Here is a 72,089-nt window from a genome sequence, read left to right on the forward strand (position 1 = left end):
TGGTTGTGTTTTTAATTTTTTACCTGCCTTTGTTTCTGTGTTACTTTCTGTGTTTGCCTGCCAAATATGCCTGATAAATCTGATTCATATGTTACCTTGGTTAGTAAGCTTGATGTCAGTGATCCTCTATATCTGCATGTTAGTGATTCCAGTGGTCTCACTATTGTGAGTATTAAATTAAAAGGAACTGAAAATTACGTGGTTTGGTCAAATGCTATGAAGCTGCCTCTAATGGCTAAAAACAAACTAGGGTTTATTGATGGTACTTGTGTTAAATCTAAAACTGATGATGTTCTTGCTAGTCAATGTGACAGATGCAATTCAATTGTGTTAACATGGATCTTGAACTCTGTTTCTGAGGAATTATATGTTGGACAAGTCTATTCTAGGCTTGCTTCTGAAGTATGGGATGATTTAAAAGACACTTATGATAAAGTTGATGGTTCTGTTGTGTTTGGTCTATTTCAAAAAATTAACTCTGTGAGTCAAAATGGTGCTAGTGTCTCTGAATATTACAGTATCATAAGATTAACACTATGTGGAAACAATTTGATGCCATGCTACAGTTGCCCTCTTGTACTTGCAATGCTTCCACTAAATTTAATGAATTTAATCAGCTAATTAAACTTATGCAATTCCTGATGGGCCTGGATGATATTTATCAACCTGTTAGGACTAATCTTTTAACCAGGGATCCTCTACCAACTATCAAAACTGCCTTCTCTATCATTTCTAGAGAAGAGTCTCATAGAGGATCAAATACTGGGTCCAAAGCTCCTAATGTTGGTTTTGCAGCTAAAATAAATAACTTCAATGATAATAAAAAAAGGTTTAAAAAGGGCCCTAATCCTAATCTTAAGTGTACTCATTGCAACAAAATTGGGCACATTGTTGACAAATGTTATGAGCTTCATGGCTACCCTACCAATTATAGACAAAAGCCAAATCAAAATGGTCAATGGTCTAAGTCTAATAATTCTACTAATAGCAACAATAGTCTATCTGTGAACAATTCTGTGAGTGACAAAAGTGCTAGTTCCTTGAACACTCTGTCTTCAGATCAGTTTCCTAAGTTGCTAGGTTTGTTGAATGAAAATAAAACTGAAGAATCCAATGTAGGAGGTAAATGCTTTAACTCCTTCTCTACTCTTAGAAACTATAAAAATTCTTTCTGTTTCAACTCTATGGGGCCTTCAACACAGAATCTGAATTGGATCATTGATTCTGGTGCAAACCAGCATATGGTCATGACCAGTTAAAACATGTTTAACTTAGTTGATGTGTCTGAATATAATATTACCATTAAACATCCAAATGGGACTGATGCTAAAGTCACTAAAATTGGGTCCTTTAAGTTGTCAGACTCTTTCTGTGATCTTAAAAGATGTTTTTGTTGTGCCAGAGTACTATGTGAATCTTATTTCTGTCTATAAGTTAGCCAAGGACAACAAACTTAGGGTCATTTTTGATGAAAATACTTGTTACATTCAGGATTCCTGCACAAAGAAAACCCTGGTGACTGGTAGACAAACTGATGGTTTGTACTTTTATGGTAACCCTCTAGGCACTAATTTCTCTTGTTTGAGTAAAACTGAAAATATAAAGCTCTGGCACTCAAGGCTGGGTCACCCAGCTGAACAAGTGTTGAAAGTCTTACAAATTGAAACTGAGTCAAATAACATCAAGCCTTGTGACATCTGTCACAAAGCCAAACAACATAGAGTCCCTTTTCCTCTAAGTGAACACAGATCATCTAAAGTAGGGGATCTAGTTCATTTGGATGTCTGGGGTCCCTACAAAGTCACTAGCATAGATGGGTACAAATTTTTCCTCACAGTTGTTGATGATTTTACCAGGACTGTTTTGGTGTACTTACTAAAATCCAAATCAGAAGTTTTTGAAAACATACAAAATTTTTATAATCTGGTCAAAACTCAATTTGAAGTCGATATCAAGGTTTTTCGTAGTGATAACGGATCCGAGTTTATTAATTCTCAAATGTCATCCTTTGTTAAAAACAAAGGGATTATTCATCAAACCTCATGCACATATACTCCACAACAAAATGGTGTTGTGGAGAGAAAACATAGACACTTGCTAAATGTTGCAAGAGCTTTATTATTTCAGTCTAAAGTTCCCCTCAAATACTGGTCTGAATGTATGCTTACTACTTCCTACTTGATTAACAGGCTTCCCTCTTCTGTGTTGCATGGTTATTCTCCTTATGAAATGTTATTTGGCTTTAAACCTTCTCTTGATCACTTGAAAGTTTTTGGTTGTCTTTGCTATTTTACCATTTTAGACAACTCTGATAAACTTGAGGAACGAGCTGAAAAATGTGTTTTTATGGGATATTCAAATCTTAAAAAGGTATATAAGGTTTGGAGTCTAGAACAAAGAAAATTCATTTTTTCTAGGGATGTCAGTTTTTACGAAACTGTCTTCCCTTTTAATAACACTCATGAACAAATAAGTACAAACCTTTTAAACCAACTCAACTTCTTTGACAATTTTGAAACATCAAGTGATACAAATCCCAATGATGAAGAGAAGGATATTACTGACTCAACCACTGTGACTCAGCAACACAGTGATGCAGTTGAGTCAACTGTCGATAGTAATACTCAGCAATCATCAGGAGCTGATGTTGAGACTGAGAGGAATGAGTCCATGGGGGCTACAACTGAACCTGTGAGGGCTGAGTCTAGTGGCATTGATAATGAGTCAAACTTTCCTGAGGGTACTCAAAACATTAGAAGGTCCACTAGGTCCGCTTCTATTCCTAAAAGATTTGATGATTATATTGTTGGGAATGCCAAATATAGCTATGATAAAGTCGTCAATTATTCTAACTTACCTAGTGAGAACATTTGCTTTGCTGCTAATATCAATAAAATAATTGAACCATGCACCTATAAAGATGCTCTTAATGATAAAAGGTGGATTGATGCTATGAAAGATGAATTATCTGCCTTGTATAAGAATAATACATGGGATATTGTTGATCTTCCTAGTGGTAAAAAACCTATTGGGTGTAAATGGGTATTTAAGGTCAAATACAAGTCAACAAGGGAAGTAGATAGGTTCAAAGCTCGGCTTGTGGCCAAAGGCTTTAACCAACGAGAGGGGATTGAATTTGAGGAAACATTCTCCCCTGTCGTTAAAATGGTAACTGTCAGATGTGTTGTTAGTCTAGCTGTCCAAAATGATTGGCCCTTGTATCAACTTGATATTAACAATGCCTTCCTATATGGTAATCTTAGAAAGGAAGTTTATATGACTTTACCTGATGGGTTGGATGTTAAACGGAACAAAGTATGTAAGTTAAATAAGTCTTTATATGGCCTAAAGCAAGCTCCACGAATGTGGAATGAAAAACTTGTTCAAGTGTTGGTCAAAATTGGCTTTACACAATCTAAGTGTGATCATTCCATGTTCATCAAATCTGTGAACTCTGTGTTTATTGTGCTTCTTGTTTATGTAGATGATATTGTTCTAACTGGAAACTGTGAAACAGAAATAAACAAAATTAAGGATTTTTTAAAAACTGAGTTTTTAATCAAAGATTTTGGCCTACTCAAATATTTCTTGGGGATTGAGGTAATTAAAACTACCAATGGCATTTGCCTTTCTCAAAGGAAGTACTGTATGGACCTGTTAAATGAATACGGGATGAGTGGAAGTAAGCCCAACAGCTGTCCCATAGATCAAAATCATGTTTTGACAAATCTAACTCTCTCTAAGTCAAAACCTGTGGATGTCACACCGTATCAACAACTGATAGGAAAATTAATTTATCTATCACATACAAGACCGTACATTGCCTATTCGGTTCATTATTTGTCTCAGTTTATGCATAAGCCAACTGAGGCTCATACCCAAATTGCCTTCAAGGTTCTGCGCTGCTTGAAAAGTGCACCAGGTACTGGCATTCTTTTTCAAAAAAAGTAGCACGTTTCATTTAACAGCCTTTGCAGATTCGGACTGGGCCAAATGTGTTGAAAGCCGCAGATCTGTCACTGGCTTTTGTATATTCCTTGGAAGCTCATTGATCTCCTGGAAAAGTAAAAAGCAAAACGTTGTCTCAAGATCCTCTGCCGAAGCAGAATATCGATCTATGTGCAATGCTACATGTGAAGTATTATGGTTGATAAACATCTTAAGGGAACTAAAAGTGGATGTGGATATTCCTATTGTGCTGAAATGTGACAACACAGCAGCTTTATCCATTGCTGCTAACCCTGTCTTTCATGACAGAACGAAACATTTCGAGGTTGACCTCTTTTTTTTGCGAGAAAAAATTGCTTCAGGCTTAATTAAAGCCACTAGTGTCAAGTCTGAACATCAACTGGCAGATATTTTCACTAAAGGCCTGCTGCCAAAAGCTCATGCAGACATGTGTAAGTTCTTAGGTCTGTCTAATCTTTTTCACATTTAAACTGCGGGGGGGTGTTAAAAATACTATTTATAAAATACTATTTATACTATTTATTCAGTTTAAATGTTCATTGCCTTGCCTTCTCTAATATATTTTCATGTTTATTGTTTGTGAGGTTGCTGTCATTGGGCTAGTATCCGTTATGCTTAGCAGTTGATTGTTGTTGATTGCTTTGGGCTTAGCTGTTGATTGCTTTGGGCTCCCTTGATTCTCGGTGGCCCCTTAGGGCTTGGCCCGTATAAAGAAGGGTGTTTGGTGTGGCTGATTTATTCGAGCTCTTTACTTCACTCGCTCTCATCTTATAATCATTCTGTCTTGATTCCCTCCGCTCACACATACATTCGTGAGATCAGGGTTTCCTTCTGTCTTATACAGATCATCCTACTGGAGATCTTTACTTGTAGAACAATCTGTGTTGACTGATTGTCTATTGCGTGTATCTGATTGCTGAGATTCATAATAAAACACGTGTCACCAATCAGCTTGCGCCGACCACTGCTCCATGATCTCCAGTTAACTGCTGATGACAGACCAAACAACAAGGACAACTCCACGATGGCATTTCCATAGCAGGTGATCTATTGACCAATATCGATGGCCGAGAGGAATTTTCGGTTATTGTTGGGAGGAAAATGTTGAATAGCATGTCAAGTTCATAAATACATTGTTAAGAACAATTTTAAATGCAATATCTATACGTGTAACGTTCAGCTTCATAGGCTTTGTAGTAGCTATGATATGTACCTCAAAAACACTTGAAAATATGCTATGCACATATCCTTTTTTTTGTCACCGCATACATGGTAATCAGTGGCGGACCCAGAAACTTTTTTCATGGTGTGCGGAATTTTTGAAGGTCGGTTCTCGCTAAGTATTAAAGACAGATGGCTCAATTCAGATCGGGTCGGATAAAACTTGTTGCGATAGCCAAAACTAATGTTTAAGTCGATAATCTAATGAGTAAATTGGTCTTAATAGTTTTATTGGGTTTACAAGTTGAATGGGTTAAGGGGCTTTATATTAAGTTTAATTAGTAATGAATAAAATGGTTTTAATAGTTTTGTTTAGTTTGGGCATGAAATTCTATCAATACTCAGAGTATAGCTAAAAAACAAAAGAAATTATTAGTATAATTGAACATTGACGTAGATTTTGTCTTAATTTTGATTTTACTTGACTTAACCTCACAATTAGAAAGGTTTTAATGATTGGAATATTTCAATGAGGTAAGTATATAATATATCAGTAACGTACCTAAATTAAATATTTAAGTTTAGGAAAGGAGGTAAATAAAATATTTTTTAGGATGGTATGCAATTTAAATCTTTTATATAGAAAGGTACGTAATTTAAGACTTTTTAGTAACTAAAAATTAATTAATTGATTGGAAATTTATATTAGGAGGACTTTCCTAACTGGACTCATTTGATTTTCTTTTTTCTCTGTTCTATTCTATATGAGGTGACCCATTGCCTCAATTCATACCTTACAACCTCTCTCACTCAAAGACATCTTACACAAAATGCATTTCTCTATAACTGTTTGAATCAGAGCATATACAAAGCTGTAAATAACGCTCTTGACCTTGTATTCCTACTTCCTGCTATGAAAATTCCAACGCTGCAATGTTATAGGTGAAAAACTCCGGTTTGTTACTCTTTCTTAGTTTGAGGGGCGTGGGTTCAAAATTTCAAGGGGTGCGGTTTCAAAATTTCATGGGGGGCGCTCGGGATTTCATCACATACATACTAAAAGAAATGAAAAATTCATGGGGTGCGGCCGCCCCCTTGGGGACTATATAGGTCCGCCCTTGATGGTAATACTTGAAAAATTTACATGCATTTTCTTAGGTTATGTAAAAGATTTACAAGTAATTAAGCTATACATATAAAATATGCTACTTTTTATAAGGCAGAGTGGTTGGTGTAGTTTAAAACCTCCATGCTAGTTATTGCGTCAAGCCAGCATCACGTAAGCAAGGGAATAGCATGGTATGGGTTAGCTAATCTAAAAAAAAAGAATTGTGTGATTGGTGCTTTGCATACGGCCTGCCACTCTCTCTCTGTGTCCATTAAGGGGTTAACATTACTAAGCTTGGCGCCCCTGAGGCAATGTTAGGGACGCTAAGGACTTTAAGTGGCTGATATGGAAAGGGGCGCAAGCCTACACTATGTAGCCTAATTGTTTTATTGGTGACGATTTGAGACTAAAAAGAATCATATCTATAACAAGGGGTCCTTACAAGTCAAAAACATGAGAATATCATAGTGATTTATTGTTTGTAACAACTATTGTGTTTCAAAACTTTTCAAATGATATCGTAAAATCTAATAAGTATCTCGTTATACATTAAGGGCATGTTTGGCTAAACTTTTTGAAACAACTTATTGACTTATTTACTTTTTAAAAAGTTATAAACTTCAAAATGATGTTTGGCAATGGGGTGTATGTGAGGGAAAAAGCCAATAAGTCAATAAGTCACTTCATACTGACTTTTTCCAAAAACAAATAAATCAATAAGTTGTTTCAAAAAGCTTGGCTAAACATGCCCTAAATACAATCATGAAAGCTAAACATTATATAATTAAATATTAAATATGCTATAGAAAACATGAAAAAATAAAAAAAAAATATATAGTTCTAGAGGCATGATACCGGATAACTAATTTTCTTTCAATATTTTTAGCATAACATCTAACTTTTTTTTGAACGGCCAACGAATCCTCCAAATGGGCTACTGGCGAAATTCACCACATCGGGATACACTCGCCTTCCGAACCGGGGAAAACCCTCACCTAGGGCCGAAGCCCGTGAACACTCGCCCGAAGGCACGACAGTGCGGTGAGGTAAAACCCGCTCAGTTCAAGGATCGAACTAGCGATCGTCGCCTACTCGCCTAGTCTCCCATCATCACCAGGTGCCGCAGAAACTAAATGCTAGGGGCAGGAATTGAACTTGGGTCACTTGAAACACAAGGTCTCTCCCTTACCACTAGCTCATTGACAGCATAACACCTAACTAATGTTGGCTAAAAGAAACAAAAAGTTTTTAGGTTGTATTTTGATAATTTATTTTTGGAAAAGGTGCTACACTAACACATGAAAAGATCATGATTATAAAATTAAACAAAAACAATACCCGGCACATATAAGGGTCTTTAAAACTCATAAACCTCATCAAAGTTAAACCGGAGGTCAAAAAAGTATATCATGTCTAGTGGCGAAATTTGAGATTTTTGAACGGGGGTCGAAGAAGTATATACCTAATAAAATTATAAACCGAATGGTCGAAAACGTATGTACCTAAAAAATTATATACGAAAACTACATATCGGACACTAGCGAGCGAAAAATTCGAAGAGTCGAGCGCCCCCGACCCCTACAAAGTTGCGCCCATGATCATATCTGGTTTGCTTGATAAGATTCGACTAGATTATTATTTAATAAGTACACGTGTTTATTAATTAATATTCAACAACTTTCAAACGGTATAAATGTTTTTAAACACAATGTGTTTTAAGTTTCATCCAGAAAATATACATTCGTATGTTTTTTCTTTATTCTTTTCATTTTCATGAACTCAAAAAAGAGACAATATGTAAGATTTTATTATCTGTAATCCAAGTTTAAGTATTTTAATATAAAAACGACAATGAAAAATATTAACACATTGTTGATAATAAAAGGGAGTCTAAACTAATTACAATAACAAGTCTAACTCATTCAGCTGCAACGGTACGTCTAATTTAGTTAAAACGACACATTTCATCCAATTATAGTAGTTTGTCTAACATACGTCAGTGCGTTCAAACTGCCTATGTTTGACACGTGAATGAATAGCGCAATTATAATGATGACTACAAACCATTATAATAATACGTCTAAAGATGACAAACACCATCACCCTAAAATACTCGTACGCGTACCAGAATACTTCTACGTAAAAATCATCTAATACAGAAACCAACCTCCGTATGCATATGCCATGTCTTTATTTTTTGAGTAAATTACAAAAATCGTCCTTTATGTATGTCACTTATTGCAAACTGTGTCCTTTGTCTTTAATAATTACAGAAAACGTACTCGATGTTTGCAAACCCTTACAAGTTATGTCCTTTAGCCCTAACTCAGTTAATTTTTGTGGTTAAATCTGACCAAATAGACCCCATGTGAGGGTATTTTGGTCATTTTACTCTCATGTGTGGTCCATTTCGTCATATTTAACCACAAAAATACTCTCATGTGGGTTCATTTGGTCAGATTTAACTAAAAAATTAATTGAGTTAGGGCTAAAGGACAAAACTCGCACGTGTTTGCAAACATTAAGTATGTTTTATGTAATTATTGAAGACAAATGACACAGTTTGCAATAAGTGACATACATAAATGACGATTTTTGTAATTTACTCTTATTTTTTTTAATTATAAAAATAAGTATCTTGTTTTATTTAACATATATTTAAATAATATGTTATAAATCTTAGTAATTAATACAAAGCATTCAATACAATTGACTTTGGTTCATAATGTACTTAAATTTTCTTATCTATATTTTACACTTTAATATTTGACAAGCACAAAATATAAATTTTTTTTTGTATAAACTAATGTCAAAAATAAATACTAAAAAATTTCAAACCAGCAATGAATTAATGTATTACCTAAGTATATTATATCGATAATAACTAAACCTATTATTTATTTATTTATTTATTTATTATATAATTAAATACTACCAATATGTTATGTCAAGTAATAAAACTATAATAAGATACAGAAGCTGTAATCACTAGGTAGGTGAAAGATTAATTACGATGTGAATTCGTAATCTATTTTGAATAAAATTACAAAAAAAAAAAAAAAATTAAACACTTTAATCAGAATAAATGTTAAATTTCAATTTTATAACTTTATAAAACAACAATAACAACTCAACATTTTATTAATTTGTTTTCAATTTTCATCTACCAAAATCCAAAATAATAAACCAACAAGGTTAAACTTTAAAGCACAATTAATTGTTACTCATTAATTACCGAGTGAAAGCTTGCTTACGTGGCGTAACAAGATTGTTACAAGTGGACACGGGTCCCATCACTTGCCCGCGAAACCACCTTTTTTGCTATTTCCACTCCTCTTTTCTCCTCTTCCACTCTCTCTTTCACCTGTATTATTTTCTCATTTGAAACTTCAAAAAACACACGGTTTGTTCTCAGAAACGATTATTCGGATTCATCATTAATGTAAGAACACACACACCCTCTCTCCCTCTCTCTCTCTCTCTCTATATATATATATATATGTATGTATGTATGTATATGTATCTATTTCTCTATGTGTATGTATTTGTCATGATGATCAGTTTTTGTGTTTGTTTCATGTTTAACGTGGTGTAGGTGTGTGATTTTGTGTTGAATATGGAGCGAATAAAAAAGAGAAAGATGAAGTTTTCTTGCCTTTTTGGAGGTATTATAATTGTGATTCTATATATATATGTATATGGATATTTTTTGATTGTTATAATTTGTTGAAAGAAGTTATAATTTATGATGATTTTATTTCAATTAATTTTTGCCGACTAAAAAATTATGTAGATTAAAATTTGTAAAACAAAATGGAACTAAATTTCGGTTTAAGAGGTTAATTTCGAGTTATGTTTGAGGGATCATTTTCACTTGTGAAATTGTAAATTGAAATTTGAAAAGTGATCATTTTTTGCTTGTTTGTGATTGGTTTTTTTTTTTTTTTTTTTAATATTGTTATGTTAAATTTGGTTTTCAAGGTTTATATTCAAGACTCGATCATTGTTGATAGCTCTTGCTCCATATCTTCAATTGTAATTTTCTAATATATGTGTTATTATTAAAAAGTGTATTTATGGGCATACCTAATATGGATGCTAGAGGTCAATGTCCCATTGTCCATTTTGCCTTTTTTTTGCCATGTTCTGTTTGATTTGGATTCTGAATTACTAGGATTTAATTTTTATTTTTATTTTATTTTTGTAAATTCTTGAGTCATGATGAATGTTTAGGAAAACAATCTAGGTTTTCTACTTTACTTATGTTTTTTTTTTAAATTAGATTATTGCAATTTGTTGGTGTTTAGTTCATTGATTGTCTTAACTTCATGTTCTATGGTAGTTCTACTCATGGTTAATGAATGACACGTTTCTTTATCCGATTTCTTGATTTCGTTACCAAGAGTTGTTAATATGAAGAAACAAATCTAACTTTTACAGGAAGTGATGAGTCGCCGAGATGTAGATTAGTTCAATCTTGTTCCCCTGCTAATGCTACCACCAAGCACAATTCGGTACGTCAAGTTTGTTACGTTATTATTCACTAAGTTTTATACCTTAATCGTCATCAATTATATTTTTTACATTACATTTAATCTATATTTGTATACAAGTTACGAAAGTGATCAAATTTGTTAATTGTAGTTAAAGTTTGAAGTTGGAAAAGGCGCTTCTAAACAACGTAACGGGAATCGAATGAAGAATTTATTGGCTAAAGGAATATCAAACGGAACCTCATCCAAAAAACGGTCGCCAAGTATTTTATCCAAGCTCGTGGGAAGAGGTCGATTTTCTTCTAAAAAAGTTGTTCGTAATCCAAACACAACAAACGGTAAAACCGTTAATCATTCTTCTAGAAAGAACTTGGAACTATATTGTAACGGGACCGAGTGCGTGTGGCGAGGCGCTATAGAGACTGTACCGGAGATAAGTAGTCAAGCGAAAGAAGTATTTGAAAGTGAACATGTTGATATGTATGGATATGATGATTCCGGAGATGATAACTTGCACATGTTAAGTAGTGGTTCCGATAGTGAATCGGACGAGATAACCGTGCCTTTTAGAATCGTCATTCACCAACATGATCGGCTCACGCATTCACTATGTCACATGTCCGAATCCTCTCTAATAAGGGAGGCAACTAATCGAATGTTAGAAAAATGGAACACAACTCACGTTAAGGACGATGCAGGGACGGTAAGTAAGGTTCGTACGTTAGGAGAACATATTTCTTTTCCTGATAAAGAAAACAGACCCGCAGAAGTGAACAACGTCACGGGTTTGGTTGCGGTCAGTGACGTATTCGCGTCGCCGACAGGGCTGGGTGCTATTTTGGGTAATTCTAGTCGGGACGGTCAAGGAGATAAGCGTTTCATAACTACATCAAAGTCAGCACCTCTTCAACCATCTTTGAATGATCCGAGTAATAAAAGAAATGCGTGTCATGATGATGATGCGGATGCTGACGAGAAGGTATATAGTGAGCCGTCTAATAAAGGTAGAAGAAAAATGCAAAAGGATGTATTTAATTATGATGAGAACATACCTTTAAAAAGTGTAAGGTCCAATAAAAGGGTTCAGTCACCGCGAAAATCGTCTGGGACTTGCTTTAAGAATGAGGATCGTGCTAAATATCGGCCATCGGTTTCTGATATTGACGACGATGCGCAGGTTTTGTTACATTTTTAACTGAATTATCCATTAAGATTTATTAAAAATACACATGCTATAATATGTGATTGTGAAATCATTTATTTTGTGTTTCATGTTAGTACTACTTGCACTTGAGCTATAATTATAGACATGGTTAACTAGTACACACAAACACACACACATATATATAGTGTGTGTGTGTGTGTGAATATGTGATGAGTGGTCACAACTTAAACTTATAATTGTTATATTCCTTTTTAAGCTTCTAGTAGTTATAGTTACATTCAGGGGCGCAGGATAAGTGGGGCGGGAGGCCCATCCTCCCCCCCCCCCCCCCCCCCCGAATTTTTCGCTCAGTAGTGTTATATATGTAGTTTTCGTATATAAATTTTTGGGTATATACGTTTTCGCCCCCCTGGTTCTATAGAATTTTTTGGGTATATACGTTTTCGCCCCCCCCCCCCCTACCCCCTATTTTCGAGGGCAAGCTTCGCCACTGGTTACATTCAAGAACATACACTTATGCTATGAGCTCATTATGATTAGGTTCATGGCTTCAAATACTTCAAGATTGAGATCGTGCATGTATTTATTCGGTTTAGTAATCTTCATGTGAGTTTAATTCCCTGAGTTAACGCTTAAAAAACATAGGGAGTCCGCCTTGTAGCTTTATAGGCCCGAAAACTTGCTAGGGTGCTCAAGAAACCTCATTACTATATTTATAAAATTTGCAAATGCGTCTCGACAAACCATAAGTTTTTTTAACACTCTCAAAACCTTTCAGATCTTTTATATTCTTCATTTTATAGTAACATATACTTAAAGTTTCAATTTGTTTGTATATCGAAACTGCAGTTTACTTATGATCTTGATAACATCTCTATTTTACTTGATTGGTGGATGCCTATTAATAAACTCATATTAACAACCTTCTTTCTATTTCAAGAAATTAAATAATTTTTCGTTATGGTTTCAATTTAGTTGTCTGGACCTGAATCAGAAGATGTAGCGTTCGCTTCGGATGGCTTTGAGAGTATTAACTCTCGTCTTCAAGGTATTATTTTTAATTACGTCTACTCTTTCGCTCTTAACCTATTAAATTTTTTTGCCATCTCCCGTCATTACTACATTTGGTGTTTAGAAAGCTTCCGCTACATAATATTCTCATAATCCTGATATAATATGAACTATATTCGATGTACATTTTATTCACGTATATAGGAATTTCCATACGAAGCAATGCATGTTTCTTCGATATCATGTTTATATAGTGACTACAAGTTTCGTCAGCTTAGGTAATCGGTCAAAACGGATAATTTAAACTTTTTTTACGAGTATAATTTACTAAGCTAATACCATTGCAATAATACAAATTTTTATATTAATAATTTAGGAGGTTTTATGCGTTAAAAATACACTCTGCATGACTTCGGCTCATTTGATCGTTTTTCCATTAAGTGATGTTTGTTTAATTATTTTACCTAATTGACACGCTAGAGATAAACTAAACATTACCCAAATCGACCCATTTGTGGGTACGCGGGTTGAAGTTGCCAACTCTATGGAGATTAATCCCTAATTCGGAGATAACAATTTGAATTCCTGGGTGATTTCCGACGGAATGCGGTCTGTCAATTTTTTTTTTACTTTTTTTGGAAAATTATCCTTAATGATATACGCGTCATAATATATGAGCCTGCATACATGCAGGGGCGGAACCAGAGGGGGGTCAGGAGGGTCCGTTGACCCTCCGGTCATCGGAACTTTTTGATTTTTTATTTATAATTTTAGAGTTTTTGAAGAACAAACTTAGAGATGGACCCCCTAATTTGAACCAGTATAGAATTTAAGCTTATGATGACCCGCTAACTAAATCGTTCTGGTTCCGCCACTGCGTACATGCATGCCTATATAATCTTTTACGTGTCGAAAATGCTACTAATCATATCTTGAAATACGCGTTATTTACCCCTTGGAGATAAAACATAGCTTAAATGACATGTTTTCGTATAAACGAGTTGAAAATGTCCCCTTGATCATCTTTATACGCCGTATTTTAACACTGTCTAATCCGTTATTACTGACTTCTTTTCGTTACCATTTTCAGAGTTAAAGAAAAATATTCATCTTTTGACAGCCGGGTCCAAGTCAACTTCTAACAAACTCAGACTAATACCAAAAGTCAAACACATTGGTCAACTAACATCCGTTAGGATACCAGAACCCGTCAGCCCGGAATCTGCATACATGGCACGTATCCTACAAACGTTAGAAAACTATTCTACTGACCCGTCATGGAAAAGTGAGACCGCACTTCATCCTATAGATCCACGGTTATTTAACTGTCTTGAAAAGTTTTACTTCAACGGAACATCATTGTTAAGGAACGAAAAACGCTTATTTTATGACTATATCGAACAAATGTTTACTAGAACCTCAAAGTCATCGGTAGCATACCCGTGGGTCAATCCTGTGAAAAGAGAAAGTCAACTCAGGTTACCGAAACTAAGCCTCGTGGATCAGGTTCGCAATGTGGTTGACGAGATAGAAAAGGATGAAGATGAGGATTTTTGTGAGGTTTATTATGATAAGGACTTGGAGTGGGTGCAACCGACGAATGAAATCGACGTTTTAGGTAAGTTTGTTGCGGAATTAGTCCTGAATGATTTATTACTGGAGGTTATAGATTTCTAACCATATAAACTGTAACTAGTAAAGGTAATAGTTTGACATCCTCATGAACATGTAATGGTGATTTGGTTCTTTTTTTTTTTTTTTTTTTTTTTTTTGGATTTTATGGATTAACCTATCTTGAAAGAATTTGTCATGTTTGTGCATTTTGAACCAATATTCTGCTTGTGTGTGGTAGGGATGTTCATAAATCGTTAAAACCGACCGAACTGTTCAAACCGAAGCAAGTAAGCTGGTTTGAGTTTTAAACGGTTTGCCTGGTTTAGATTATGCAGTTACATACAGTGGCGCAGCTATGAGGGGGCCCGGGGGGGGGGGGGGGGCGCCCGACTCCCCGAACTTTCGCTCAGTAGTGTTATGTATGTACGTTTCGTATAGAATTTTTTAGGTATATACATTTTCGATCCCCCGGTTTTATAAAAAATAATTTTTTTAGGTATATACTTTTAGGTCCGGTGACTTCCGACCCCCCCGTGGAAATTTTCAAGTTTCGCCACTGGTTACATATACATATTATTATTTATGAACTGATCATTTTATAAAATTTTATACAAACTAATGAATTTGATATAAAAAAAATTGCTCAAACCGTCAAACTGCCAAAACTGTACCGTTAAACAGTCAAACCGGTTGTTGCGACTGACCCACCCCCTTAACCTGGCCGGTTTGTTATATTTTACACGCGCATGCGCTTACGTTATATTAGCACTGTTAGTCTGTTACCCTATATTTGTATTAGTAATACACTGTCATGAAATAGAAATGATAATACTAGATTCAGGAAATTTATTATCCATAATTATCATCTGTTAATATGAAGATTATGTTCCAAAATAAATAACCATGTAAATGTAAATTTTTGTTCCAAAAGTAGTATAATAACATAAAGTATTAAACTAAAAACATGAGTCAACCTGAGACCAAGGACCGGTCTAGCTTCGGTCCATTTTGACAGAGGAACTCTGTTAAGAACCGTTTGAACCGCTCTGAGCTGATGATATTGTTGCCGGAGCCAACAGCTTCGCGTTTTTGACCTTTAACACGCTGGTTAGAACAGCTAGTGGCGTCACATCTCCGACCACTGTCACCTTCTTGGCCGCAAATTCTATCTTGAACGATGTTACACCTGAAGTTATACAAGATTATATTTAACACTAAAGAAAAATACAAACAGACGTACCCAGTAAAATTCCACTCATAGCAGGGTCTTAGATAGGGGCAAAACAATATATATATATTCTATATTGGTTATGACTTATGATACAAAAAATATAACAATAATACCTTCAATTTTGGAAATATGTTTTTTCATTTTCCTTTCACAGCCTCTGCAGTGCAGTGCCACCTCCAGGACAACCACCTGGTTGGAAGAAGGTGGTGGATGGGGCGGTGAAGGAGGTTTAGTGGTGGCGGATGATAGCGAGTCATGATGTTCGTGTGGTGGCGACTGCGGTTGTTTGAGACCATCACATGGTATTGGCGTAGATGATGGTGGCGGTTGTGGTGTAGGCGGAGGAGAGGACAGTAAATCAGCCTTTCCATTATGAGCATTAAGATGTTCGCGTGGCGGTGATGGTGGTGGCGGCAGTGATGGCGACGGAACATGGGACATAGTTATGTCATTCAACAAGCACCTTGAAGAACTTGCTGGGCTAATGAAATCACTCGCCTTAAGAGTTTCACCATCATTAGCAAATGCAACACTTTTTCGCTTCTGATCACCGCCCTCCACCTCTGGCTTCTCGTTACAGAGGTGGGGGGCGATGGTAACACTAGAAGGAAAAATACGGCCTTGACCGAGTCTTTTTTCATCTCGGATGATGGGATTGTGACGATCGATTGCTCGGCTCCCACCACCGCCATCGCTAGGCGCGGTGGAGGAGGAAGGTTCTTCAAGAAGTATAGAATCCATCACAACTTGGGCAGTGGATGGCAGCTCCATGAAAGCATAGAATATATTCACAACTTTGAGAACTCATAAAGGGAAGTGGTTTAGCCACCACATAAATTATATGAAACTAGCGAAAGGTACAATATTAACAACATGTTTATTAGAGAACAAATATTAAGTAAATGAACTTATTTGTACATAGTGTTTGACATGAGAAAGAGCTAGGTGGTTACATAAGTACCTTATACATATCATATTAGTAAAGCAAAATCTTTCTCACAATTGTCTACTTAAAATTATTTAGGAGCTGATTGACAACTTCTGAATGGGTAAGTGTTGAACCAGTAACTCAGTAAGAGATATAAACCATTAAGTGTTAAACCATTAAGAGCCAGTATAATGCTTAACCATTTAGAGACAAATGGTTGAACCATTCAAACATCTGCTCACGAAACAAACAGTCTGAACCATTAAGTGTTAGAACCAGTAAAAGTAAAAGATCTGAACCATTAAGAGCTGAAACAAACAGCCCCTTAATGTAATATTTGAACATGCCTCGTAGCACATATTCTTGTATATTTTAGTGTTGATGTTACATAACTTCAAATGAATTCGGAAGCCTAATCGCCTAATTGGGTCATTTTTTGTGCAATCTCACAAAAAAAAAAAAAAAAAAAAAAAACGAGTGACCAAAGCAGCCGGGTTAGGTCTAGTGGTCCAAGTTGGTTACAACAACTAACAAGGTTTGTTACATGGTGACACAAAGATGGTTAGGTCTAAGTTTGTTCTATATATGGTTTGATTGTAAACATAAGTAGTCCTAACAACTATGATTTTTTTTCGTTTCTAACCTACAAGAATCAAAGAATCTAAAATGATGTGATATGGTAGAGCATAAAGGGCATTGGGTTTGATCTTATCGAGTGTTATATAACTTTTTAATGTTTTTTTTATATATATTTTGTTGGATTTAAATTAATACACATCAAAGTTGAAAAGGTCTAAAAAGAGAGGAATATAATTTTATGAGGTGTTGATGGAATCGTGTTCTTTTATTCCAAAGGAATTAAATCTTTTTCATAAGTTTGATGGAAAAGACATACACGTAACACTAAATATGATTATTTGTTTTTCTTTCTTAGTGTTAAGGTTTTTTTGTTATATCGTTATCATAACTAAAATATATGATTTGCTTAGGTTTACTTTATAATTATCTTTAGTATGACTCTTATAAATAGTTGATTAATAATACACAATAGTTTTAGGTTTTGATATTCTTTAGTAGGACTCTTATAAATAGTTGATTAATAATACACAATAGTTTAGGGTTTTGATTTTCTATATGTTGTGAGACTCTTACCATTCTTACCATCTTCATTTCTTTCGACCAAAATTTTGGTTGACTACCAGTTTTGTTCCCTATCGACTCCCTTATGTGGTGGTTTTCTTTCTCCTCTCTCCTGCCTTGCCCCATGGAGCAGCGAGCGACTGGAGACAAGAATTTTTCGGTAGGATTAGGGGATATGGGTCAGGTCAAAAATGGGTTGACGAAAAAAGGAAATTATTATAAGATAATATTAAACTATTAAAACCTATATAAAGAAGCAACTTCTTTATGCATATAGTTGTTGTACATGGTGCTTGGGGAGTTTTTCAAAAAAAAAAAAAAAAACTCTCCATCTTCGCCTCTTTTCTCTGTTAGCCAACACATCCCCGTTTTCCTAACATGTTCTTTTATCTACTTTAACCATAGACCAGAAATCACTTGTCTTCATAGTTGTTGTTGCCTCCACATCAACACACAGCAGATAGAGAGAGGAGTAAGAGAGACAAAGTAGAGAGGTAGAGAGAACTGAGCGACTGTGATTGAGGAACCGGCGCCAACCGCCGTTGAGGAAGCGGGAACTGTTGTTACGACGTCACCAACTGCCTCCGACTGAACCAGAGTCTGTGATGACGACGGCGAGTTCTAGAGTCCCGATCTCTCAATTGGTCGCCGGTTGTGGCTTCTCGATGGTGGTCGGCCGGTTAACGGGGATATCCGACAATACCCACAAAAAACCACCGCTGGTGCTTTGACATAGACAATAAATAAGGAGCGACAGAACACGTTGGTGAGCACTCCGGCAGTTCTTTCACTCCGGCGATGGCGGTTTGGACCTGAACCAGGGACCGCTTGTCCTTGCACTGCCACTGCTTCCTCCTCCCTCTCCACCACACCACCGACTTCACTCCGGCGATGGGCGGTTTGGAATTGAATCAGCGAGGTCGTCTCCTTCTTCCACTGCCGCTGCTTCCTCCTCCTTCTCCAGTGACAATAGCAAATGGTAATCCTATCAATTGTGCTAAGATGTGTAAAGGGTTTAAATGGATGATGCATGGTATGTGGTTTGATGCTGATGTGTTGTTAACATCTCTAGAAAACTATGCATGATATGGTACTAGGAATTTAGTGGTTATCACCCTTAGGGGATATCATATAGAATTTTAAGCAACTGACTATTGAAATTCAAGTTGATGGGTTAAGTAGTTGTTAAAAGGGGTTTATTGCTAATGGGGTCAGTTTATGTTCAATAGAAAAAATGGATCAATTGTTAAGTTTTCCAAATCAGTGGATTCGTTCACAGATGTTTAGTTTACAATTAACGATGGAGGGATAAAACATCCAAAGTACAAGTGACAGTGTGACACCAAAGAGTTAGTGGACCCTTAAGTAGCGGCCTTACTTTAACAATATTAAGATGTGTTTGATGAGCCTAAAGGCTTACCACCATCAAAGAATTATGATCATAGGATCATTCTTAAAAATGAAGACATAAATATCAACCTAAAATCCTATAGATATTAGTCTATTCAGAAAGATGTAATTGAAAAGATGACAAATGAGATGTTGGAATATGGAGTATGTTCATTTTATGGCTTTATGTCATCCTTTTTTTTGCTGCAACTTTAGCTCAAGCTTCTTAGAAAATGTGTATAAACTACATTGCTATATAATAAACTTCTTCAACGTATACAAAAGGATTCACAATTTAACATAAAGTGTTAAAATCATAACGGAAGACAGTCAGTTTGGTTCACTTTCCAGAATATACAAAACTGTAACCGAATCACAAAATCTGTTTTCAGAAAATACAAAACTCAACTGTCGATTATATGTATTGTTCCGTTATGCCAAGTTAATATGGTTTCGGTTCGGTCCTTTTTTTTCAGTTTTCTACAAGCTCAGTCTTGGAATGCATTTCAAACATACAGTTGTAAATATTGGGTGTAATATCAAATGTTGTAATATGTGGATTCTAAATTTGATATTTATAAGTATAAATTCTTTTTGATGGTTATAGATAGTCCTTATCGTGTATGAAAATTTTGGATTTGATCCCTAACTTTTTAAAAGTACACGGACGGTCATAGTGGTTTGCACTTTATAACGTATTTAGTACTCAACTCAGCCAAAAGTCACATGAATGGTCCCCGTGGTTTGCATTTTATAACGCAATTAGTTCCTAATTTGGACCTGCTGAAACCTTTGACATGTTGGCTAGAGACTATATGCGTTACAAAGTGCAAACCACATGGACCATTTGTGTTCTTTTGAAAAGCAAATGATCAAATCGATGGTGTTTCTTTTGTTGAGAAGTGGCGGTGTTCTTTAAACACATTGCAGGTATATAACATTTCAAATTTTCTTTCCCCTGGTTGATAATATCTGTTCAATAAGTGTTTGTGTTTTCGTGATTACAGTAGATGTTAGGGATTTGTTTTGAAACCTTTTGTTTTGTCGATGTGTTTCATCTTTTATGCAATTAGCTTTAATTTTATTGGAATTCATATATTTTTGCTTTTAATCATGGTTGTAAAAGTCCCGACTAGGCTCCGAGTACTCCCCGAGTACTCGCTACAAGGTAGGTTGCCGAGGCACGAGTACTCTTCTCCCAGGCCAATTACTCCCCGAGTACTCCCGAATACTCCCGAGTACCTCCCGAGTACTCCCGAGATTAAATGAGGCAAAGGAAAATTTATAGTTATAAGTGTCGTTTGTCATCGTCGCACCTATTATCGCCGGTCAACGACCGCAACAACAATCTTAGATTAGTAGATTATTGTATCACCAAGTAGACATGGGTTGAGTCTGTGTGAACTGATTACATACGTGTAACATATAACCAGGGCTGGCTCAGCCATTTTGTCAGACCAAAGCGAAAAAAGAAATTGGGGCCCTTCCCCAAGGTGAGTTCATCTACATTTATGGGTTTATCTACCATAACTAATTCATTATCTTTTATGTTTGCTACGAATATGAGTAAAAAAACCTTTTTTGTGGTTCCATTTTAGTTTCTAATTTTTGTTTGTTTTTCCTTTTTATTGACAAAGCTCTATTTGATACTTTTGATTTTGATTAGAATCAAATAATCAATTTACTATTAACAAGGGAAACATTGGCGGAAACATACAGACTGATGGTCTTATATACATGAGTGTTATATGTGGTGTGTAGATACCGCCGCAACTCGCATTTCAGCAGCATGAATGATAGAATCTGCCTCAAATGCTAGATGGTAATATCACAGTCCAGTCTATTCAGATGTAGAGGCAAAGATGAGGCGTTTTTTGGTTGATTTGGAGTCCAAATGTGCATCACTATGAAAAACAAACTTTTTTATGATTGGATATACTGATCAGTATGACTACTACAAAGCTATTCGTTGCACTATATATACTTTTATGCTTTTTAGTTCAGGTTTGTGTGTACAAAGACTGGACAAGTGATAATCGATACCACAACTGGAATACTGGGAAATGGTAGCGCTTTTTCATGTTCAAAAGGTATTAATTATTTGGATCATGTAAAATTTCATACATGTTTAGTTAAATAGTTAAATAATCGTGTACGTCCTTTTGTAGGGATTACTTCTTGAACACAAACCCGAAGAAGCAGCCGCAATAATTCAGTTAGATTATAGTGGGATTCATTTTGTATAACTTCGTTTTGTACATCCTTGACATATAGGCTAGGCGATGCGACTATGGAATGTTGATGTAACAAACACTTGGTTTATCGAGTATGATACATATGAATGAATCCCCGCCGCATCGCAGCGGGTGTTAAATCCTAGTTAAATATAACTTAAAAAACATAGCTTGTTAAATATAATAGGAAAAGGGGTATCTTTTTTGGGTAAAGAGAAAAAGGGGTATCTTACAATTGTTCTTGTCACACCCTAAAACTCAAGCGTGAATTTTGTTGGGTGCACGTAAATAATCTACCAAAAGATTAAACATTTATCAAATGTTTACATTTTCACCTTAACTACTAGGATGTCCCCTTAAGACAAATAACCTAGATAGCTAGGGTAGTATATACATATTGTTTAATTATAAAAATAAATTAAGAGAAGGTAAATACAAAAGTTTTTATTGAAGTTTTGAACTAAACTAAAGATGAACTAAACACACCGAAATTCGAGAGAGTTGAAATTGATTATAAAGACGAGAAACATGCAATCATTTCCGTTTCAGATTTGGATATTTAGTTACAATACTTGATTAATGAGAACAATGTTTAATCGCCTATATATACATAGTTTATATTAATCCTACCACTAACCTAGAGCATGATCCAAGTACTTACACACCAACTATTCAATCCTTAACTAAGCTATTTTAGGGTGTACATATTCGGGTGGTGTACTATAAACTGTATGTCTGTTGAATCCACACATAAATCAATCACCAAACACGTACAAATCAAATGCCTATAATTAACACAAATTCAAACGCTTATAATTATCATTCGACTAAGTGAGATTACAACTTGTTAACTCGATGTGTGATATAAGTATACCAATGGTTAAATTGACCTAACCTAAACCATAGTCCCGGTTAATATATGATCAGCCAGCCCACTTAATATACGATCAGCCCATAAGTTCGCCCACGTGATCCATTAAGCCAGCCCACTTAATATATGATCAGCCCATAAGTTCGCCTTTTATTCAGCCCACAACTAAATTGATTTGTGAAGTCCAGCTAAATCTAATCACTTCCTTTTTTTTAAACCAAATAACAGTAGCCCGTTTCTTTAATTCTTTGGTCCACATAATTTTTTTAAATTGAAATCGACACTTTTTTTATTATTGAACATAGCTTTTTGTTACGTCTTCAATTTGCTAATAAAATAATGCACAAATTCATGTATATAAAATGCACCAATCAGTCATTCACAAACATTTAAGAAACTAGTAGTCACAGTTACCTTAAAATAGCAATGTCGTGTGTAAAATGTGTGAAATGAGTTCCTTTTCACTTTTCACAATTGTTAAAGCTTCAATTACAACTAATGAACTCGAGGTTTTTAAGTTATTGTCTTAAAAATATAACTGTAAAAATGTCATTTACAACTAATGAATTATTTAAGTTTTCGCCTCATGTATAAGTGGGAGGAACTTACTAAGGGTCGGAACGGGCCCAGTCCCCCCTATTTTAGGCTTAGAAGTGTATGTTTAGCCCATTACCTTTGAAAAATATTATCTTTATTTGGTTCGGCCCCTCCTAATCCAAAAGCCCCAATTAACATATATATTCAAGCCCCAATTACCTTTGAAATATATACATGCATTAGTAGTGTTATGAGTTGTATACTTGTATGCTCATGTTTATCATTGAGAAGATATTTCATTCTTAAAATTACCTTCCATTGGCGAATTCAAACCAAGGTAACACCACTTGTAATTACCTTTCATTCTTAAAAGGCGAATTGGAAATAAATAATCCCATCTAACTCAATTTGGCCCATAATAATCCCAAATCAGCCATTGGCCGATAATAATCGGAACTGGTCAAATTTTTTTTGTAAAATAGTCCGCCGTTAAAATAGCTTAACGAAGTTAAGTTGGTTTTTTCCGAATTACAAACCAATGTTTTAGGGCTTTTAATCAGAACGAGGATACGAGTCGATTGATGTAAAACTTACCTCGAAATTGTGCTCGAAATGGCTTGATTTTTGTTAATTGGAAGTTTAAACACCCGAATTGAAGCACCATTTTCGTGGGTTGGGCAGTATTTCGAGGTAAGTTTTACATCAATCGACTCGTATCCTCGTTCTGATCAAAAGCCCTAAAACATCGGTTTGTAATTCGGAAAAAAACTTAACTCCGTTAAGCTATTTTAACGACGGACTATTTTACAAAAAAAAAGACCATTTCGGATTATTATCGGACAATAACTGACTTGGGATTATTATCGGGCAAATTGAGTTAGGTGGAATTATTTATTTCTAATTTGCCTTCTTAAAATTACCTTCCATTGTGACCTCAAGTTGGTATTGTTCTAAAGGTATTTGAATTGTCTCTCGCCAAGACTCTCTTCTAGAATTCTTAATGTTTTGAGAGTGTCCCACTATGCATTCTTTACACTTTGTTCCCGAGTCTCCTTTAATAGGGGTAGGGGAAAGAAAAGAGATGAAAATATAAAAAAACTATGTTCACAAAAAAAAATCACTCTTTCCTTCCTTTTCTCTCTTAATTTATTTTCCTTCTTCTCCCCCTGTTAAATGAGACTCAGCAACCCAGTGTTAGAGACATGTAAGCACCCTTGGTGAGAATACGTCGTACTCTACTTCCCAAGGTTGTCTTTTAGCTGTAGCGCATACGAACGCAACAACTTTGAACGTCTTTTCTTTTAAGTGGACTTCACTTGTGATTTGAAGATTTATCCACATTGTCACTTTTTGTACTAAGAATAGCCCAAATATCTTGGGCTTGGAATTGTGAATCTACGAAGCCCAATAACGTGTTTAGGTCCATTGGTGTTTCATAATAACCGAGAGTACATTGGTTTAGCAAGTTTGTGATTGATTTTGGATTCATGATATCCGATGATTGAAGAAAATGAGAGAAAATTAGAAGAAAAAAAAGTTGAAAGTGTGAACAAACGAAAAAGAAGGTTATAGTTATTTTTATACTAGGTTATAACCACGTGTATTACACGAGTTGAATAAATGAATTTTATATGCCAAAAAATAAAACATTATCTTTTTAAAAGCCTCCTTTATTGCACGGGTTGAAAAATGTAATTTTATATATTAAATAATAAAATAAGTTATATCTATAAGAACCATATGTATTGTACGGGTTGAATAAATGTAATATTATATACCAAATAATAAAAAAAATTATATCTTTAAAACCATTGTATTACACGGGTTGAATAAATGTAATATTGTTTACCAAATAATAAAAAAAATTATATTTTTAAAAACCTCCGTGTATCACATGGGTTGAATAAATATGATTTTATATACCAAATAATAATAAATATATTTAAAAAAACTAACGGATTTTTTTATATTTAAAGTAGGATAAGATTGAATATTAATATGAACTAACGGATTTTTTTATATTTAAAGTAGGATAAGATTGAATATTAATCTTTATTTATTTAGTTAATATAAGATTGAAAAATCATATGATTGAATAGGTGGGAGGTTGTATGATGATAAATCAGTTAACCGCACTGAATGATAAAGATAATAGTGATTGTTGAAAAAATTAATTAATCGAATTTAACAGAAACATTTGTGATGTTAGGTGGATTTTTTTTACTTATTTGAAAGTTAACATCAACTTTGGAATTCGTATGAATTCTTATTAGATTTGATTAAATATTATTGATAATAAAAATTTGTATTAGATTAGATTTTAGATTTGATAAAATATTATTAATAATAAAAATTTGTATTAATTTAGATTAAATATTATTATTATTATTATTATTATTATTATTATTATTATTATCATTATTATTAGTATTATTAATAATTTTAATCAATTAAATGAGAGAATGACAAGTGTCCCAAAACAGGTTTCCTTTATTATATAGTATAGATTTATGATGTAGGGATAAATACAAATAACGGCCTTAACATTAACATAAGAAATGAAAGAAGCTTTTTTGATCTTGAAGTATGATGCTTAATTGCAAAATGTAAAAGAAATTGTGAATTTACTCTGGTAAAGTAATTATGTAACTACTCCGGAGTAATTTTAATTACTATACTGGTGTAAAAACCGGATTTTTTTAGATTCTGTGACTAAAATACGTGTTTGATAAAATGAGAAAAAAATCAAAAAAAAAAAAAATCTCTCCTTCACTTTTCACGTTAAGCCCAATTTATATGTTAAAGACCCGTCTTTGTCAGAACCTAACTCTATATTTATGTACAAATTAAGTTAAAATTTTAATAGATATTCAGTTGTGGACATGGTTTAACATATATTACTAGGTGGATTTAAGATTTTGGATTTTGGTTGGGTTTCCTCTTTCAAGACCAAATAGAGCTAGAAATTACCTATATAACTGGTCTGATTAATACTTTTAAACCGTAATTTTTTAGGCCAACCAGTTAAGTGTTAATATGTTGAACCAGTGTTCCAAAAACAAAGAACATAAAAAAACATGTTTCTTTCAAAATCATATTGCTATCTGACTCACTACTTTAGCATCTATATTATACTATACTATACTATACTATACTATACTATACTATACTATACTATACTATACTATACTATACTATACTATACTATACTATACTATACTATACTATACTATACTATACTATACTATACTATACTATACTATACTATACTATACTATACTATACTTAATTATACTATGGTTAGAACCCCGTGTAATACACGGGTTGAATAAATGTAATTTTATATACCAAATAATAAAAAATATATATTTAAAAACCCCGTTTATTACACGGGTTGAATAAATGTAATTTTATATACCAAATAATAAAACAATATATATTTAAAAATCTCGTTTATTACATGGGTTGAATAAATGTAATTTTATATATTAAATAATAAAAAAGTTATATCTTTAAGAACCTCGTGTATTGTATGGGTTGAGTAAATTTAATTTTATATATTAAATAATGAAAAATGTTACATTTTTAAGAACCTCATGTATTGTATGGGTTGAGCACATGTAATTTTATATACCAATCAATAAAAAGTTATATCTTTATAAACTCTGTGTATTATAAAACCTTTATACTAAACTGACAAAATAACCCAAACTACAGGGCCTAAAATGACATTTAACTCTTTTGTTAATTTCAAGATAAATAATTTTGAAATCTATCTAATAAATAATTCAAAAGACTATATTATCTCCTATACGAATTGTTTGAAATTATATTAAACAAGTTGACGCTAACCCGCGCGTTGCGGCGGGTTGTTGATTATAAATGACTCTTGTATGAGCATATGAGATGCGAAGTTCTTAAGTTTTTATAAAACATTCTTTTGGTTTTGACCAACCTCCAGCCTACAACATCACACTAAATCACTTTTAATTAAGTTTTTTGCCTAAGCTAACTATGATCTTGTTTTCACAAAGCAAACCAGATTAAACTCTTCTTAATTAAATTAACAAAAAAGCCATTCTTTATTAAACTCTTCTTTATGATTTGTTAAAAACATTTTAAAAGCTATTAAAAATATTTAATTAAAATTAAGTTACATAATTTCTTTTAATGAAATAACAATTTTATTAGCAAAATTCAAATATAATTATAAAATTAAACTAACAATGCAGAACATTTCCTAAACATAGATTATAAATATGTTTCATAAAATACAATATTTTATTGATTTTTTTTTTAAATTATTACTTTCAAATCTTAATGTCCAATATTTAACATAATAATATAGTTCTTGTAGGTAAAGAAAAAAAATTTACCTGCGACAAATATTTTAATATTTGGTTATTAAAAAAATTAAGACATAATGAGTTTAACATTTTGACATGTATTTTTAACTTATGCATAATTTTCAATTACTTTCTATACTACTACATATAACATTTATATTATTCTGTTTTAAAAACAGAATTCAAACCCAATTATAAACAACGAAATGCATCTTACTTCATCCTTACCGTTCAAATTTATTAATCTCAGTGTCATTTCTTAACTGTTAAAATTTACAAAATGTAGTTTTAATATTTTTATTTTCAAAATCCAAGGATGGTTTTGTAAAACCATCAAACACCATGCAGGTATGGTTTTGTGAAACCATCAGACACAATCATAAAACCATTATCTTTTATCTCACTTTATACACACACATTTGCATTTTAGGGAGATAGAAATCGTAAATACAGTGAGAGAAGTTGATATGCAAGAGAAAGAGAGAGAGGCCAACCAGAATCCGAGTGGCAGCCATCCATATAAGTCAGGTCGGTGTTTCGGATATGGGTGATATCCGATGGTTCTCCTCGGTGGAAGAAGTCGACGGTTTTGGGCAATCCGGCGAAATGTTCAAACCACTGAGGCGAGCGATGAAGAGTTCTGATCAGACGAAAGCCTCGGCGAATCAAAGATGAAAACACAGAAAATGTTATTTTCTCTCTATCTCACACACTCTCTGTTTCTAGATCCCATCCCGGTCACCGGCGAATATGGTGTCGTCGTCGTTGTCTTACACATCTCTCTGTTCACCCACTCAGCGTTGCCTTGATAGTATCGAAGAAGTCAGGCGTCGTTAAATCGACGGGAAGAAAACAATTACAGATACCTCGCCGCGTGGAGATGACGATTTGCAGAGACAATGGGGGGAGTTCAATCAAATTGTTGGGACATGACATGTGGTTTTGTGGTGGTGGTGATGGTTGGTTATATAGGGTAGTGGAAAGGTGGCAAACGATTGGAGGAACGGCGGTGGGAGGAGGCGCGTCGTTTCGGTCAGTGACGACGACAGTTGAATCGTTGTGTCAATTCCGTTAAGGCGTATTCACTTTAAGTTGAGGGTGTCGGTTAATTCACGGAGTTGGTTATTTGCAATGGATGGTGGAGTTGCTTTTTTATATATAAATAATAATTTATTAACTCCAAATGTGATTTAAACGGCATGTTTGTGCGGACACGACCTTTGTTAAGTTAGTGGTGCCTCAAGTTAGTTTTTGTAGGGTTATGTAATTTTATTTTATAATTATCTTTTAATTAATATTAATTATAAATAAGTTGGAGATAGAGATGAGAAAACTAAAAAATAGATGACTCCAATGAATGACATGTGTCTTCTAATTGGTTTCTTTTATTATATGTATAGATTATATTCTTAAACCTAAATATGGGTGAATTATTCATAAGTGGCCCTTCCCTTTTCAGGATTTTACTTCTGAGTATATTTTTGCCTAGGGTCGGCTCAAGGAGGAGTGAAATAAAGCATGAGCTTTAGGCCTCCATTTTCCTAGGGCCTAAAATTCTAAGAAAACATATTATATGTTGGTAATTTTGGCTTTGAGATTGTTAACATTGAGGTTTATGATCTATAATTATGTGTATACAAAGATGATATATAAATAATAGGATTCATAGCAATTTTTTTCATTTACAAAAAGGACCCTAATTTTACTATTCGCTTTAGGCCTAGAAAAATTTAGAAAATTTTGAGCCGACCCTTTTTTCCCATCAAATTGCATTTTTCACTTGGAGACGTCCTGTTATATTGTATGCTATCTTATATAGATTCTATAGCCCCTCGAATTCGCATAGTGGTGGGCTTTGCTACCCTTTCACTTTGCAAATTGGTATTTATAGCCCCCAACTTCATTTTACAAGTTTTACAAGTTAACCCATTCAATTTTTAATGTTTTAATTTTAGCTCTGTATCATATATAATATACGTTTTTAATCTAATAGTTTTTTTCAATAACGTTTGTTTGATAACTAGTGGGTTACAGTCGCGCTTCGCGGCGGGGCGAGCCGATTTTTGATCCGATATAGCAGTCGAAAGAGAAAACTTACAAAATAAAGTCGTGGTAAGTAAAAAAGTATGTAGACACGTGTTTTACATCGACCGGAAAACTCGATTACAAAAGTACTTAGAAAGTTAAAGGGTTCTCAGTGTCAATGCTAAAAGTTGAGAAAATACAAAAAAAAATTATGTCGAAATGTAAGTCAACTTAAGTTTATATCGACACGTAAGTAAAAATAAAGACGTAAAAGTCGATTAAAAAGTATTTAGAAAGTTAATAGGTTGTAAGAGTCAATGCTGAAAAAGGTTAAAAGTAAAAAAAAAAAAAAAAAAAAAAAGTAAAAAGACAAAAAAAAGAAAAAAAATCACTGACTGAAAAAATATTTAGAAAGTTAAAGGGTTGTCAGTGTGAATACTGAAAGTTGAGAAAACACAAAAAGAATTATGTCGAAACGTAAATCAACTTAAATTTATATCGACACGTAAATAAAAATAAAGACGTAAAACTCGGTTAAAAAGTATTTAGAAAGTTAAGGGGTCGTAAGAGTAAATACTGAAAGTTAAAGGTTAAAAGTAAAAAAAAAACAAAATGACAAAAAGACAAAGTCAATGATAAAAAAAAAAAAATTATTGTAGCACACTATAGCACTATTCATTGGGATGTTTCAAATTAATACATATATATGAATTTATTTTTTCAAAAATTAATTTATTGGAGTGTTTCAAAACTTTGTGAAATACCATTTTAACCCCATCAAGTTTCTAATGTTCCGAGTTTACCCATTCCATTCCTTTACTTTAAAAGTACTATTTTTATGTGCATGTTTTTACGTATGTGTGGGTATAAATTCAAGTTGTTAACTTTTTTTTAGAAACGAGTCAAATCAAATGTAATACGTTTACATACTTATTTTATGAACGTTTTCGGTTGTTCCACATTTTGACGTAAAGTTTCCTCCAAACCGAGTGGGGTCAAATATAATATTTGCTTTACGTTTCGACTCCGTAGCAACGCGCGGCGGGTAAAAGTAATATTCAATTATAATTTGTATATTAAACCTCGTGACTTTAGTGCTTTCACTTTGCAAAACACTCATGCATACCTAATGTGTTTTATTTTGTCATTTTGTTGTTTATTTTTTCTTTTTAAAGGCTCTATTTAATCTCTTTTGACTACACGTCCCTTTGTCCTTTATATTTACGTTTTAAGCAAACCATAAATCAAATACGTTGAAACACACAGATTTATATGGTTAACGCATCACATAACAATTGAACTAATTCATTACATGTTTGCAACAGTCCTGCGGTGCATCACTCGCGGGTCATATTACTAGTTTTATTTATTGTGAACTTCACGTTTTTTATAACATTAATGACACACGGACAACAAAATATATTATAGTTTTGTATTTGTTTTAAACTAGGTTTCGAGTAAAATAAATATTGACACGTAAAAAGGCTAGCTTCACTCTGAGGAAGAGACCGAAGAAATGACCGATTGATTAGTTCCCGTGATCGTAGAAGCACGCCGCAAAAGCATACCTAAAATTTTATAAAACATCATATTTTTAAAAGTTATAAAATAAAAAACAAAACAATACTCAAAATAGATTATAATAATAAAATAAAAAACAAAAGATACTTAAAATAGATTATAATCTTTATACTTATAAATAAAAATAAAAATACATTTGGCTAGTTTTTGAGTCTCTTATTATTTTAGGCTATTTTAGAGTCTCTCAATCGGCGACATGTGACGATGTTACACATGGCAGTTTGTGATACTTAACTTTTAGCGGCCGCTTTGCTTTAGCGGACATCAAAAAGCACATGCTTAGCTAACGCTTTTCATTAGTTTCTAAATGTTTTAAATTTTGAATTATTATCATGTTATATTTTTTTTTGGAACGACGAATAGTGTTTAAAACCAGCAGCGCGCATAGTCCTATAAGACAGACAGTTCAATGAGCATTCTAGTTATAATAATATTGCTAATGATTATTTTTTTCTTAAATGACATTTCAATATGTAACGGCCATTATAATATTTAATGTGTAACGGTTATATAATAATATTATGTTTTGTACCGATAAGTTTAAATATAGACAAAATTGCAGAAATCAACCTTTATGTTATACCAAAGCTGCACTTCGTACCTTTCACTATGAAATCGGCAAAAACCAAGCTTTATATTCCTGTTTTGCTACCGTGTCAACCTTTACCACTAACACCGTTAGATTTAATAATGTCTTTTCACCTGTCTTTTTAATTAATAACCCACCATAAAACTCAACTCTTTCAATCTTGATCAGTTCTTGAAGTCACCCATAACAAAAATAACACCAAAATTTCAATTTCTTCTTGAAATCACTTGTAACGCCCCAAAACCGAATTATTAAATTTGTTAGTAAGACCCCATGCCTAATAAAATAGAATGTAGTAACTAGGTTATTGAACCTAGTTAAATGCTTAGTCAAAACAAACAAGGACATGAAATAGGGTTAATTATGGGCAAGTGTCAAACATGAGGGGGTTGTTTTGGAAAGAATGGAAAAAGAAAATATAAAATAAAATTAAAACCCCAAACACACACACCTGGACGTGTGTGTGTGTGTGTGTGTGTGTGTGTTCGATCAGAGGAGAAGAAGAAAGGGGGAAACCCTTCTCAAACCCTAATCAACGATTGGGATGGATTATGGCCGAATTCGAACTTGCATGAGCCCTAAAAGTGATTATCTAAGCAAGCTTTAGCCAAGGTATGCCTTAATTTTTAGTTTTGATGAACAACCATGAAGTGGGTTTTGATGAATATGTGAGTTTGATCCAAATTAGGATGAAAGTTTACTATTGCTATCATGTTTAAGTTGAATTATGGCTAAATTTTGGTTGTCATAGTGATTTGGAATGAAACCTATGTCAATGAGCATGAGAATAGTCATGATGAATATGTGTATGTTAATGATTATGTTGATGCATAGGATATGTGGTAGGTTTTGATGGTAACATGATGCAAAATTTATGACAAAGTGATCTTGCTCGATTATGGAAAGAATATGCTTGAATTACTTGTACATTATGCATAAATGTTAGTACGCACGCCTAGTGTTTGATGAAATGTCTAGGCGAAGCTAGAAAGTAAAATTATTGCAAGAATTTGGTAATTTAGTGTAGAATGTGATAATGTTATGTTAGATAGTTAAGTTAGCATGAGATACGTGTTTTGGATGAAATACATGTGAGTAGTTAGTTGATGAGATGGTTCCGTGAAAGTATGCATTAGGAATTAGTATCCGATGCTTGAAAAGTGGTGCACACCATGAGACGGACTAGTGGCTTAATGGTAATTTAGGATGAGCATGTACTAAGTGAAGAAGTTGTGAGCTACTAGTTAAGTATGATGATACGTTTCATTAAATTGGCTAACTTGGCATGTAGTTGTCAAATGAAGGATCATGAAAGTGTTACTATGCGTAAATTGATTTTTGTGAATATCGAGTAAGAAATCAAGTGACTATGTAGTTGTATGTACTACATGACATGATTATGAAATGTGTATGGTGTTACTAAAATAGTTTATCATATCGAGATAAAGGTGTGTGTTCATAAGTGGGGAATAAGTAAGTATGGTCGTTGACTTTCTGAAAAGTCAATGAATATGCGAGTGACATGATTAGACTTATGAATATGTCTATGAGAAATTAAAGAATCATGATTAGGTGTTAGGACGATTAAATGTACGTACGTATGATAATAAATTGACTGAATGAATGTTGAACAATGTGGATTGTCGGTTCATGTCGTATGCATGATAAGTTTGACTAATGAAAGTCTATGTAGCTAAGAGTTTGAAATGGATGTGATATGAATGAACATGCATACTAACTTTGATGTGGACATAATGACTTGAAAGGATAGGAACCCCAATTGACATGGACTCAAGTATGGAAAGCTAACGGATCATGAGGAAAGGGGAAGCTTTGCACAAACTTGGATGCACAAGGTAAGTGACTTCCGACTCACTTCTTAGTATGTATATACAATTTTCATGTTCATGATTGTGGGGAAATTATGTAAGGCTATGTAATGATGAAAGCATTAAGGTAATTGGATGGGTTTAAACGGGTCGAATAATTATGTATAAGTAAGGTAGCGATAATGAAATTCGTGAAGATTACGGACCCGGGGCAAGGACTCTTAGTCTAAAATGCAGGGAAAGGTTTTACGGACAATTAGAAACAAGTTATGTTGAGATATGCATGAACGGGTCAAAATTCGGTAAAAGGGAAATAAGTCGAAGGCATAAGAGTCATAAAATTTGGTAGTCCAAATATTGGATTTTCACTCCATGTGATGGAGAATTAATTTACGGTCGCGTAGGAAAAAGATTCGGGTAAAACGGGTCAAAAACGAGTAAGTTATGCAAGTTTTAGTATTAAAAACGAAGGCTGAACTGGGCATCACCGTAGCTTACGGTGCCCACCGTAAGCTACGGTGGGTGCTGGGCATTTAACCCTGCCGTAAGGCAGTAGGCTGTCACCGTAAGAATTGGTGGCGCACGGTCGTGCGCTTGGCCGCACGGTCATGCATATCCAAGTAAATTAATGCACGGGCTTGTGCACTACCAGTGCCCCCGACGTTGTAGGTACCGCACGGTCGTGCGGTTGGTCGCACGGCCATGCGTCAGCTGCAGGTTCATTAAAATGTGCAGAATTCATCCAAATCAGTCCCGTAGCCCATAGGGTGTCCCAAAATGTAATCTAACTCATTGTAAAATGTTCATGAGCTACAATGAGCGTATACGCAAGCATAAAATGGAGCAAGATAAGTATAAGAGGCATAAGTAAGTTTATAGAGGTACGTATGTGATTGGGCATGTATGAATTGAATATATTACTAGCAGGAATGTATATTCGTATATATCTATAATGTCGGAAGTGTACGCAATGATGTAGGTATGTATGTATGTATGTATGTATGTACGTATGTATGTAGGCACGCATGTATGTATGTAGGTACGCACGTATGTGAGTAGTTATGTGCGAACGTTTGCATATATATATATATATATATATATATATATATATATATGAAGGTATGTATGTAAGTATATATGCATGTATTCAATGAAATTGAGCATTGACGATAATAGTAGTGTGCCTTGTGAACGAAGTGTAACGCAGGTACAACGAAGAAGTCTCACCACGGAATGTATAATCAGATAGAAAGCTGGAATATGACGAGATAATGAAATGAATAGTCAGTAAGGAGGAATCTTATTTAAGCTTATAATGTGTACTAACGTTATGAATGTATGTGGTGAGCGCAGGTTGATCGGGTTACAGGAAATCATCAAGGAATGGAGATCGAGGACCGAGTCACGTGAAGGATTGTATGGGATTGTATGAGAGAGTAATTCAATACACACAAGTTGTGTTTTATTATGTAAATGAGATAAATTAATGTATTCATTGTAAATGTGTCACCTCAAAATGAACCTCAAGTAAGTCAAGACGTTCATAATGAAAGAAATTTTATGGCATGTATTTTCCGTTGCGTCTTTTCAGTTAGAGCGTGTTAGGGCGTTACAAGTTGGTATCAGAGCCCTGGTTTGAGGGAATCAAGTACGGGAAGGTAGGTACTTGAACTCAAACCTATGTGCTCTTGTGATAAGGAACCTGTACAATCCATGACTCGATCAAGATCTAAAGGTAGAAATGAAAGGAAAACGTGTATGTATGTATTCATATGAAGAAGCTAACGGTTTGCTATGTGCAAGGTAAGCTTAAAAGTTTGGAGAGGATGATCCGTGAATGCAGTCTAAGGTGGATGCTAAGGCAGTCAAGGATGCGAATGGACAGACGGACCCCAGGTACACAATGTTGATATGTATGGGTACCGTTGTTAAAAGAAAAAGGAAGAAGTCTCCTTGGGAGGGTAAGTACTAAACGGAAGACAACGATATTGTCTTGGTAAAATTGTAAAAATGTAGCACGAACTGAGACCCACTAATGCGGACATAAGGCGATGATTACCTGAAGGCACGGAATTAGTATGTGAATTGCGCACCTGGCCAGTACGCAAGAAGCATATGACGTTCGTGAGACCGTGGTAATTATCGCAGGTATGTCCGTTAGAATTGGGTAGCAGGTGGGCGTGCGGGTGAAGTGGGTAGTAAGGCTCTCGGGAAATTGAGAGTACTATGTAGGAATGAAAAGTACGAGTGATAAAAATGAAGAATGTTGAATCCGTAAGAAAGTACGGATCAACAGGGTATAAATGAAATGTTTGAATCCGCGAGACGGATTCAAAGAATGAAAGGTGTAAAATGCAATGTTTGAATCGGTAAGAAGGAATCAAGGAATGAAAGGCATGAATGGAATGTTTGAATCCGCAAGACGGATTCAAGGAATGAAATGCAGAAAAAGATATGTTTGAATTTGTGAGACGGATTCAGCACATGTAATGAATGAAAGATGTGAATGGATGATGTAAATGAAATGTTTGAATCCGCGAAAAGGATTCAAAGCACGAAAGGAAGAAAATGTATGAATGGTATGTTTGGAACCGCTAGGCGGATTCAAAACATGAAAGCAATAAAAGGCATGAATGTGACGTTTGAGTTCGCGGGACGGATTTAAAATATAAAAAGGATGAAATTAGTCCACATCACAATGTGTCGACAGTTTGACTGTAGTTATGTCAAACGAGTTCTATGAGTAAATGCAAAGTAAACGAACAAAAGAATGATCGTAATGGACGCACACAAACTTAAGTTTTAAAATGAAAGAAAGAATTTTTTTTTAAAATCTGTTATGTGTTAAATGTGTTAGTAATCGATCCATAGGAGTCATAATGTGGGGCGGGCTATGACCCAGACAATAATTTAAGTATGAATGAAAAGGGGAAGCTTGGTCATGAGTGCCGAAATAACGTAATGAATGATTTTGTAAGTAAGCATGAATGGAAAGAAGTACGAACGTGTATCTCGATGCATATACGATAAATAAGAAATGTTAGTTGGCCTTGAAAGATTAAATTATGAAGGTTGGCGAACTAAGTAACTAGAATGAAAAAGTTTCGTGTGAGAAATGAAAAGTACTAACTGTTAAATTTCTTGATGATAATGTTAGAATCTTTGGTGTGATGAAACCAACAGAATTGGTGAAGGGATGTGTTCGAATGGAGGCACATTACATGGATGAATGGAATCTAGCCTGGTCTGGCTAGTACTCGTGAAGAAGGTAGACAGACCTGATTTACAGATCGTTGTAGTATGGAATGAAATCGAGGTAAGTAAAGTGTTTTAATTTATGACGGATAAGTATGAATTAGTAAATCGAAATCGCCCTGCAAATTGAGTGGTGAAAGGAGTATGGTATAGTATGGAATGGTTAATTCTTTATAATTAACATAAGGAGAAAACCATGTCATTGAGAATTACGTTTTATAAGTTATGAGCGAAACCTTCGGGTATGGGTTAGACTCTCGTATGAAGAACCTATATGATGCGCTTGTGTAGGCAACTTTAGTGATGCATGAATTGAGAAGAATAGAATGTAGGACAAATGAGGTAAGTCGAAGATAAAGTATGAGAAATATGAACTTACTAGTAAGGAATGGTGTTGAGATTATGTCAAATTTTTAGTTTTGAATATGATTGCCAACTATAGTATTTCGAATATGTTAGTATGAGTTGAAATGGTGATACATGTGCATATATGTAATTAGTTGATCATGTACTTATGTACATGTGTGTCTTTCACCATGATTATGAAATGTAAATAGTATCTTTGGTGTGGCCGACTAGGTTTAGATGAGTACATGATCATATGATGAAAGAATGTAGGTGAGATGATTGACTTTCTGAAAAGTCAACAATGTATGAATTTGCACGACATGTTTACTTAAGTAGATTAAGTAATGCAGGAATTAAGGGTAGTTGTAATGTCAGATGAATGAGATAATTTGAAAGTAACGTAAAGGTACGTATGATACAAGTAACTGTAGAAATATAAAATGATGTCAACCTTGTAGCTAAAGCATGTATAGGTGACTATGAATTAATAGTTTTGTTGCGATAATAAAACAAGAACTAAATGTTATATGATATACGTATAGAATGTAATTTTAAGAAATGAGATGAAGGTATTAGACCCGTCATAAACGGATCATGTGAATGAAAGTGTTAATACAAGTTCGAATAAATATGAATGTTGACCTGTTGCAAACGGTCAATGAAATGAGAATGTTACGTGAAAGTTTAGTACGGATAGTAAGAGTTTATTAGGAATAAGTCAGTTATATGAATGATTTATGAAACAAGGACAGGTAGTTACCTATCATGATGAGGTACCAGTCGAAGTTAGACATATATGTGTGTGTATAAATTTCGAAATAAGGTTGTATAGTTGACGAAAATAATAAGAATGTTGAGGTGAACAAAAAGATATATAATGCACATGATATATGGGTATTAGAATGATGAATGAACCAATAGCTAAGAAATGGGTTGGAAGCTAGCGCTATTAGTGAAAGCGACACTAATAAGAACTCCGAGACGGGTTCTAAAATATAGAGGGTTGTTACTAAGATGGGCCAGTGGTCGTGTCGATAAAGTAAGGGGAAAGGATATTAGTGTCTAATAGAAATGAGAAAGGTTTCGGGGACGAAACCTCTTTTAAGGGGGGTAGACTTGTAACGCCCCAAAACCGAATTATTAAATTTGTTAGTAAGACCCCATGCCTAATAAAATAGAATGTAGTAACTAGGTTATTGAACCTAGTTAAATGCTTAGTCAAAACAAACAAGGACATGAAATAGGGTTAATTATGGGCAAGTGTCAAACATGAGGGGGTTGTTTTGGAAAGAATGGAAAAAAAAATATAAAATAAAATTAAAACCCCAAACACACACACCTGGACGTGTGTGTGTGTGTGTGTGTGTTCGATCAGAGGAGAAGAAGAAAGGGGGAAACCCTTCTCAAACCCTAATCAACGATTGGGATGGATTATGGCCGAATTCGAACTTGCATGAGCCCTAAAAGTGATTATCTAAGCAAGCTTTAGCCAAGGTATGCCTTAATTTTTAGTTTTGATGAACAACCATGAAGTGGGTTTTGATGAATATGTGAGTTTGATCCAAATTAGGATGAAAGTTTACTATTGCTATCATGTTTAAGTTGAATTATGGCTAAATTTTGGTTGTCATAGTGATTTGGAATGAAACCTATGTCAATGAGCATGAGAATAGTCATGATGAATATGTGTATGTTAATGATTATGTTGATGCATAGGATATGTGGTAGGTTTTGATGGTAACATGATGCAAAATTTATGACAAAGTGATCTTGCTCGATTATGGAAAGAATATGCTTGAATTACTTGTACATTATGCATAAATGTTAGTACGCACGCCTAGTGTTCGATGAAATGTCTAGGCGAAGCTAGAAAGTAAAATTATTGCAAGAATTTGGTAATTTAGTGTAGAATGTGATAATGTTATGTTAGATAGTTAAGTTAGCATGAGATACGTGTTTTGGATGAAATACATGTGAGTAGTTAGTTGATGAGATGGTTCCGTGAAAGTATGCATTAGGAATTAGTATCCGATGCTTGAAAAGTGGTGCACACCATGAGACGGACTAGTGGCTTAATGGTAATTTAGGATGAGCATGTACTAAGTGAAGAAGTTGTGAGCTACTAGTTAAGTATGATGATACGTTTCATTAAATTGGCTAACTTGGCATGTAGTTGTCAAATGAAGGATCATGAAAGTGTTACTATGCGTAAATTGATTTTTGTGAATATCGAGTAAGAAATCAAGTGACTATGTAGTTGTATGTACTACATGACATGATTATGAAATGTGTATGGTGTTACTAAAATAGTTTATCATATCGAGATAAAGGTGTGTGTTTATAAGTGGGGAATAAGTAAGTATGGTCGTTGACTTTCTGAAAAGTCAATGAATATGCGAGTGACATGATTAGACTTATGAATATGTCTATGAGAAATTAAAGAATCATGATTAGGTGTTAGGACGATTAAATGTACGTACGTATGATAATAAATTGACTGAATGAATGTTGAACAATGTGGATTGTCGGTTCATGTCATATGCATGATAAGTTTGACTAATGAAAGTCTATGTAGCTAAGAGTTTGAAATGGATGTGATATGAATGAACATGCATACTAACTTTGATGTGGACATAATGACTTGAAAGGATAGGAACCCTAATTGACATGGACTCAAGTATGGAAAGCTAACGGATCATGAGGAAAGGGGAAGCTTTGCACAAACTTGGATGCACAAGGTAAGTGACTTCCGACTCACTTCTTAGTATGTATATACAATTTTCATGTTCATGATTGTGGGGAAATTATGTAAGGCTATGTAATGATGAAAGCATTAAGGTAATTGGATGGGTTTAAACGGGTCGAATAATTATGTATAAGTAAGGTAGCGATAATGAAATTCGTAAAGATTACGGACCCGGGGCAAGGACTCTTAGTCTAAAATGCAGGGAAAGGTTTTACGGACAATTAGAAACAAGTTATGTTGAGATATGCATGAACGGGTCAAAATTCGGTAAAAGGGAAATAAGTCGAAGGCATAAGAGTCATAAAATTTGGTAGTCCAAATATTGGATTTTCACTCCATGTGATGGAGAATTAATTTATGGTCGCGTAGGAAAAAGATTCGCGTAAAACGGGTCAAAAACGAGTAAGTTATGCAAGTTTTAGTATTAAAAACGAAGGCTGAACTGGGCATCACCGTAGCTTACGGTGCCCACCGTAAGCTACGGTGGGTGCTGGGCATTTAACCCTGCCGTAAGGCAGTAGGCTGTCACCGTAAGAATTGGTGGCGCACGGTCGTGCGCTTGGCCGCACGGTCGTGCATATCCGAGTAAATCAATGCACGGGCTTGTGCACTACCAGTGCCCCCGACGTTGTAGGTACCGCACGGTCGTGCGGTTGGTCGCACGGCCATGCGTCAGCTGCAGGTTCATTAAAATGTGCAGAATTCGTCCAAATCAGTCCCGTAGCCCATAGGGTGTCCCAAAATGTAATCTAACTCATTGTAAAATGTTCATGAGCTACAATGAGCGTATACGCAAGCATAAAATGGAGCAAGATAAGTATAAGAGGCATAAGTAAGTTTATAGAGGTACGTATGTGATTGGGCATGTATGAATTGAATATATTACTAGCAGGAATGTATATTCGTATATATCTATAATGTCGGAAGTGTACGCAATGATGTAGGTATGTATGTATGTATGTATGTACGTATGTACGTATGTATGTAGGCACGCATGTATGTATGTAGGTACGCACGTATGTGAGTAGTTATGTGCGAACGTTTGCATATATATATATATATATGAAGGTATGTATGTAAGTATATATGCATGTATTCGATGAAATTGAGCATTGACGATAATAATAGCGTGCCTTGTGAACGAAGTGTAACGCAGGTACAACGAAGAAGTCTCACCACGGAATGTATAATCAGATAGAAAGCTGGAATATGACGAGATAATGAAATGAATAGTCAGTAAGGAGGAATCTTATTTAAGCTTATAATGTGTACTAACGTTATGAATGTATGTGGTGAGCGCAGGTTGATCGGGTTACAGGATATCATCAAGGAATGGAGATCGAGGACCGAGTCACGTGAAGGATTGTATGGGATTGTATGAGAGAGTAATTCAATACACACAAGTTGTGTTTTATTATGTAAATGAGATAAATTAATGTATTCATTGTAAATGTGTCACCTCAAAATGAACCTCAAGTAACTCAAGACGTTCATAATGAAAGAAATTTTATGGCATGTATTTTCCGCTGCGTCTTTTCAGTTAGAGCGTGTTAGGGCGTTACATCACTTCAACAAATCAACAATAAATCTAGCAATTAATAATCAAATTGTTCTTAACTTTCATTGTATAGAGTGCTATAATTTATTTCCACAGAGAGATTCTAACTCTAGGTACCATGCTTTCACAGTTAATGCATCTAACCTTGAGCTTGATATTGTATAAAAAAGTCGAAAGCTTTCGCTAACCAGGAAATCGCAGCTAGTGGGTTTTAATTGGTTGGAGCTTATGAGTGAACACGGTAGTTGAATAGTCCAGGAAATCGCCGGAAACCGCAGAGAGTTGGTGGGTTTTAATTTTGGGCCGGAATGGAAACTTTGTCGCTAAAGGGTTAGTCTCGAAAGGTCCAGTTTCATGTAGTGGTAGATGGGACTGAACTTGCAGCATAGATGGTCATAACAAAAAAATCCATCTTTTCCTAGCAACCAGTAATGGCATGATTGCAAGATGTTGATGGTTAGGGTTGGGGTTTCAGTTCCGGTGATGATCCAGAGATGATCTAGACTTCAAGTAATTAAGAATTTGCAATTTATGTCTTGTTTTGCGATCGAAGAGAGGGTAATGGTTGGGGTGTCAGTTCCGATGATGGTTAGGTTTTCAGTTCTGGCGACGGTGGGCTAGGGTTCCGGGAATGAAGGTGGAGGGTAGGAAAGAAGATGAGGTAGGTGGTGGGTAGGGAAGAAGATGATGGAGGGCCCAATGATGTATTTAACTAAAAAGAAACCAATCAGAGATGGACAACACATTCTTTGTTTCTCTATATTACAATAATACATATATAAATATATAAATTGTATTGATGAAATGAGAAAAGACATTTAATACCCTCACATGCAAAGCATGTGAAGTAATTTAACCAAGAAATCTAACAGTGTTAGTGGTAAAGGTTAAACCTATAGCAAAACATGAACATAAAGGTTGGTTTTTACTGATTTCATAGTGAAAGGTATGAAGTGCAGTTTGGGTATAACATAAAGGTTGATTTTTGCAATTTACTCTTAAATATATTGTCCTTTAATGAAAGTAAGGGGTTGTTTGTTTACCTCTTAATGAGGCTCTTAATGGTTCAGACCTCTTACTGGTTCAGCACTTAATGGTTCAGACTGTTTGTTTCATGAGCAGATGTCTGAATGGTTCAGACATTTGCCTCTGAATGGTTAAGATTTATACAGAGTCTGAATGGTTAAGACCTCTAATCTGAATTGGTCAGACATTTGCCTCTGAACGGTTAAGCATTATACAGGCTCTTAATGGTTCAGACCTATTACTGATTCAACACTTAATGGTTCAGATCTCTTACTGGTCCAGCACTTAGCCATTCAGATATTGTCAAACAGCCCCTAAGTAAGTGGAGCAAAGACACAATGAATCGCAATATCATAATATCAAGCAATATAACACAATAAATTGAAAAAAATACACACTTATGAAAAGGAAAAAAACACAATACAAATAAAAAGATGGGTAAGGTGGTGTTTGTTTTTTCAGATGCAAAAGGTCTTCAGTCTGCGGATCACATCTGCAGGCATCTGCAGGAGAAGAGGTGGACCAAAGGTCTGCAGTCTGCAAGGAGAAGAGGGTTTGTTTTTTTATTATACATAAACCACTTCTCACACACACACTCCTCCACAGATCTCTCTCCTCCCTCAGATCCCTCTCTCTGCTTTCATCACCACCACCAAGCACCACCGCAAACCCACCACCACCACCGTCACCGCTACACCACCGTCACCACTACACCACCGCCACCACCGTCTCTCTCTCCTCGGCCTCTCTCTCCTCGGCCTCATCTACCGCCACAACCACAACCACCCACTACTCCCTCTCCGATTTGGAGTTCGATTTGGGTTTTTTGATGATCTCCGATTTGGGGGTTTTTGATGGTCTCCGATGATGATGATCTCTTGCCGCTCCCTTTCCCTCTCTCTCTACGGTCTCTCCCTCTCTCTCTATGGTCTCTCTCTCCGATGATGATGGTGGTGGTGATGTATCAGGTGGTGGTGGTGGTGATGTATCAGGTGGCGGTGGTGGCGGAGATGTGGTGGTGGAGGTGGTGGCGGGGATGTGGGGGTGGAGGTGTGGAAGAAGAAGAAGTTTGTGCCAAGAAGAGGTAGAGGTCTGTGCCAAGAAGACATGGGTGAATGTCTGTGTGGTGAAGAGGTCTCGCAGACCTTTTTTAATGAAAGGTGATGCGTGTTAGTGTATATATGTTTTTAAATGTTTATTTAAGCCCTTTTTACACTTTTAGCCAAGTTTTAAATTTATAAAACACGATATTTACTAACACTAAGCACACATATGGGCAAGTGCACCCATCGTGGACGTAGTATAGTGTTGGTAAGATACCGAGGTCGTCCAACGACACAAGAGCTTTTAATACCGGTTTATCCTCAACGTCTAATCAAATCAAAAAGTTAGAAAAATGTTTTAAACTAAGAAAAATAAAAACTAACTAAATGCTGAAAAATAAAATAAATAAAAACAGATAGACAAGATGAATCACTTGGATCCGACACGTGTATTAGTATAACCTTTGATTATTTTCGCACTTTTGCACTTGTTTAAGAGATTATCTTAGTTATTGTAGTAGGCCCCTCTTTTGAAGGCGACGTTACCCTCAACCCAGTAGTTTGAGTCAGCAAGGATACAATCCTAAAGGGTCGGATTATTGAAAGATAATGAATTAAGTTATTAATGCAAATTATGGTAGGCCCCGCTTTTGGCGGTGACGTTACCCTCGGCTAAGTAGTCTGAGTCAGCAGGGATACAGTCCTAAATAGCCGGGTTATAGTATTAATAGTAGTTAGCTTATGAGGGGGTCAAAGAGTTTGGATCCCCGCCATCCAATACCTATGGGCATTGAAGGAGATCCTACTAAATTTGACCCAGGTCCCAAGCAGGACCTCTAAACGCTGAACAAGGGCAAAACCTTTACCAAACCGTTCCCTTAACCCCCGACCAGGTAGCCAACATACCTCCATATAGACCGTGGAGATATGAATGGTGAAAATCTTTTATTTTATATAGACAGTAAAATAATGCCAAGACACCACGGACAAACGATAAGGAAAGATCACCTTCAACATAAGTAACTAGTTATTAAAGTCATTAATACAAAACCAAATAAAAAGTGCAAAAGATTAAAAATAAAAAGTATTATACTAAACACTTGTCTTCACCAAGTGATGTAAGAGACTTAGGCAAACATGGCCTTGATTGTCAAGAACTCTTACGATCAATCTTGGATCCCGAGACGACTCACACACTCTATGATGGACAATGGATGATGGTGGTGGATGATGGTGTTATGGTGATGATGGGTGGTGGATGAAGTGTGAGAGAGGTGGTGTGCCAAGGGATGAGAGAGAATGAAACCAAGCTCCTCTATTTATAGGCTGAACAGAACGCTGGACACGGCCCCGTGTCCGCTGGACACGGCCCCGTGCCCGTCTGACATTCTCTCTCTTCATTAATTGTAATTGCGAATTACAATTAATGCGCCTGCTGTACTTTCAACACGCCCCCGTGTCCGCTGGGCACGGCCCCGTGGTGAGCAATGGAAGCTTCTACTGGTTTGTCTTTTCTGCTGCTTCCTGGGCACGCCCCCGTGTTCACTGGACACGGGGCGTGTTCAGACTTCTGTTCTCTTCTCTTTGTCTTGGGAGGTGCCGTTGAGGGTCCGGGCAGTTTACTTTTGTTCCTTTTCTTGTATTTATGGTAGAATTAGTGGTCTTTTTGCTTCTTTTGTGATTTTGAGCTCATTTCATCCTGAAAATACAAAAGGAAGACAAAAACACTCTTTTTCCAACATTAGTACTTAAAAAGGGTTAGTTTTATGCCTTAATTGATGTGTTTTATATGTTGCATTTTACACACATCAAATACCCCCACACTTGAACTTTTGCTTGTCCTCAAGCAAAACTCTTTTAATGTGGCTTACACTCCCAAATGGAATAGGTAGAAGAGAAGTTTTTTAACTTGTCCTAGAGTGTCGGGAATCCAAGGTTTGTATAGGTTCTATTTTTATTTTATTTACAATCTTATTCGTCATGGTTTATTTTGAACTTTTCATAAGATAAACTACTTATTTGGGCATAGCATGCCTTATTAAAATTCCATTTATATACAAGTTCACATACCTCACGGGAGATCACTCAATCACTCGGCCGAAGGTGTATATTTAAGTGAATCGCTCGAGAGCGGCACGGATTTACATTCTCCATATGCTTGCCAAGCGATCAATCCTCCTCCTTTTTAACTTTTTACCTTTGTAAATATCAAGGGGTCTTTTGGGGTGAAGGCTTGGGTTTAAAGGTGGGTGGTTGGTTAGTGGTTAGTAAAAAGGGCGAAAATCGTAACAAGTGTCGGTTTTCGTGAAATACCTTATTTTTGGTGACATTTATTTTTGAAGTATTTCTCCAAACAAGCTTTTTGTAGCTTATGTTTGTTTTTGACTTCATTCAATTTTTTTTTTTTTTTTTTTCGTCACGTAAAGGGTATGTTTATGAAAAACCGAGTTTGTTACTAAAATAAAGGTGAAAAAATGAAAAAGGTTTTTGGTGGGTAAAAAAAAAAAATTGTTTTGGGGGTAATGAAATGAAAAGTTTAGGCTCAAAGGGGTTTTCTAGGGGGTTTTGGGTAGGTAAAAAAAATTGAAAAATAATGGTTTTGAAAGAAAATAGTTAGTCCTAATGCCTCCATCATTTACTTACTTGGGTTTAAGTTGGTAAGGACCGGGAATGTATCGTCGTGGCAAGTTCTAGATTTGTAAAGACCGAGCGGCTATTCACACAAGAAACGAAAAATGAGCATTTAATCTAAATATGTGTATTTTTATGCTCAATAAAGGCTCAAAACTCACTTTTTGTGGGAATGGGTTTTTAATGTGACCAAGCATATATAATCGAATTTTAGCTAGACTTGTTATACCGGTTCATAATTTTCTTATGTTAGTTCTTTTTATCACGACGCTATCGGTTGTAAGTTTGTAAAAATATAACCCTTTTATAACTTGTTATTCCCAACTTAAACTAAGACAAGTAAATAAAAAAAATGAAAAAGTTTTTGAAAAAAATTTGGGGTGTTTAGCGGTTCCAATAGAGTTTTGTGTAAGGCTTGTTTTAGGATTTTGCAAAATTCCAAGGTTTTAGCATCCCCCCCACACTTAAATTACACATTGTCCTCAATGTGTCCAAAAATAAAGTTTTTGGTTGATTAGAATATGTAAAAGTGTGTTTAAAAACAAAGATTTGTGTTACTGGCGCTCTGGACACGGCCCCGTGTTGACCGGGCACGGCCCCGTGGTCAAGTGCCAGTAACAAAAATTATAGAAGTGAAACAGAAGCCTGGACACGGGGGCGTGTTCGCTGAACACGGCCCGTGTCCAGTTACCTGAACTGGGTGATTTCCTGCAGGGGGCTCAGCACGGGGCCGTGTTGGTTGGGCACGGCCCGTGTGGAGCCTTCTGTTATGGAGATTTTTGTCGGTTTGTTCTGTTCTTCTGCATGGTTCCATTTTTTCTCGTTCCCTTTTTCATCCATTACCACCACGAGTCCATAAATCATAAAAACCATCATAACATTGCTGATAGAGAGATAATACATAAAAAAGTTACATAGATAGTAAACTTATGGAGTTCTAGCCCTATGTTTTATTTTAATGTTAGCAAAATTTCCAAGAATCTACTGATCTTGGTTAGATAAGGCTTTGTAGAGCTCCACCTTTCGGACACGTTTCTCCTCATATGTCGGCAAGCCACTCCTCTACCTCCCTTGGAAGGAAGGAGGAAGGAAGGCTCGTTTGCATTTGTTTGAGGAGTTTCAACTTCCGCCGGGACTTCTTGTGGGATTTCCATAGGAGGTTCCGCGGGGATGTCTCCCCACCCGGTAGGGTTGTTAATACCGAGTGCTAAGTTCCAGTCTTGTTGTGGAAGGACTGGTTCCATGGGAGGTGCCACCAAAATGTTTAACCTTTGGTGCAAAAGGTTAATCTCTTGGAAGCTGCTTTCCAATCCCATCGTAAGATCGTTGATACGGTCAATGAGGACCTCCTCTACGGACGTCATTTCGTCGAGAGCCTCTCTTAGTGCTATCACGTAGTGCACAAGTGTGGCTTCAACGGAGGGCCTCCTTCCCCTTCGGCTGTTTGAGGAATGAACGGATGATGTTTCGCTGTTTTCACTCGCCATTCTACGAAAAATAAACCAAAAATAGTTTATAAGACTAAACAGCTTCTGGACACGGCCCCGTGCTCACTGAGCACGGCCCCGTGTTCATCTTTCTGCAGAATTTTTGGAGCAAGGAATTTTGGTTTTCTAAGTTATTTTCTGGGTTTATGCAAGCTTTTTGACGGTAAATAACTCTAAACAATGTTACATAACATGTTTTTACCAAGATTCCATGACCAAAATTCCTTGTTTCCTACCATGAAGATTGAAAATTCAAATTTCTCATGGTGGTTTTTGAAGAAAGATGAAGAAGAAGGAAATGTCTAGAAGAGGAAAGGACAAGATGGTTTGTTGGAAACTTCTTTTAGACTTACCTAGGATTGTTTGAGAGAAGATTCCTTCAAATCTCTGCCTCCAAGTTGGTCCAAATGTGCAGGATTTTTGGCTGCATTTATAGAAAATGACAGCCCGCTGAACACGGCCCCGTGTCCGCTGGACACGGCCCCGTGTGCAGAGAAAATTCTGACACAGTTTGTCCGTATTCTGACGTCATGATCAGAAGGGAATCTTTTGATGGACACGGGGGCGTGTTGGCCGAGCACGGCCCCGTGTCGGAAAGCTGATTTATGAAGTTTTGTCTTTATTAAGGAGCTAATTCTTATCGGGTGGCTCCTGACTTGTTGGAACAACCCCATAGTGCCTAAGATACCTTAATTGTCCTATACTAAGGCGAGAACGCAAGAGGTTGTCGGTGAGGGTAATTCCTATTTTCATTCTAGGTGGACAAGTCCAACCCTTTCCCGGGCTCTCGTTAAAGAAGGTGTATGCCGAATCGCTCAGGTCTATGTATGCACCGAACGAGGTCGATGGGGAGTCCTTCACGGCACAATCGGCACAGGGACGACTATCGTCCACGTCTTGTCTAGGAAGAAAGGTATTTTTGGGAGCAACGAGGTTGTCAGAATGCGGTTCCAACATTTCCTCATGGTCATCATCCTGGGATGGATCTAAGAAATCCTTCCTAAGTTCTTTTGACCAATTTAGAAGTAGTTCTTCTAGTTGAAATAGCTCGTCAAGGAGCATATCTCCTAGAATATCCGGTTGGGCGCATTCGAGGGAGAAATAATGTTTATTTTTACTTTCGCCCCTCTTAAGGCTACAAGGAATTGGTGGGTCTATATAGTGTGGCCTATAAGTGAGGAAGAAACATTTTAATTCCTCGTGTTCGCCTCCACATATTTGACACCACAAACCATAAGAGTGCCGAAAGTAAAAAGAATCACTATTACTCATGTTTGTATCAGAAGTTACCAACCGCCGGGATCAAACGGTTCTGTTTTCAGTAACTGAATCTTGGGCACGGGGGCGTGTTGAGTGGACACGGCCCCGTGTTCAGCCTACTGTCTGATATAAAACAGGATTGCCAGTTCCAATGATTGGGCACGGGGGCGTGTTCAGCGGGCACGGCCCCGTGCTGAGCTCTGCAGAAGCTGAAAAATCTAAAAAAAAATCCTAAAAATTAAAGAAAAGTAAAAAGATGATTAGGCCGTTGATTCCTAACTTTCTTAAAATCCTTGTGTCCCCGGCAGCGGCGCCAAAAACTTGATGCGTGTTAGTGTATATATGTTTTTAAATGTTTATTTAAGCCCTTTTTACACTTTTAGCCAAGTTTTAAATTTATAAAACACGATATTTACTAACACTAAGCACACATATGGGCAAGTGCACCCATCGTGGACGTAGTATAGTGTTGGTAAGATACCGAGGTCGTCCAAGGACACAAGAGCTTTTAATACCGGTTTATCCTCAACGTCTAATCAAATCAAAAAGTTAGAAAAATGTTTTAAACTAAGAAAAATAAAAACTAACTAAATGCTGAAAAATAAAATAAATAAAAACAGATAGACAAGATGAATCACTTGGATCCGACACGTGTATTAGTATAACCTTTGATTATTTTCGCACTTTTGCACTTGTTTAAGAGATTATCTTAGTTATTGTAGTAGGCCCCTCTTTTGAAGGCGACGTTACCCTCAACCCAGTAGTTTGAGTCAGCAAGGATACAATCCTAAAGGGTCGGATTATTGAAAGATAATGAATTAAGTTATTAATGCAAATTATGGTAGGCCCCGCTTTTGGCGGTGACGTTACCCTCGGCTAAGTAGTCTGAGTCAGCAGGGATACAGTCCTAAATAGCCGGGTTATAGTATTAATAGTAGTTAGCTTATGAGGGGGTCAAAGAGTTTGGATCCCCGCCATCCAATACCTATGGGCATTGAAGGAGATCCTACTAAATTTGACCCAGGTCCCAAGCAGGACCTCTAAACGCTGAACAAGGGCAAGACCTTTACCAAACCGTTCCCTTAACCCCCGACCAGGTAGCCAACATACCTCCATATAGACCGTGGAGATATGAATGGTGAAAATCTTTTATTTTATATAGACAGTAAAATAATGCCAAGACACCACGGACAAACGATAAGGAAAGATCACCTTCAACATAAGTAACTAGTTATTAAAGTCATTAATACAAAACCAAATAAAAAGTGCAAAAGATTAAAAATAAAAAGTATTATACTAAACACTTGTCTTCACCAAGTGATGTAAGAGACTTAGGCAAACATGGCCTTGATTGTCAAGAACTCTTACGATCAATCTTGGATCCCGAGACGACTCACACACTCTATGATGGACAATGGATGATGGTGGTGGATGATGGTGTTATGGTGATGATGGGTGGTGGATGAAGTGTGAGAGAGGTGGTGTGCCAAGGGATGAGAGAGAATGAAACCAAGCTCCTCTATTTATAGGCTGAACAGAACGCTGGACACGGCCCCGTGTCCGCTGGACACGGCCCCGTGCCCGTCTGACATTCTCTCTCTTCATTAATTGTAATTGCGAATTACAATTAATGCGCCTGCTGTACTTTCAACACGCCCTCGTGTCCGCTGGGCACGGCCCCGTGGTGAGCAATGGAAGCTTCTACTGGTTTGTCTTTTCTGCTGCTTCCTGGGCACGCCCCCGTGTTCACTGGACACGGGGCGTGTTCAGACTTCTGTTCTCTTCTCTTTGTCTTGGGAGGTGCCGTTGAGGGTCCGGGCAGTTTACTTTTGTTCCTTTTCTTGTATTTATGGTAGAATTAGTGGTCTTTTTGCTTCTTTTGTGATTTTGAGCTCATTTCATCCTGAAAATACAAAAGGAAGACAAAAACACTCTTTTTCCAACATTAGTACTTAAAAAGGGTTAGTTTTATGCCTTAATTGATGTGTTTTATATGTTGCATTTTACACACATCAAAAGGTCTGCGAGAAAACAAACAATCTGCAGCATCCAAACGTCTGCCCGCGTCTTTGCGGCGCAGACATAAGTGGCCAGAAGTGCTTCTGGCTAAAAAACAAACACCACCTAAATTACTTTTTGAGTCCCTGTGTTTTAGTGGTTTTAACTAGTTGAGTCCAAAAGCAAAAAGTTTAACGACCTGAGTCCCTATAAGCATTTTCATTAACCATTTGAGTCCTTTTGAGTCCAAATTTTAACCTTTTGAGTCCAATTTTTTGGACTCAAATCGTTATAAAATGAACAAAATTGGACTCAAAACGTTATAAAATAAATGGCTAGGGACTCAGGGTGTTAAACTTTTTGATTTTGGACTCAAGTGGTTAAAACAACTAAAACACAGGGACTCAAAAAGTAATTTACTCTAAAAAGATATTCCAAATATATTGGGCTTGGAAGTATGGATGTACAAAGCCCGATAACGTGTTTAGGTCCATTGGTGTTTCATAATAATCGAGAGTTAGCAAGTATGTGATTGGTTTTGTATTCATGATATCTGAGTATTGAAGAAAATGAGAGAAAATGAAAGAAAATAAGAAGAAAAAAGTTGAAAGTGTAACAAATGAAAAAGAAGGTTATTTTTATATTTACGATTTGAGATAAATACAATACAAATAATGGCTTTGAAAGAAGTTTCTTTTAAAATTTTTTTTATCCTGAAGTATGATGTTTAATTGCAAGATCAAAAACAGAAAATCGTGAATTTACTCCAATAAAGTAATTATGAATTATAATAACGCTAGAGTAATTATAATTACTCTACTAGTGTAAAAACACGGATTTTTTAGATTCTGAGACTAAAATATGTGTTTGACAAGATAGAGATTTTTTTTTTAAAAAAAAAAAATCTCCTCCTCCATTTTTTACATTAAGCCCAATTGATATGCTAAGACTTATTTGTACCGTAACCTAACTCTATATTTATGTAAAAATTAAGTTAAAGTTTTAATGGATAGTCAGTTGTGGACAAGGTATAACATATTTTACTTGGTGGATTTCAGATTTTGGATTTTGATTGGTTTTCCTCTTTCAAGAACAAATAGTCATAGGAATTGCCTACATAATAGGTTTGGTTATACTTTTGAACCATCTTCTTTTGAGCCAACCAGTTAAGTGCTAACATGTTGAACTAGTTCCAAAAACAAGAAAATAAAAAAACATGTTTCCTTTCAAAATCATATTACTATTGATTCACTACTTTAGCTTCCCTGTTTTATTTATTTTAGAATTCAAATTTTGACACGTAGAAACAAGAACGTCGCAAGGACATACTTGAAATTTTATAAAACATCATATTTTTAAAAGGTACAAAATAAAACATACTTAAAATAGATTATAATTAAAAATAATAGGGAAAATTATCAAAACAATCAAAGCTGACATTTTTTTTGACAATAGACATTAACTTTTAGCAGTCGATTTACCTTAGCCGACATCCAAAAGAACATGCTTAGCCAACGCTTTTCATTAGTTTCTAAATATTTTAAATTTTGAATTATTGTCATGTTATTTATCTTTTTCTGAACGACGAATAGTGTTTAAAACCAGTAGCGCCCATAGTCCTATAAGACAGACAGTTCAATGAGCATTTTAGTTATAATAATATTGCTAATGATTATTTTTTTCTTAAATGACATTTCAATATGTAACGGCCATTATAATATTTAATGTGTAACGGTTATATAATATTATGTTTTGTATCGATAGGTTTAAATATATTGTCCTTTAATGAAAGTACATGGAGCAAAGACACAATTAATCGCAAAATATAATACAATGTCAAACAAAATATAACACAATGTTGAGCAATATAATACAACACTGAGGAAAAAACACAATAAATCGTAAAGAAGAAACAATTACGAAAAAAAAACACAATGCAAATAAAAAGACACAATAATACGAAACAAAAAAAAAATTACAAGGTTAAAATCGAAAAGCGAAAACCTAAAAGCTAAGATCGCAGAGTTTGACGAGACGATTTTTTAAACCAATATACTAAAACTTTACTTGCTATATTTAGATCTAGAGATACCTAATGAGAATTGTAAAACTTTTGTCAATGACGTATATAAGATTATAACTTATATGTTTCGCTATGATAATTTTAAACACTCGTAAGATATGTTATCGCTAAGATAATTTTAAACACTCGTAAGAGCAATCCCTGATGGATGGTTGATCTTATAAGGGGAGATCTCATTAGCAATCAGAGATATTGGAACGGCGTTGTAAGTTGCGGTCGATTGCAATTGTTGTGGTTGAGGTTGAGATGACGATTTTGGAGAGGTTGGTGGTGTTGAAAATTTGTGGTCATTCGTAACACATATTGGGCTCTTCTTGAATTCTTCATCGATACCATTATCCTTTCCTTCTAACGGTGGGGGTGTTAGACAACAGTGTTGCTTGAGACGGAGTTCAACGTTTCTTTGGATATGTAAGGAATTCCCTAACGGTGAAACTTCACAAAAGTAGAAAGGAATTTTGGCAAGCGATTTAGCAAGTTCTACTCCGTCAAGATCTAGCAAATCGGGTTCTTGCTTAGATATCGACGACTCGTGTTTATTCTCCATAGTAGTATCTATGGTTTCAAATGGTACGGAAGTACACATTTTTTCTAAGTAAACATATTACTCTCTCTATATATAGATGTAGTATATGTGTCTATTATTAATGCCTTTTATAATTTGTATTCAGAAAATCTTTAGTAATATATAATATTAGTTGGTCAATGTGAACATGATATTGAAAATTCAATACGTATATATATAAATTCAAGTGTTCTACGCCCAGTTTGAGGTATGCTCATATAATGTATATACATATGGGCGCGGGCAAAAGTGAAGGTGCACTAATTTTAACGTTATTTTACTAATTTCGTGAAAATAACGTTAAAAGAAGGGGATGGTTAATCATGCATCATGTGGTGGGGTTGATACGAAAGACAAGGGGGTGCATGCACTAATCGACATTTGTTTCAATTGCTGAGTGTTATGTGCCTTATGTCCAAGGCTTGATGCAAAACTATTATCAAGCCTAGGGTCTCATGAAAAGCAGCCTCTTTATTCTTATGGGGTAGAAGTAAGGTTGTCTATATTTCACCCTCCTCAGACCCTGATACATTCAAGTGTTGAAGGAGTACCTTTCGCCCACTAGATAATTTTGATCGAATGAAAATAATTTTTACGGCCAACCACCTTTGATATATTGTAATAAAAACTTACTCTTAATAGCAAGTAGCAATCCGTTAATAAAACCCTTACAAAAACTCGAGAGCTTGAGCTTGATTCAAACTTTATTTTGAAAGCTTAAGCTTGGCTCGTAGGTAATTTTTCAAACTCGAGTCTAACTCGTTTATTATTTATTAACTATTTTATAGTATACAAATTTATTTATTTTTTCGTAATTTATTGAATAATGATATTTATTATTACCATTTAAATATATATTTAATAAATTAATAAAAAAATATATAAACAGTAGGCTCATTTCGGCTCGCGAGCCAGGTTGGGCTCGAGGTCGTTTAAGCTCGGCTTGTTTAAGCCGAGCTCAAGTAAGTTGCAAGTAGTTCGGCTCGTTTGCATTCCTCCCATCTTATTAAACACGTAGTCTCGTAATCTAAAAAAATTGTGTATTTACACTAGTAGAGTAATTATAAGTACTCTGGTAGTATAATTACTCTAGAGTAGTTACATAATTACTATACTAATGTAAAATTATGATTTTTTTTAAATATTATACATAAGCAGATGAAAAAAAATCAGAAAAAAATTGTGTATTTACACTAGTAGAGTAATTATAAGTACTCTGCTAGTATAATTACTATACTAGTGTAAAATCATTAATTTTTTTAAACATTTTGTAATTAAATATTATACTTAAGTAGATGAAAAAAGAGAAAAAAAAAAAAAAAAAAAAACTTTCTTCGGTTTGACCCATTTGTGTTTAATTTTTACATTTACGTCAAATCAAAACGTATGAGTGAGCACGTAGTAAAAGTAGTTTTTAGCTCAATTTTTCTGAGTTATAATGTGGCCACACGGCTTTAATTAAACTTGTTTATTTGGTTTCGTTTTTCTTTATTACTTTAATATTAATATATGAGATTTTATAAAGTGTTGGGATGTTTTGTTGTGAAGTGCTTATTTTTATTTACGGTTCAATGAGAATTTTGTTCTTAACCGAGTTTGTATGATAATGTACAAGTAATTGAAACACGAAAATATAACCCGTCAAAGTTGATTTAATGTTTCGTTTTTATTGTCTTTTTTCCTCTAGCGACCTTTATAATGAAATACAATGTTTTATAAAATTCAGAATGTGTCATTTTTTTCTGTTGCAATTGTTATAGCGAGTATCGATACCATAATAAACCGAATCAATACCGACCGAATTTCCGCCTCAATGGGTAGGGAAATCCCACTTATTTAAAGTTAATTGAAAAATATAAAAATAAAATCATAGTGAATATGATATAATATTATATTATATAATATAGTATAATTTGATATGATAGAATTCGATATAATACTATTGTATAATGATACGATGACACGGCATAATGTAATATTGGTTATTGGTAATACTGAATTTATTTGTTATTGATTTCTTTTGAACCGTTTTGTTTCTTCGCTTCTTTTCTTTATTGAAACATGAGCGACGATAAATAGTAAAATAAAATATTTATTAATTATTATAACTTTTCTAGCTGTTATTTTTTAATAGTGTTTAACATTACCTCATTTTTAAATATCTTTTGTTTTTCTATAACAACTTTTAAGATGCATATCTTTAAAAAATTTCGACTATATAACAACTTTTAAGATACGTATCTTTAAAAATTTCGACTATGCCATTGTGACCTGTATATTTTCATATACGTCTAGATAAAAAAATATTCAAAGATTGGCATAGTGTAATATTTGTTATTGGTAACACTGAACTTATTTGTAATTCATTTCTATTTGTTATTGGTAACACTCAACTTGTTTGTTATTTATTTCTTTTGAGCCACTTGTTTCTTTGCCTCTTTCCTTCCTTCATTGAAACCTATGGGAAGACGAATAGTACAAAAAGTATTTATTTATTTTTTTGAACGGAAAAAAGTATTTATTTATTGTTAAAACTTTTCTATCTTTTATTTTTATATAAGTTTTTTTACATTAGTTCTTTTTAAACATCTTTTGCTTTTCTATAACAACTTTCAAGATATGATACTTTACAAAATTTCGACTCTGCAATTGCAACGTTTATATTTTTATGATTTTATCTACATCTCGATAAAAATATTCGAAACTGAGTTGTGAGTGGTAATTTACAAGTAGTCGAAGTACAAACACGTATGTAACGCCTCATATTTAGTTTTTTTTTAAATAAGTCGGCGTCGTTTACATGTTTCGTTATTATAATAATATAATGTAATGCTTTATAAAATTCCGAATATACCGTTGCGACGCCCTTATTTTTATCTACGTTTCAGTAGGAGATTATACAAAATCGGACGGGTCAAATAAAATTGATTTTGTTGTTTTTTACTATGACGAATCGAACCAATACCGTCTAAATAACTTCGGTAGAGTACAAAGTATATTTTATATGTTGTAAGTTATAGAAAATGTTGGTACCGTACCGGTTTCGTAGCGAATCAAACTCATACCGTCCCAGCAACATTAATGCCCTGTCGATTTCAACTGAACTACATCAACAGTATCAGTACTATCAGAACCATTACTGATATTCGTTTTTTTTTTTTGTGAAGACGAAGAAAGAAATTCTATTTCCATCCTATTTACTATGGCGACGAAGAATCAAATTATCACTATATTTATTTGAAAAAAAACTAGCGTTTCGAATCACAATCTGTATTAAATTTTTGGAGATCAAAGTTCTAACGCCCGGTAGACACGGACACTGACATAAAAACCAACACAGCATATCTTTTCGTCGGACTACTACTATCTCTAGAATACGAAGAACAAGTAAACAATTTATAAACCATGGGATTTCAACAGTTTCTTCATGAATTACAACAGCTAAAGTCGATTTACAAACAAAAACTAACTGATCGGTTTTAACATATGAATCAATGCTCGACACAATGTGTCATATGACTACACCATCAAGGATGCAAAAACCCGAGAGCTACTACAACTCGACATCTGGCAATGGCACTCTCCAATAATTCCACGAGTTATAATCTTCCTGCAAAAAGTACATGACTCGTAAAACACCTCAAAGATCACATAAGGGGTGCAAATGAGCCAAGCAGCTCGAAAAAAAGCTTGAAACGAGCTGAGCCTTATCGAGCCGAGCTGGAACCTAAAATAAAGCTCGTTTATTTACTGAGCCTGAGCTCGAGCCTGGCATGTGAAGCTCGTCACTTCGTCAGGCTCATCAAGCCTTAGTATAATATTAGTTTTTGTTAATATTTAACAACATTTTCCCCTTATTTAAAGTTGTCTAGTAAACAAGCCAAGCCGAGCCGAGCTTATTGAAACTTGTTTACAAGCCGAGCCGAGCTTATTGAAACTTGTTTACGAGCCGAGCCCGAACCTAAAAAAAGCTTGTTTAGTATCGAGCTCGCAAACCTAAACAAGTCTCTTATTTATATTATTTCTATTTAATATATTAACTAATAAATAATAAACGAACCAAGCTCGAGCTTGAGAAACTACCAACAAGCTAAGCTCGAGCTATGAAAACAAAGCTCGAAACCAAGACGAGCTTGAGCTCTCATAAGTTAAACGAGCTTGGGCTCGGTTTGGCTCGTTTCCACCCCTCATATGATTACCAAACTGTATCATTACGATATTAATCTATTATTTATTTGCATGAAGCAATTAACGAGGTTAAATGCATTAAGAAAACAGTTTGGGTGAGACTTTCGGACTGTTTACTTTCTAACTATAGGTTTGGCCCTTTTACCCAAAAAAAAAAACTATAGGTTTGGCCCATTTGACCCGTTTGACCCGTTAGAGATAAAACGAATAGAACCTGTTCAACCATTGATGTTGGGGGGAACATGTCATTGACTAATGTGTGCAAAGAGGTGTAAGACTTCCCCTTCATGTCGATCCGATGACTAATCGCTACCTCACCCTGAAATGTCAAGTGAGAATTAGACTCTTGGTCAAACCTAAATAGTCAACCAAGAAAAGATATATACCTTAGGGTTAATTATGAAAATTTTGCCCTTTGGAATCCCGATTTTTCGGTAACTAAGCTCGTCGGTGTCTCGGTTACCGAAGCCCGCATAAAATGGATTGTAATCAGATGGAAAAAGGGCTTTAATATCCTGCAGGAAATGTTTAAACATTTTAACTAAACAATACGGTACATGCAGTGGCGAAGCTTGAGATTTCCGACCGAGGGGGAGGAAGATACTGGACCTAAAAATTTCTATAAAACCGGGGGGTCGAAAACGTATATACCCAAAAATTTCTATACGAAAACTACATACTCCCCACTACTAAGCGAAAAATTCGGGGGGTCGGCCGCCACCTCCCGCCCCTTAAAAGCTTCGCCCATGGGTACATGAATCTCGTTATCAAACATGCATAGTCAAATGCAAATAACATGTTTGTTTTATTTAATCGTACTTACTTCTAAACACGCAATCTTGAATTCGTGAGGTGCTCTTCTAATAACTGTCACAACAAGAAACAAAATAAAAAAGTTAAAAAACATATTTAATTCATGAAGTAAATGTTTTAATAGTAAGTAAACACTCACCCTCACGGAACAATGATGGAAATAAGCCATCGGGTGAAATAACAACCGGACCGTTGGGTAAGGCTTTCCCGTCCTACAAAAATTAAATTTAGAGTTAAATGCCATTTTAGTCCCTGTGGTTTGGGCCATTTTGCCAGTTTAGTCCAAAGGTTTCATTTTTAACCTGTGGGTCCAAAAAGGTTTCACAGTCGCCATTTTAATCCACTGGGTTAACTTCATCCGTTTTTTCTGTTAACGAGAAGGCCAATTCGGTCATTTTATATGGCTGAATTGCCCTTTTAGTTAACAGAATTACATACAAAATGACCAAATTGGCCTTCTCGTTAACAGAAAAAATAGATGAAGTTAACCCAGTGGACTAAAATGGCAACTGTGAAACCTTTTTGGACCCACAGGTTAAAAATGAAACCTTTGGACTAAACTGGCAAAATGGCCCAAACCACAGGGACTAAAATGGCATTTAACTCTTAAATTTATATTTCACGGATTTAGATGTTTTCAAATACAAGTGTTTGACCATTTGTCAAATGTCCGAATACCCTTTAACATATACCTGCTTGAGATTAACGAGGAAACTTCTAGTTAAATATGCTTGAACAATTGCGCGAGCACTTAAAAACAGTAATTGATATCCGTTTTCCTGCACGTTGAAAATAAAAATTAAAATATACAACGGCTTAAATGAAACACTAGATCTGAAAAAATGAACGGGCTAGGTCAAACAGGTAATTCTTTGTCCCAACTTTTTTTTGGTAAATAATTAGTAAATATGATATTACAAATTTATATTAGAGTAAATTTCTGTTTTCGTCCCTGATGTTTGTCAATTTTAACTAGTTTAGTCCAAAAATCTAATTTATAACAAATCCAGCCCTGAAGTTTGCATTTCTTAACGCTTTTCATCCCTAAGGGTGCTTTTTCATTTGAATCTTAGGGATGAAAAGCGTTAAGAAATGCAAACCTTAGGGATGAAAAGCGTTAAGAAATGCAAACCTTAGGGATGGTTTTGTTATAAATTAGATTTTTGGACTAAACTAGTTAAAATGGACAAACCTCAGGGACGAAAACAGAAATTTACTCTTTATATTATTTTAATTAAATTTACGAGGGTATATCATTTGGAAAAAGAAGTTTAAGTAGCATATATCATGGCTTAAATGAAATGCTAGAGGCGGAAATATATATATAATTTATTGACAGGTTTGGTTGGCGACCCATAAACACTTGTCTAATTTTTTTAATAATTTATGCCAAATATGACTACATATTCAAATTATTTTATTTTTAATCTAATTTTACTTAGACTTTCAACCCGTTCGACACATTTGACATGCTTCCTTTGTAGCTATTTTTTTTATTTTACAAATTTGGTATGTTAAAAATAAACCGTAACCTGAATCGACCAGTTCATATGTAAATGGGTTGAAATCTTTACGGTTAGAAAATACGAACAACTATAGTGTCCATTAAAGGAATTCCTATGCACCATAAATTTAGATAAGCTACCAAATATTATATAAAAAAATATATAGAAAAGAACATAAATAAATACCTTTATTGCAGAAAAGAGTCGGGCTACCCCAGATTGAGTCCAATCCTTCCCAACTAAGGGCATGAACTGACCCAGAACATCCGACCTACGAGATTATATATAATTAAGCAACATAAAACCAAGAGTAAATTACGTTTTTGGCCCTTGTGGTTATATCACTTTTACTATATTAGCCCAAAATAAGAATTTTTAACACATCTGCCCCCATGGTCTCTATAACTATAACCATTTTGGCCCCCATGGTCTCTATAACTAACCATTTTGGCCCCCATGGTCTCTAGACTTAGGGGCCAAAATGGTTAGTTATAGAGACCATGGGGGCAGATATGTTAAAAATTCTTATTTTGGGCTAATATAGTAAAAGTGATATAACCACACGGGCCAAAAACGTAATTTACTCTAAAATCAATAATATAATATGTACAACCGTAAAATCATGAGTTTAATATATTTTACTTTGTGATTGTCCCATCAACATCCGATATAACAATTCTAGCGTTCCACTTCCACAAGTAAATATGAGCATCGACCTACGTAAAAATATTACATGATTTAGCCATAAATCATAATAAACCTAATCAAAAGTGAAGAAGACAATAAAGAAAATTAATAAAAAGAGGGGAAAAAAACCTTTTGAACTCCTAAAACTCGGGTCGAAAAAATAAACGAAACCATATTTTGCCCGTCTTTCAAATTCAACGACGATATTTGCTCAGTAGTCGGAACATGTGTTCTACCAAATTGCTTTTGCGGAGACTGTAAACGTGTCGGGGTTGTTGTTTCAACGGGTTGTGGGGAATCAAAAACCGATTCGGAATCAAGAAAAACATCTTCACCTGATATATTACTGGCATTATGTTCAAGCGTTTTAGCCCGTCTAAAAGGAATGGGCCAGAGCCTCCATCTACGGCCCGATGGAGTTGTGGGGAGCCCGGTGTCTTCGCGGGGCCCACACCACTCTACAGGAATTGCATCCGTGGGGTCCACAGGCATTTCTAACCCGTATGCAGCCATTCCGAGAACATGATGAGCGGCTTTTTCCCAAGTGAAGTATTTATCTTCGATTTTGATTATTAAGCTGTCGTTTTTAATTATTGATGTTGCGGAAACTTTGAATTCTTCCTCGGGTACACGGTGGGCGTTAAAGGCTTCTGCGGCTGTACTCAAACCCATGCCGGGCCGAAGCAAATTCCCGCAAAGTGATATCTCTATCCCTGAAATTATTCAGTAAATTAAACAAACCGTGTTAATTTTAATAAAAAATGCAATATTTCTTTTTGTAATCATACTTGGCAGACACTATATATATATATATATATATATAGGGTAAGGTTCATGCGAGAACCACCTTTATTGCGAGAACCGCGAGAACCAATATGAACACAACCTAAAACAGCTAAAAAAACCTAACCCACCCCCCTCCCCCACCCCCACAAAAACCTAACCCACCCCCCCCCCCCCAAGCTAAAATGCTAAAAACTAAACCCCCAAAAAACCTAAAAAAATCTAAAAAAAAAAAAAAAAAAAAAAAAAAAAAAAAAAACACAAATTATTTTATTTTATTTTTTTTACATTAAAATCGCTACTTTTAGTAGCCAAAAAAATTTTTTAAAAAAAAACTTAAAATTTTTTCTTTTTTTTTGGCTACTAAAAGTAGCGATTTTTTTTATAAAAAATGTTTAAAAAATGTGTGTTTTTTAGCTATTTTTGGTTGTGTTCACATTGGTTCTCGCAATAAAGGGTGGTTCCTAACGGATCCTTCTCCTATATATATATACTAGCTTATGACCCGTGTAACACACGGGATTGTTTTAGTTCATTAGATCAAATTTTACATCAAACAAATCGTAAGTATATAATGTTTTAAAAATCATTCATTAATATAGGCTTCGGATAAGAGAACAAAACTTTTTGACAAAAGGTCAAAGCTTTTTACCCATACATATATAAAGATCAAAACTTTTAGACAAAAGGTGCTTCGTATCAGCCCGACCCGACCCATACGAAAGAACTACCCACCCAAAATGTATATTTTATATATACAACTTTATAAATCACTTTATTCAAAAACTAGATTGCCATCGTGATGATATAGTTTCTAAATTTTTAAACATTTAAGTTGTCTATGAAAAGTTTTTCAAAAAGTATGTTCAGCGGCCAAGCTGGCCCGATCCGTTTCAACTAGCATAACTTGTTTTGCCACTGGCCCGTTACTCCACCCGCCCAATTTGCCACCTCTACACATTTCCATTTAAGGCAGTACCGCTACCACTTACTTGTTTGTTTCGGTCCATCAAAATTTCCATTATCGTCATAATACGACTGAGGCTCCTCGGTTACAGACGTGGTGCACCCGTCTTCATTTTCAGTCCTGTTTGAACTATCTTCGGCCCGTTCACATTCTTCACGAACTTCATCTTTAACAGTTTCAACATCCGAACTTTTGTGTTCCGTTATTGGCGAATTCACATTCACCCTTATCGTTCCATTTTCAACCGTTAACTTTAAAGATTCATGATCTTGACTGCCACCATTTGCAACATCGGAAACCGTAGATTCACTTTTAACCTCTAAATTTACAAGTTCGGCGTTTTTGACCCCTTCAGTTTCATCTTCTTTCTTTACATCACTATGAGTTTCTGTTTTATTATCATTATCATTCGGTCTACTTAGATCACTTAAATATTGAGCCCATGTAGATTCATTACTTAAATCCAAATCACCTTCGAACTCTTGCGCTTCAACCGGGCCCAAGTGAAACTGCGGTGTGCTCAATTGCACATTCTCCGTATTTTCCTCCATTGACGTTATCGGAGCCGACAAAATTTGACCGTCAACGCTGAACAAAACTACTTCCGAATCATTCGACTTTAAATCATTTTCTAAATTATCATACCGATTCGACCCGAAATCCGATAAATCAACTGATCCATCTAAAGAAGACGCTTGTTCATCTTGAAACTCGTAAAATCGTTTTTCACTATCCGATTCCGTACTCTCCGCACGATCATCTCGAAACGGAACGTCTACGTTATTATTTTTCTCGTCGTCTTTTGTAGAATCTAATGAACCATTGGAATCTTTTACGTCGTTATCTTTCTCGGGGGTGATTTCTTTGATAAAATAAGCTTCACCCGAATTATCAAGATACATATGGAAATCGGCTTCTACACCGTTAACTTCGATTTTAACAACTTTTTCGGCCCCTTTTAAAACACCTTGAAATTTTCCGAACCGAACGTACCACGGGGTGCTCCTAAACGATCCATCTTGTTGTTGAACAACGATTATGTCAACGGCACCACCGAAAGGGTGAAAAGGGGTGGCAACGGAATATACACTTTGAGAAAGGTAACTTCCGACTCTACTTATCATTTGGTCTTCTTTCTTTTGTTCGAAAGTCAAACCCGGAGTATTGTTGACTTCTAGTTTCGGTTCATCAAAAAACCGTCTTGTTTGTCACCATAAACCGAGGAATCAAACACACAAAAATGTCCTGATCAAGATATCTGCCGGCAAAACAAAATTTATATAAGAATTTAAATGATCATAACATATTTATCTTTATACAAAGTTATTTCAAGTGTGTTTGTGATAATTAGATTATTTAACCTAAAATTCCATAAATTATTAGAAGAGTGAACTTCCGTTTTGCTCCCTGTAGTTTGGTCACTTTAACGGTTTTGCTTCAAACCTTTAAAAATAGCTATTTTACTCCCTGATGTTTCGGTTTTGTTGCCAGTTTGCTCCCCGCCTCTAACTCCATCCAAATTGTTTGTTTTTCCATTTTGCTCCCCGCATGGAGCAAACTGGCAAAAAAACCGAAACATCAGGGAGTAAAATGGCTATTTTTAAAGGTTTGGGGCAAAACCGTTAAAGTGACCAAACCACAGGGAGCAAAACGGAAGTTTACTCTTATTAGAATTTCAGATTTCTCAAACACATCCAAACACCCCCTAAACCTCTAAGAGAAACAACCATTTAAAGCAAGAATTAGAGTTGTAAAGTACTCTAAAACCCTAAAAACAAGAACTAGAGTTAATATATTTTAAATAACTAAAATAAATCCAGAATTCCAGATGATAATTTATTTTAAATATTAATCAAGTTCAAGAAACCCATGTTGAAATTTAACATATGCAAAATTAGTCAAACTGAAAGAACTTGACTTTCTTGATCAAAGTATTACAAACAGCATAAAAGATCAAAGAATTAAACTTTCTTGATCAAATAAAATGTATAAAACAATAAAATTAACACAAGATTCAAACCCTAAATCCCACACTCAAGTTGATGTGAGAACAATACAGCAAATTGAAATCTTAAATAAAAAAAATAAAAAAAACTTGTATTAATTGTATGAACACAGAATTCATATATCTGATATGTTTTCTGGTTTAAGGGTTTTGTTTTTTGAAAAAAAAAAAAAAAAAAAAAAAAAAAAAAAAAAAAACCCATCAAAAGAAACAAATGTAAAAACTTACAAACCCATCAAACCGATCCAAATTCCAGAAACCAATCACAACCCATTTCAGATTAAACAAAAAAGATTCAAAAGCCCAAATCAAATGCAAGAAATGCTGATAAATTCAATCAAACACCACCCCCATTGAAGTACATTTCAAGAACAATTAAAACCCTTAAAACACAAATCAAAGTAAAATAATTTCAAATAATAATAATAATAATAAATAACCCAATAAAAGTAAAAAAGAATCTTGAAAGAAATCAAGAAACTTGCATTGAAACTTACAGATGCAGCAGATTTGTCAAACTGGGATGATTTGACTGTGCTCCAGATGAAACCAAACGAAATCAATCAAGTAGCTTTCTTCTTCTAGTATAACCGATGAATGAGTTGACTATAGTTGGGCTAAAGGGTTAAATTCAGTTGGGTTTAATTCGGTTTTTTGAGGAATATTCGTGAGTTTGATTCGTGCAACTTGTAGGGAATTTGATCTTTGAGTTGGTAATCTTTATTTGAATTTAGATATTTGTTTAATTGTTTTTATAGTTTTAAGTATTTAACAACAACAAGAATCGTACCGAGTAAATCTCACTTATAGCAAAGTTATCGGTAATGTTTGGGGAGGGTGTGATGTATGTAAACCTTACCTTTATCCCAAAGGATAAAGAGGCTGCTTCCGGTGAGACCCGCCAACTCCAACTCCAACGCCATATCTAGACATCAAAGTTATATCCAAACATACAAGGCACATAACTACTCAAAAAACAACATAAACATATTGCACTAAAGATATTTTTAGCAGGCTACCAAAGAAAAGATATCATGGTTACAAGAGTCTATCATAGACAATTAGTGACATACAACACAATATAAAAACATACAGACAAGCAATAACATGCAAAGGCTCCCAAAGCACATCAACGCGCTAAACTCCTTAGAAAAGACCAACATCCTAAGCTCCTAAAGAAAGAGTTTAATGTTAAACCAAACTATCATCCTAAAAGTCCTTAACCTTAATCCTATGTCTCCACGAACTCCTATCCTGGACCATGTCCTTAGAAAGGTGCAATTCTAGCAAATCATATCCGCTCCTCCCACGTTAGCTTTGGCCTACCTCTACTCCTCCTCCCCTCCACATAATGGGTCGTGTTTGGATCGAATGTTTAGGTTATATAATTATATATGTTGGCCTGTGAACTTGTTTAGTTTAAATGATTAATAGATCGACATGTATGACCCCTTTAATATGTTTGCAACTTTTTTGCAATCAATTTCTAACTCTCGTTTACAATCATGTCGACTGGTTTCATTTGTTTAGATGTTGGTCCGTGAACTTGTTTCATTTAACAGATAGACACGTATGACCCGTTTAATATGTTTACAACTTTTTTACAGTCCATTTATGTTTACAATCGGGTCGACCGGTTTCATTTGTTTAAATGTTGGCCTGTGAACTTGTTTAAGTTAATAGATCGACAAACTGTAAATTTAAACGGAGTAAAATCGTAACTTGACTGGACCAATGAGGAAGTGCCAAACAGCTGCATGGCACTATTCCCCACCATGGAAAATGTAGTGTATATAAATATAAATAGAAATTATCACTATATCTTTCGACCTAAGGATGGTGTTAGTGAGTTAGATAAGTTATAAGATAAGTGGAGGTCATGGGTTCAATCGTCATATGTAATGCAAGTTTAGTCATTAAAAAAAATATATAAATTATCACTATATTTTTTTGAGAAATATTTCTGTTTTAATGTCCCTATCATAAATTAATTTCAAAATTCCTCCTTTATTTTATTAAATTTTTAAAACTTGAAAAGCTTCTAAATCAGTGAGGGACCCAAGAATTATTTTCTGAAGGTGAAAATGAAAGGTTCAACCAAATTTTTAAAAAGTACGGTCGGGATTTTCACTACGAAAATACATTAATTTTCTTCTTCAAGGGGTGCTCTCGCCCACCAAAGCAAAAGCCCAAAGCTTGAGTCCGCCGGTGTTGTAGATTCATATAGAATACAAACTTTACCTTTCATTTTCATTCACATTTTACATAATCAAATTTCTCTGTACTAGTTTTTTCAACTTTTCCCTATCGTGAACATGTGTTGTTGGAGCTTGTTAATTTTTAGTTTTTGAATTTTAAATATTATTTTCGTCATAAAGGGTTTATTCATGTAAACTAGGGGTATTCGAGCGTTCGCGTGTTGCGCGACATTCACTTGGTTACAGTAGCGAGATTTGGTTATGTCGATAAATGAATATCATTATGTTATCACGCTGCTGTTAACAAATGCAGCCATCAAAAAATTGTATGTTCAGGCATACATGTTGGTGTGATTAACAACATTCAGCCATGTTTTAGAAGGCTGATGTGTTACGCTGCTTGTATATGCAGTGTGTAGTTAGCAGGCAGTCATCATCATCTGCACAAAAGGAATTAGCTCTTGACCGCCATCCCACTCGACGTTCTTGTATTGGTGGACAAAAGGACGAACTTCTGTTAACTGGGTCTTAGTTCGTGAGGCTGCCTTTGCCAGGCCTTTTCGACGGTGGATCTGAGTCTGCAGGTGAAAGAAAGCACGTTTGATGTGAGTATTTGTGTTGTGTGGATGTGTAAATGTTTTGGTTGACGTGGCTTACCGTGGAATTCCAATTGACGCTTCGCTCTAGTTGTAATGCTTTCTTTTTGAGCTGGAGTTGAAGACCTGTTTCAATGAAACCAGTTTGTATTAGCAGATTATGTGTTTATTTTATTTCTCTGTCCAGTTAGTTTGATTTAAAAACTACTTGTAAATTAATAAATTATTGTACAATAAAACATATTGACGAGCTATCAACAACCTAGGTTGTATTCTACCTGTTGAAGTGGGTAAATTATATAATTTAAGCAAAGACAAAATGGGTTAGGGGCTAAACAGGTCAAAATGAGTCTTATTTGTACTCATATGTTCACGACGACCAAAATCGTTCTATTTAAAAAAAATATATATATTCTCATTTCAGTGCTAAAGCTCTCGTTAATATAGTTCCAACATTAAATATTCAGAAAACACAAAAAAACTTGGGCAAGTAGTGGCGCGGCCAGCTCAATACGACCCTGCACATTTTGAGCGGCCTATGAAAATTACCCATTCAAACCACCAGCCACTTGCCTCATCCTGACGTTTTAATTTTCAGTTAGCTGAGGTCACTAAGAGAATGAAAGCTATCGGACGAAAAAAGTAATAGTAACCATCAGATTCGCCTATTGAAACAGTTGCTGAAGGAATTAAAGCGTATATTACCGAGTTTAGTACTATAGTTATCCTAATGCATCTAAAGCGTATTCACAACACTCTTGTATAACAACTTCTGCATTTTTAACCTGAACGGGTCAAATAAATTGTTAACTGTGGGATAAAATGTGTTTCAGTTGTTTAAGATAACACGAAAACAATTACCACCTTGGTTTTTAGCTTTCAAACTCGTGAACGCCACAATGGCAAGCGAGGCAGACGTCTCGATGCTTCGACGATTGAATCGATGGATAGAGGTTGCTATCTCCTTCAACGGAGCGATGCTCATGTCTTGATTACTGTCAAAGAAGAAGTTGGTTAGGTGAGCGTTCTGTGAAGGATTGTAACAATACTTACCTTAATAACATCACAGTTTAAACGGCTAAATAACAATTTAAGATTTAAAAGGCGAAATTAAGTTGATATATCTTTGTGTGCTGACAACCTAAATAACAGAAGTATTAACCTACTTTTTTCAGTTGATATATCTTTTAGTGTACTGTTTGATATATCTCTCATAATTGCCTAAGTTGATATATCTTGAAAGTTGAAAGAGCGACATACAGTTGATATGTCTTACTGTCATGGTCAACTGTACTGTAAGAATCTGATGGATACAGTTTTTGATGGTTACAGTTTTTGGTCATAGTCAACCGTATGTCACTCTTTCGACATACAGTACAATTGACCATGACCAAAAAGATATATCTTTTAATGTACCGTTTGATATATCTTTCAAGTATAAACCTACTTTTTTTTAGTTAAACCACTAAATAACAAATGAACATCTATAAAACCTTGTAACTGAATGCTTTTAATCTCCATATGGTTAAAGAATAAAAACTGCACTAAAAAACACACATTTGGCATTTCAAAGGTCATAATCCTACAAATTAAAGATCTAAGAACATAACACACGAATTTAAAGTGAATAGGCTTTGTGACCATTCTTTGTAAATAAAGTGAAAGAAAATAAGGATTCACTTGGACAACAGTGACATCCGTCAACTTGAAAAACATGCACAACCACCCCCATTAAAAAGATCCAAAATAACATGCCAAGCAACGACCACTAAAGGGTCAGATTGTAAAGATGCTCACAAACATTTCGGATATTTACTGTTAACTACTTTAATACACAGACAAACGAAATGCTTGTGTTGATGTTTTCAGTGTTGCCCTAAAGTAAAGCTTTTCTTGAAAGTTCTGTTGACATCCAAATTATTATTAAAAAGACAAAGAACATGAAAATAACAGTCCGTAATACAATGTTGCGTGCACTCGAACAATTTGAACAATAGCTGATGGTTTTCATTGGTAAAAGTAGGTGGTTGTGGCTTTTCCAGAACTTGTTACCAAATGATTTATTCTAATTAAATAAGTAATAAAATGAAGTAGCGAACACATTATACTTAATATTATCTGCAGCATTGTAATCTCTTTCTGTTCTGGTTGTATTTTGCCCAGCTACCTGCTGGTTTCCTATATTAATATATAACCGGTACATATAACTCTGCTTATTTGTTAACATAAAATTAATTTTTGATCTTTATTTGTGTATTTTTTTTTTCAAATGATAGTAGCATAACTAATGTTACTTGGATGTACTGACCAGTTTGCAATAAAAAAATCGTTAAATCCTTCCTTTGAAGGGCCTAAAATCCCTTCGATTCGTTGATCGTAAAAGTTTGGCCATATATTTCTTAAACACCTGATCATCATGAAAAAGGAAACCAAAAAAATCGATTACCTAAGATCTCGCCAGAACGATCGCCAGTACAGCCGTACGCCAAAACCTTCACCATTACCGTACACCAGAACCTTCAGATCTGGTAAAAGAAAGGAGTAGCCTAAAGGGAGGTTTTTTATCGCCGTCGTCGTAGTGTCACAGCGGAACCCTTAAGCACCACCGCCTTCTACTGTTGTTTGTTGCGTCAAAACCACCGGACCATCACCACCGGTCGGGGGCCGAACGGAGACCACCACCCGTTCCTCCATCACCGTCGCTCAGCTTTCTCTAACTGTCTAATCTTTGTCTCTCTCTCGCTCCTCCCTATCTCCCTAATCTGTATGTTGATACTGGAGAAGAAAATGGAATGGGAAGCGGTGGAGGCTGAGGAGACGCACACGTGTCTTCGGTTAAATACCTTAAATGCCCTAACCTAAAATCACTATTCATTCACTTTGGTTTTTAATATAAGGATAATTACTAAGTAAAAATGCCTATCTTCAACCTTACTCAACTAATCATCTATTTTGATTCTTCAAGTTAGTCATAATCACTTTGTAAAGCTACTCATACTCATGGAAAATATAAATTAACTTTCAAACTGTATATAGTTTGTGCCCTAGTCATTTGTTGTTGCCAATTCTTTGTTAGGATATGAATTGTGGCCAACAATTGTCCAATTTCTTCTTAATGGTTATCTCCTTTCTTGATCCAACTCGCCTATCAAATGTATCAGTAAAGAAGGAAACGTCAATTTGACCAATTTCAATTATGATCAGTTTGACCAAACAATGAATTGGATCTCTAAAGTTCACATTTTTAGCAACACTGTTAGTTTAACATTTTGAAATCCTATAATAAGAACAATAATAAGAAATTAGGAAACCCGAATTTCAGTAAATTACCTCAATCCACACAGGTTGTCGTGAAATCTGGAACGGTAAAGCAAGAGGTGGTTTTGGAAGCAGATTGACCACATCGCCGCCGTCATCATGGGTCACGGCGGAGCCCTAGACTCGTCGGAACTCGCCACTATCACCTTTCATTGGTCGAATCTTCATCGGAAATCCCTACAGCCGACGACTTCGGTTCTGTATGTGGGAGGCGAGGACGCGTCGAAGACTGGTTGCCGGTGACTCACCGGCTCCCGGATCTCTGTTTCTCTCTCTCTCTTTGTCTGTCTCTGCATGCATTTGACTGTTGAGAAGAGGAAAATAAAGTGGGAAAAAAAAAAGAGAAAAAGAAGGTTCGAACCGGCGCCAGTTATTAAGAAAAACTACACATCAACCACTTTACCAAATGGCAATATAGATATTGTTAAGAAAGAAGATGTATATATACAATAATATCGACTAAGGAATTTCTTAAGATGTATATATACAATAATATCGACTCAATAGTTGAAATTACTGTTCACAAGCTTTCTTTTATAATATATGTATAATAATATAATATAATATAATGATCCACTTTTAAAACCTAACATAAAAACTTAGAACCCACTAAAAATTGTATTAACACATGCAAGTTTATTCATAAAATAAAAGTTAGTATTACGTAGAAACCAACGTATCATAATGTCATATTGGAGACATCTTAGATTTAAACATGTCACCGCAAAAACATAATATTTTATCAAAACTAGTGTTACCGCATTGCGACGCGATTACATCGTAAACATTGAATGGATTAGTCCAAATGTTATATGATGCATTAACCATGTGAAAACACACATTTCGACGTATCCAGTTAAACTCAATGTAACATGTATAAGCATTGTGATTGGATTAAACGTAAAGTAAATCAAATTCATATCGAACAATCATAACGTATTATATGTGACCCAATTCATACATAGAAAACGTAACGGGTATGAAGGAAAATATGCACATGTAATCGAAAGAGATTAATTAAAGCTTTCGAAAAAAGGGGAGAAAAATAAACCATAATTTGACTTCACTCGGTTCGAAACAAACTTTACGAAACATATATAAAATAAACACGAAAACATATATTTGACATGAATCATTTCCCAAAAAAAAAGTCTACGTCGAAACATAGAATAACTTGAATTTATACGAAAACGTACATAAAAATATGCACATAAAAATGGTTTCTTTAAACGAAAACGTATTATATTTGACCTGGCTCGTCTATAAAAAAAGTTTACGTCGGGATGTAGAACAAATCATATTTATACATACCCGTACATAAAATATGCAGGTAAAAATAGTTTTTAAGTAAAGGAAGTATAGGAGTAAACCGAAACAAAATATTAGTAAAAAATTTAATAGATTAAAAACGTTCGTAAAACCATGCCAAGTAGCACCAATGCAACAACCACATCGACTCTCAACATCGTAAAAATAAAATAGATAAAATGGTAAAAAATACGCTAAACGAAAAGCAGACTAAAATCGTTGAACCACGCACACCCGTTACAGTGTGTTAATGCGAACAAATTAACCAGAAACGTAAAATGTATAAAATAATAACTTAGTCGATCTAGGATTCGCCCGTTGCGGCGAACTTTTCAAAAGGGAAAAATGGATGCGTTGCGACGGGTCTGTCAAATATAAAAAATAGAGCAAAAAACGTTGAACCTCACATGCACGGTACGACATATTAACTCGCAAAATTTAGAACGAAATGTAAAACGAAAAAAACTTGCGAAAGATAAAAGTATGGGGGACCAAAATTG

General features: G+C 35.1%; 4 protein-coding genes and 1 long non-coding RNA gene across 5 annotated transcripts; 2 read left to right on the plus strand and 3 right to left on the minus strand.

The window, feature by feature from the left end:
* The first annotated feature begins 9,770 nt into the window (after positions 1 to 9,770).
* LOC110880623 lies at positions 9,771 to 14,739 on the plus strand. The gene is made up of 5 exons (XM_022129113.2): positions 9,771 to 9,903; positions 10,679 to 10,752; positions 10,883 to 11,908; positions 12,872 to 12,944; positions 13,998 to 14,739. Exons 1-5 carry the CDS (start codon positions 9,855 to 9,857, stop codon positions 14,582 to 14,584), a joined length of 1,809 nt encoding a protein of 602 aa, XP_021984805.1. The 5' UTR covers positions 9,771 to 9,854; the 3' UTR covers positions 14,585 to 14,739.
* Positions 14,740 to 15,380: 641 nt separating this feature from the next.
* LOC110880613 (protein SODIUM POTASSIUM ROOT DEFECTIVE 1) lies at positions 15,381 to 16,614 on the minus strand. The gene is made up of 2 exons (XM_022129109.2): positions 15,866 to 16,614; positions 15,381 to 15,707 (listed from the first exon to the last, which is right to left on the minus strand). The coding sequence occupies exons 1-2, from the start codon at positions 16,521 to 16,523 to the stop codon at positions 15,547 to 15,549; spliced, it is 819 nt and encodes a 272-aa protein (XP_021984801.1). The 5' UTR covers positions 16,524 to 16,614; the 3' UTR covers positions 15,381 to 15,546.
* A 1,548-nt stretch (positions 16,615 to 18,162) lies between these two features.
* Positions 18,163 to 21,599, plus strand: LOC110880610. Its single transcript, XR_002559389.2, has 2 exons — positions 18,163 to 21,299; positions 21,378 to 21,599. It is a non-coding gene; the product is annotated as an uncharacterized LOC110880610 (long non-coding RNA).
* A 34,997-nt stretch (positions 21,600 to 56,596) lies between these two features.
* On the minus strand, positions 56,597 to 64,875 carry LOC110880605 (phosphatidate phosphatase PAH1). The gene is made up of 11 exons (XM_022129100.2): positions 64,667 to 64,875; positions 62,190 to 63,422; positions 60,544 to 61,127; positions 60,370 to 60,443; positions 59,914 to 59,998; positions 58,915 to 59,001; positions 58,362 to 58,434; positions 58,233 to 58,276; positions 57,796 to 57,924; positions 57,624 to 57,728; positions 56,597 to 56,831 (listed from the first exon to the last, which is right to left on the minus strand). Exons 2-11 carry the CDS (start codon positions 63,286 to 63,288, stop codon positions 56,775 to 56,777), a joined length of 2,337 nt encoding a protein of 778 aa, XP_021984792.1. The 5' UTR covers positions 63,289 to 63,422; positions 64,667 to 64,875; the 3' UTR covers positions 56,597 to 56,774.
* Positions 64,876 to 66,536: 1,661 nt separating this feature from the next.
* Positions 66,537 to 70,619, minus strand: LOC110880597. Its single transcript, XM_022129095.2, has 4 exons — positions 70,294 to 70,619; positions 67,828 to 67,958; positions 67,025 to 67,089; positions 66,537 to 66,945 (listed from the first exon to the last, which is right to left on the minus strand). The coding sequence occupies exons 1-4, from the start codon at positions 70,380 to 70,382 to the stop codon at positions 66,787 to 66,789; spliced, it is 444 nt and encodes a 147-aa protein (XP_021984787.1). The 5' UTR covers positions 70,383 to 70,619; the 3' UTR covers positions 66,537 to 66,786.
* Positions 70,620 to 72,089: the final 1,470 nt, after the last annotated feature.

Source organism: Helianthus annuus, chromosome 1, assembly GCF_002127325.2.
Source record: "Helianthus annuus cultivar XRQ/B chromosome 1, HanXRQr2.0-SUNRISE, whole genome shotgun sequence".
NCBI classification, from domain to species: Eukaryota; Viridiplantae; Streptophyta; class Magnoliopsida; order Asterales; family Asteraceae; genus Helianthus; species Helianthus annuus.

Coding starts and splice junctions, on each gene's coding strand:
- LOC110880623 (XM_022129113.2), top strand. CDS start 9,855: ATGGAGCGAATAAAAAAGAGAAAGATGAAGTTTTCTTGCCTTTTTGGA. Junction 10,753..10,882: donor CTACCACCAAGCACAATTCG/GTACGTCAAGTT, acceptor TGTTAATTGTAG/TTAAAGTTTGAAGTTGGAAA. Junction 12,945..13,997: donor TATTAACTCTCGTCTTCAAG/GTATTATTTTTA, acceptor TACCATTTTCAG/AGTTAAAGAAAAATATTCAT.
- LOC110880613 (XM_022129109.2), bottom strand. CDS start 16,523: ATGGAGCTGCCATCCACTGCCCAAGTTGTGATGGATTCTATACTTCTT. Junction 15,708..15,865: donor ACATATTTCCAAAATTGAAG/GTATTATTGTTA, acceptor GTATAACTTCAG/GTGTAACATCGTTCAAGATA.
- LOC110880605 (XM_022129100.2), bottom strand. CDS start 63,288: ATGATAAGTAGAGTCGGAAGTTACCTTTCTCAAAGTGTATATTCCGTT. Junction 61,128..62,189: donor TGATGGACCGAAACAAACAA/GTAAGTGGTAGC, acceptor GAATAATTTCAG/GGATAGAGATATCACTTTGC. Junction 56,832..57,623: donor CAACATCAATGGTTGAACAG/GTTCTATTCGTT, acceptor TACTTTTTGCAG/GAAGATTATAACTCGTGGAA.
- LOC110880597 (XM_022129095.2), bottom strand. CDS start 70,382: ATGATGACGGCGGCGATGTGGTCAATCTGCTTCCAAAACCACCTCTTG. Junction 67,090..67,827: donor TTTGAAAGCTAAAAACCAAG/GTGGTAATTGTT, acceptor TCATTGAAACAG/GTCTTCAACTCCAGCTCAAA. Junction 66,946..67,024: donor GCGTCAATTGGAATTCCACG/GTAAGCCACGTC, acceptor TTTCACCTGCAG/ACTCAGATCCACCGTCGAAA.